We start from the raw sequence: 60,948 nt of genomic DNA on the forward strand, positions 1-60,948 counted from the left end.
CATATATTTTGTTATATGAAGTGGAAAATACATTATGAAGATAATAATTTCCAGCTTAAATAGAATAACCATAGAGTTAAGCAATTTTTAATCTGCTAGATATCATAGCTAACAACACCGCATTCAGATATGAGTCTTACACATAAATGTTTTAATCATTATTTATCGTGTAACAAAGAAAGTAACCTGGTGGAGCTACGAACGTCGTATACATACATTAGTGGGTACATGTGCTTCTCCCTTTTGTGCAAATATACTGACAAATGGTCAAATGTTCAGGTTATAGTATTGGATTCCACGGCTCCAGAACCCCCTAGCCTTACTATCTACCCAACAAAGTAAATTAATCAAAATTAAAAATACCTGCTAACATGTGGCATAATCTTACCTTGTGAATTTGTTTGTGATCTCAACAGAGAAAACAATAAAGGTACCAACAGAAGATTAGGAACTATACTTACACTTTGTTTATTCTCTACCAAATCAGTGTGACATTTGCAAATTGTAAGAACGCAGGGCCATCAAATCAGCTAGCTAACCGATTGCAGGCTCTGGATAAAGCTTGTTGACATTTGCCTCCTGCGGAGTGAACCCCTCTACCATTTCCTCCATCCGGGCGTGCAGTTCGGTCGATGGAGCACTGAGGGCGACCACCATGCAGCGACTTGGTTGGAACGGCGAGGAAACATTGGAGCAGAGGAGGGGCGATGATTGTGTCGACGGATTGGAGTGGGGTTCGGTGGCAGTGACATATTTTTGGATGATTGGATCAACATAGATTTAAGACGACGGAATTTGTGGGAGCTGTTTGTGGGGATTTTGTTTGCTGGGAGCTGTCACCGGGTGTGTGCCACACACACAGATTAGAGGTGTATCCTGTGTAGGATTGCTAGAGAGAAACATACTAAGAAGATTTGAACTGTTGGATGTGATAATTCAGTGGTTGTGGATTGATAAGTAAAAGTTTGTGTAGATTTTATTAGGTGTGTGTAGAGAAAATCTAACTTATGCTTTTTATATTAGTATAGATATAGAAATATGAAAACAAAGATTTTGCCGGAGAGTTCTTGATGATGATATATATATATTGTTATTTATTGTTTGGCATTGAGCAGTAGTATTCCTATTCCTATACTCTTCTCCACTAGCTGTATCGTTGAATCTTTATTTTATTGAGGTGCATTTCAATTTTCATTCTTCATTATATTCGCAAGTTAATATTGACTTGTCCTAAATATAGGACTGTATTATCATGTAATCGAAAACATTTTCTCTTGCACTTAGGCCACGTTCGGCAGGTGGGAGGTAAGTTAACTTATCTTTGGCACAGAAAACATAGTAATAGATTAGTACATGATTAATTAATTATTAATTATTAAAAAATATAAAATAGATTAATATGATTTTTTAAAACAACTTTTCTATAGAAATTTTTTATAAAAAATACACCGTTTAGGACACGTACAAAGGTTGCCAGTTGCTATCTCTTTTAAAAAAATTGCTAGTGGATGAGAGAGATGGTAGGAGAAAGAATACCTGTTGTTTTGCATGCAGCCGGCTGGAGAGACGATTTCTACCGAGAAAAACGTGAGGAGACAGCGGAAATGCAGCTTTGTACGCGCTTCGTCTGCATAGAGTCAGCCAGTGGATGAAATGTGCTACGACGAAAAATATAGGGCGTGGGCGCGAGAAAATCCAGCGGGAGAGCGCGAAAGCGAGGACCATAATCCGGCGGGAGATCCCCGGCAGCTCGCCCACCTTCCAGAATCCGGCGTCGGCGGTCGGCGGCCTTCATTCCAGTGCTCGGCGGCGCGCCCCCTTTGTCCAGATCCAGTGCCCCCCGGCGCCACACTCCTAGTGCCTAGTGGCGGCACCCCTTCGTCGAGCTCCAGTAGCAACGCCTCCTTCGTCCCGCTCCAACGGCGGCCACCGGTCAACTCGCCCCTGCGGGCGTTGCCTCGGTGCTGCATCTGCTGACTGCGTTGTTGCATCTTGTTTGCTTGTCTACGCTGCTGCTGACTACTACTGCATCTGCTGAGTGCTGCTGCATCTGCTGACTGTTGCTGCATCTTGTTTGCTTGTTTGCGTTGCTGCCCCGTTGCTGCACTGCTGCTGACTGCTGCTGCATATTGTCTGCTTTTCCCAACTCTCAAACTCCCATCTCTCAGTCCCTCTTGGAGTTTTGGTGAGTACTGGACTATTACTACTGATCTAAAACTCTGAATCATGCCAAATCCAAATTATAGTACATAGATAAATTGGTTTATCATTTTATCTACTTTGTGACTCTGTGTACTAAATTTTGTTTTTTCTCTAGTCTTTACATCTTGTATATATGCTATGTCCATAGGTGATAGGTTTATCTGATATTTAAATTTTTCAATCCATGTCTTCGGTAAATCGAATTAAAAAATATGACTATGGCCATGATAGGCGTAAGAAGAAAAAGAGAATAGAAGAATCACAAGGTCCATTTGGTGATTAAATACTAATCTATCAAATATATAATACAGTCCAAAGTAGTTTCATTTTATTTTCATCAATTTAGTTTAGTGCTATGTCAAGATTTTGAAAAGATTTTGCACAGGGCCTCCAAATTTTATGGCACTACTGTGCCCGTCATCACCGTGCCTGCACATTGTCATGCGATTCATGGATGATGGACAGAGGAAGGACCCATCAGAGGTTCAGTCTTCCCCAACCAGCACCGGCACTGCCTTCCCTCCTAGACCAAATTTTCATCCTTTCTCTCCATCTTGGATACCTACAACCATCAATGGCAGCCATGTCAGTAGCTCTAGCTCTCCTACAATCATACCTACGGATAGGAGCTCGGATCATCGTAACATACAAGATATGCCCTCTCCGTATTCACACATGCAGAATTGGTACGCGCACAGAATTTTTTTCATACACATCTTACATACTTTGTGACTGTATATTGATTCCATAAGACATTTAGATACAAACTTGTATTTTACTTCATGTAAATTTGACATGTTTGTTGTTGTATCCTGGTTTAGATATGTAATAATGTCAATCGCATCATAGTTCAGCTAATGTCTAAAAAACTGAAATTTGTTTATTTCAGGGGAAATGGTACACACCCACCTGGAGGGTTTATGAGCTACTTCCAGCCTAATATGTCTCAAAATTTTCATTTTGTGGGCGCACCTCCACAGTTCGCTCCAGTCAATTGTAATGGTTCTTCACCACCACTAGCGGAGACGGCTACGCCACCCACACGTCATGTGAACCAAAACCCCATCAGTATTGACAGCGATGATGACACTGACATCGTTCGTACCAAATCAAAGCTAAATTGGTTACAAGTAGAGGATGCCATTTGATATTTACTTCTTGTACATTGTGAGTTTGGCTGCACAACTCTAATATAATTTTGTATTTTTTTTAGGTGAGCGCTTGGCTGAACAATTCAATGGACCCAATTAATGGCAATAATAAGAAGGCTGAAAAATATTGGGGAGATGTTGCCAAGGAGTATAATAAAACCACAGAACAAAAGAGATGGAGAAACTCAAAACAAGCCAAGGAGCGTTGGCACAACATCAATGCTCGGTTAGATTTGTTCCAAGGGTGTTGGTTGAAGGCAAAGAGGACATATACCAGTGGTTATTCAGACCAAATGTGGATTGACATGGCACAAAAGTTCCACGCGGAAGAAAATCCAAAATTAGGACATTTTGTCCTAACAGAGGTATGGAACATATGTCGTGATCAACCTAAGTGGATTGCATGTAATGACGCATTGAAGAGAGTTCGTAAAAGGAATGCATCCGATAATAGAGAGCCAACAGAGGAAGCATCAGCAAATACTGATTTTGAAGAACCACCACGGCCAATAGGCCAAATGGCTGCTAAAAAGGCTGCACAAGAAAGTAAGGGGAAGTCAAAGGTTACTACCGATATTGATGATATAGAAAAGTTGGAGCAAGTTCAAGCTGATATTCAGACAAGGCGAATCAAAATGATGGAAATGCAAGACATGTTATCTGCCCGTCAGGTTAAGTCATCAAAGCTTTCACAAATTGCTGCCCGAGAAAATATATTAGCAGCAAAGGATAATAAGGAGGCCAAGATGTTTGATACCTACAGTCGTCTACTCACACAAGACACAAGAAGTATGACCGCTGAAATTAGAGCTGAACATGCCACTGCCATAAGATGTTTGAGGAAGATCTTGTTTCCAGACTCCATTTGAGGTCAGTTCATATATGTTTTCATTAACAATACTAACAGTGATATTGCATACCATGATTTGCTTTAGGTATTCAGTGAAAAATTATAATTTCCTGGTAAGCCATTACTAATTTGTATGGCTCAAAATTTTATTTTTTGCTGTAGTGCAGAGGATTACGAACGAGAAGATGGCATTGGACTTACTAATCACTGGACATTCATAACATAGCTTCTCATATGAGCAATTACTTATGGACATGCTTATGTGCACCTCTGCTTTGCAGGAAGAGCAAAGAACCGCAAGCTTACTTTGGGATCATGCAGATTACAGGCATCAAGTTTTGTTATTTTTAAATAAGTTCATTATTGATGTGAGAATCCAGATTTTCTGGATGCAGATGTATGAAGATTCTTGCTATGTGAAAACTGATTATTACATACAGTACTGGTTTAAAATAATCTGGCAACACATGAAAGAAAAACGTGATTTTGTTCTCAGTAATGGAGATTACAGAATATTCCAGTTGATATCTTGCAATGTGAATATGATTTTGATCCAAGTTGATATATATATATATATGCAATCAGTGTGATTGAGATATATATCTTGCTGTGTGAAAATGATTTTGTTCCAGATTGATATCTCTTGCACATAGTATTGTACGTTTTGCCGGTGGTGTATATATATACATGGTTTTGATTTTGATGAAATGAAAGAAAAAAGTATTAGCCATGTCAAGCCACACAGGGTCTTCTCACTCCGAGGACATTGCCGCCTCCGACCTCGACGACGCTGCTGCCGAGCTCGATGATGACGCAATTGCTGCCTCCGACCTCGACGACGTTGGTGCTGACCTCGCTGATGATGAAGCTGCTGCCTCCGACCTCGACGATTATGTTTATGACTTCGATGATGCTGACACTGACCTTGATGACACCGATTTTGATGCTGATGATTTTGATCCTATGGATACGTACAACATGGATGATTTTGTTGCTGAATCAATGCTTTTAGATGAATATAGTGAGAAGATTATTGACAGACTCAAGGAGAAGATAGCATCCGGGCCTTCTTGTTGCCGACGTCACATTGGTACAAGAAGATATATACCACGAAACCGTGAAGCTGGCAATGATGATCTTGTCGCCAACTACTTCTCCGAGTCTCCGGTCTACATAGATGAGATGTTTCGCAGGAGGTTTCGCATGAGGAAGCCTCTCTTCCTACGAATTGTGAATGCCCTTAGTGAATGGTCTCCTTATTTTACTAATAGAGTGGATACCACTGGCAGAGCTGGACATTCACCGCTTCAAAAGTGTATAGCTGTCATTCGTATGCTAGCATATGGGACCCCAGCGGACCAACTTGATGAGGTATTAAAAATTGGTCCTAGTACATCTTTAGAGTGTTTAGGCAAATTTGCTAAAGGAATCATAGAAATATTTGGTGACGAGTACTTGCGTGCTCCTAGAATTGACGAGGTAGAGAGCATGCTACAGGTTGGTGAGTCTTGTGGTTTTCCTGGTATGTTAGGAAGCATAGACTATATGCATTGGCCATGGAAGAATTGTTCGGTCGCATGGCGAGGGCAATTTACTCGTGGTGACAAGGGAGTTCCTACCATGATCCTCAAAGCGGTTGCATCCAAAGACCTTCACATATGGCATGCATTTTTTGGTACTATGGGTTCCAACAATGATATCAATGTGTTAAACAAGTCACCACTGTTTGTTGAAGTATTGAGAGGAGAAGCTCCCCGTGTACAGTTTACAGTTAATGGGAACCAGTATAACACAAGGTACTACCTAGCCGATGGAATTTATTCAGAGTGGGCAACATTCGTCAAGACTATACAGGCTCCTTAATCAAATGAATATAAACTATATGCAGCCCGTCAAGAAGGATCAAGAAAAGATGTTGAGCGGGAATTTGGTGTGTTGCAATCTCGCTTTAACATCTTGTGTCGTCCGGCACGGATGTGGAGGAGTGATGTTATTAACATAATGGAAGCTTGTGTTATTCTTCACAATATGATAGTTGAAGATGAAAAGGAAATGGTTATAATTCCTTTGGATTTGAATGAAATCCCAGGAGCATCCATAGTTCTGCCACTGGAAGTGAGTACTTCGTCCAACCCCAATCTAAGCTTTGGTGCGGTACTAAGAAGAAATTCATCTATTCGTGACCGATCAGCTCATACGAAACTTAAGAAAGATTTAGTTGCGCATATATGGCAACGATTTGCGGGAAGATAGAACTACTTTATCAAAATAATGTAATTTAGTTCATTTGTCAAAATAACAATAATATATATATGTGTGTGTGTCATATTAGTATACATGTTATGTTTGGTTGGTTTTACTATATGTAGGGAGTACTTCTTTTACATACATCAAACATAAAAAATATGCAATGATCACATGCACATTGGATCCTTGCTTGCATGCAGAGAATTAATTACTCTGTAATTATGAAGAGTCAGCTGAAAAGACCATCCTTTGTATGAGAAGTGTTTCTGCTGACGTGGCTTAAAAGATAGAGCCCATGAACTACTATTGAACATGTCATTAGTGGTTCAGAAATCATGCGCACGGAAAACGAGGGGATAAGTTAACTTGAGAGGGCAAAGAACTTGGCCTTAGTGTTACCATGTGTCATACCCCTACCATGTGTCATACCCCCTTATCTTTTACTCGTCCTCCCGCCACTGCATATGTTAGGGTATTCAACTTTTTGTCACTCTTATAAATGTTCATAACAGATTTGCCACTGGACCCATATGTCATATATTCATGAGAACTCATATGTCATAAATAACAAACGATAAATCTGTTTTGATCACTTGTAATAGTGGCAAAAAGTTAAATTTCCCACATACGCATGTCCGGTACCCTGCTGGTGAGCCTGACCAAACCAAAGACGTATTCTGTTCACAGGCTGCCTTCTAAGTAATATCTCAAAAGGTGATATATTTATTTATTTTTGATATTATTACACCTCTTTGTGTTGAAATATATTCAAATTTCTTGCCGTACATGCTAGGTTATAATTTATTTCCTAGTTTATGTGAAAATGGAGATATAATTGGGAAGGACCAATGGTGAGATAATCGTAGATAGACAACCCTGCTCATTAAGCCTTGGTAGATGAATATTACCCATACGTGGATACGTGTTTTTAACATATTAGCAAGACCAATGAATTGCCACTGGTCTACGTTTATTTGCAGGTGTGCTATGAGGTGTATCAGTGGATATGTGGAAATAACGACCGTGCTGTATTCCTTCATATAGAAGGAGTTGCAAGTAGCAACACGATCAATCAACACTTCTTGTTACCAATTGGACATGCACCACAATTAGAGATAGATCTTCTATTTTTCTCTCTGATTTGATTAACGTGGTAACCAATGAATATATATGCTGGTACCATTTAACACTAATAATATGCTACCTGTACTCAAAAGAAACATTTAACTTTTAGTTCTTCCAAAATAGAACCAACCCACCAGTTGAACAAATCCAGAGGAGAAAAGTCGCTGTTCAAAACACAAAACATACGCACTGAATTGTACTGCCTAAAATATTGTTCCAGCATATTTATATTTGCATAACAGCAACAGTCGCATGGACCACGTACCCGTGCTCTATGATCAAAACATAGGTCAATACCTTGCACGAGTCACTATTACATGAACTATTCAAATAGCCAGCAATCATATTTTATTCAATGAATCGTACATACCTTCCATGTTAGCACATCAACCAAATGACGTGAAGAATCCAAATCAGAACTATAGTTAAAGGCGACAAAAAATCATCAGTTACCCTCAGTTTTGTACGGACAGAACTGCGTTCCAGAGTATTTCATTCAAAATGGATCACCAATTTCACTTGTCACTTACAACATCAAGCAGATGACTGCTAGTAATACTGCAGCCACAATTCATAACGCTTCCCACAATGGCCTTAATCTCTAGACTAGCAGAGAAAACATGTACTCCGCAAGCTATTAACAGTGTCCTCGAAATACATGCATTTATGCCTATAGTTAGGTCTGCAAAGATTGCACAATTTTCCTCTCCTGCTCCACTGCAAAATAACACCGGCTTCAGTTGATGTATTTCAAATAAACTATCACTTGACCATGGATACAACTAATCATGCCCATTAAATAATAGATCAACCAACAGAAGCAACTCATAAATCATGAAGTCCTTGAAGAAAAGGATGCCAAATCATCAACATCAAAAAAAAAGTCACACACTAAGCCCTCAACATCAAGAAAATGAACATTAGAATTTTGAATTCTCTTTGCATTGTTACAAATGAGTAACAAGAGAAAAATATATTGCTTCTTCAAAGAACAAGATAATATCCAGGAAATTAAGGTAAATTAACTACTAAAAGTATGATTTAGATATAGGAGCCACCGCCTACGATGGGATGGGCCAAGGGAGGGAGGGGGAGGAGGGGGAGCATCCCACCTGTGAAACCATATAATTGAGGGTGGGGCGCTTAAGCCATCTATAAAAATGAGAGCATAGGGTTGAAGGCTGCCAGCCTCTTCACAAGCAGTTGGTTAAGAGGCCACTTGTGATTATAAGTTTTTTGTAGACAGACCCCTAGGCTGTCCACCTGCGATGATTGAACATGAGTTTATATACCCACCCTCCATACCCCAACCCAAGCTCATTTTCACTAAAGTCTCCAAAACAAAGCAACATATAAAGGGGAAGGTTTTGAAGTCAAATTTTTGGGTTGAAATTGCTATAGAAGGTTACATACATGTATTCCTTCTCGATATATAATATTTTTTTAATTCGATTGGTAAAAGTAAAGATGAGTTGCCTCATCTGTTTGGATAATACCTCATTAATGTATCTTACATAATCCGGCAAATTAGTGTACATGTGACATCATTAGTTCTTACTACCCATAGACCCGAAGCAGGAAAGTAATGTTTCCAATGACCGAGAATATCAAGATCATTTTTGAAATGGGAAAGAAGGCCACAAAGAAGAAAAAAACATCGGATGAAAATAAAGTAACCTTCAAGAAGCACTCGATATCTTCGAGTATCTAAAGTATCGAAAGGGAATGGAAGTTCATCATTCCTAGGGTTGGCAACAACGTGTGGCGGGACTGGGCTGGGAAAGAACGGCCATCCTCCCTGGCCCCGAAGCAGAATCCGGGGCCAAAATAACCCCCGCTCTCGACCCCAGCGGGCCCCTGACCACGACCAAGGCCCCATGGGTGGATGACAAGGGCGCAAGGCGGCGGCTGACAAGGTGGGAGCAAGATGTCGGGTGCGGTGGCCTCACGGCAAGGCCTGGCAGAGAGGCGGCTACGGTGCCCGCTATGAGGTGGAGACAGGGAGGACGGGAGAGCCGGTGGCGAGACACGACGGTGTTCGTGGTGGCTAAGAAACTCATGCAGGCGGCTAAGGAGTGTGGTGGGGATGAGTATGAGATTTGAGTGGTGAAATTAGGGTTTCTATATGTATATGGCCTCAATTAATGGGCTATTGGGCCTATTAGGTTTAAAATGTGCAAATTACATCTTTTCGAGGCCCCGCGGGTGAGATAGCTCCCCCGCAGGTTCCTGGCGAGGAAATTGTCGACCCTAGTCATTCCATCAATGTGACGCACCTAGATAAACATGTTTTCAACAAGCAGCGACGAAGGTGACCGACGTCGACATGAGGTCAGAACTCGACGACAACAAAGGCTACTAGTGAGGGGCGAGGTCACCACTCAATGGCATCAGAGGCAGATGATGTGGGGAAGGTGCCTACTCAGCAACAATGAAGGCAGCCAGTTAGGGGACTAGGTCGCCACTTAGCAACAACAATAGGCATGGAGACGATGAAACCCATTGACGCCAGGGGAAGTGGCCAGCATGGGGACAAGGTCGCAACGCGACGGTGCCAAAGATACTGGTGTGGAGCGAGGCCACCACTTGGTGGCAGTGAGGACGACCGACATGGCAGGGATGAGGTCACCGCTCGGCGGCTGTAGAGGTGGGTAACTGTGGAGGCGATTAAGCCCGACGGTGGCAGATGGGGCCGAAGTAGTAGGAACGAGGTCACTCGGCAACTGCGAAGGTTGGGGACGAGGTTGCCACTTGGGAGGGCTAGTGCGACCAGCCTGGTCACCACACGGTTGTAGCGAGGGACCATGAAAGTGGTGAAGCCCGGCGACTGGTGCTGGTGTAACCGGCATGGTGGGTACGAGATCACCACTTAACGATGTTGAAGGCAGCTAGCCATGGAGGCGGTGAAGCCCGATGGTGGCGGCAAATGTAGCCGGTGCGGTGATGAACCTACATCCTTCTATAGGAGATGGAAAGTGGTGCAAGCAGTGCTAGCGAAGCAAAATGGTGGCGGCAACCTACAGCTTTCAAATACGAAGTAATACCCTACTCTTGTTAGTTTGTATTCCGCCGTGTATATTAGTGGCATGGTGCATAATCATGTCCTTGAAGGGCCTCCTACCTTTCCTTATATACCAAGCAGCAGGGTTACAAGTAGAAAACCTAGCTGAATATGACTTTGGTTTTCTTATCTTTATATGGTATTATTAATTGATTGGGATTCTATCCCCTATCTTGAGATATAAGGCAATATACTCCATTATCCAAGTTTTAGTCTATCTCATATATCCTAGATCCAACCCACCCCTATCCATAGCCAATTAGGCCTTCTATGTGAATTCTCGTATCCATCATCCACAAAATGATTTCATACTAGTTGCAACACAGCAACTTGAACAAATTCACTTTTTCACCAAAGGTGCATGCAATTTATTACATGCACTGTTATTAAAAAAACATATTACATACAAATGTTTATTTATAACTAAAAAATAAGAAACAAAGATTTTATCCATTAACAATAAATAGAAGATTTATCAATGGAATGGCATGAAGATCACTAATGAAAACAAAAATATTAAAAAAACAATATAATGTATAAATTGAATATCCTATGGTAGAATATTAGGTATATTACACTTAACAAAAAAATTAATTAGCTTGTATCCAAAATTTCAACGACTATCAATCCAAAAGAACAAATTAGTTCTAATAGAATACAATACAGATTTAAACCTATGCTCTAGAGACTTTTACAACTTGGATCAAAAGCACTGAATTAAACTTAGTGGTCACATTCTGGTTCAAACTTCAAATATTATATGATCCTTTGTTTATAATGCAACCTGCTTAAATTTTTATCATGTTCCCTTGACATTAACGAAACACATGAACTCATTTAGTACAATAAAGCTATTGGAATTTTACCTTGTAGGGATTTCTCGAAGTTCTCCAGCTGAGACAAGAAGCCCTCATTAGGAGCCACTTGAGGTCGTTTACTTCTAACTAGAGACAAAGCGCTCTCAAGGCTCATTTGATGCTTCTTCATGAGATATGCCACAACAATCGTGACACTAGACATTTAGAGGTGGCCAGTTAGTAGGACAAAAATAAATAGCAAATCACACATTTGCTCTTAATTAATTAAAATATTCTTTACAAATATCTGCTCCATTCATTTCATATTATAAGATTTTTTAACCCTAGCTAGATTCATCCATGGATCAATGTATATGACTCGTATATGTGTCTAGATTTATTAGCATCCTTATAAATCTGGAAAAGGTCAGAACATCTTATAATGTAAAATATAGGTAAATATAGATTAAGCGATATATAATGTCTATATAATTAATACATATGATTTGGTAAAAATCATAAAATTAGAACTAACTGTTTTCAAAATTGTCAGTTTGCAAAGATATAAGGCGTTATAAGAGAAATTTCAGCGAGGCATTAAAAAAACTATATTATAGTGTGCAATTTTATCAAGAAAAACTTTGCAATCCCATGGATTCAAGAGTTGTCAGACATGTTAAGGCCCATCCAACAAATGTGATAATCGCCGCATTATAGTCCAACGTCCTGAGTCGGCCCTAAGTAGGGCCAACTTGCCAAACGATCTCATTTCTAGTTTGAGTTGTTTTTTTAATAAAAATAACCAGATACCCATCTATTACAGTGGATTTCAAATAAACATATTAATTTCTAGAATTTATGTAATTCAGAACCAAATATTAATACATAAATAACATTATTTAAACCCACATGCACAAACATCCACTTGTTTGTACAAGATCCACAAACGGAAGAGGTTGGGGGTGGCAGATTTACCACGACCAACATTAACCTCTTTTATGTGGGGATAGTCTGATTCAGCCTTCTCAATTAATGTGAAAGTGTGATTTACACCACCGACTACACAACTCTAGCACCTGATAAATCACTGCCCTCATTTGCTTAATCCAAACACAACCCCCGGCTCCCATTTGAAGGCGATTTTGCCCCCAAGCTATCCCACGTGGTGCTCTTATATGGCGGATGATATAGCAAGAGATTAAAAAACTTCTTCCTCCCTATCCCCAAGCTCTGGCTGCATGCTAAACATCAGCGATGTCGACCGACACATATGCAGCTACTTGTCCAGCGTCAGCATCGAGAATAGAGTGGCCAAGACTGAATACTGAACGTTGGCGAGGTTGGCATGTGCAGATGCTTGTCCAATATGATCATGAGCATGTAGTTGTACACCTGCATGCCATTGGTTTTGTTGAGAAATATCACGTGGAGCTGGGACAACATGGTCAGATCAATAGAACCAAGCAGATTGGTGTAGTTCAGGATGGCCACTGAACGGCCAATGTGTAGTGAGCAGTGAGCCAAGGCAAGCTTACCACGCCCCCACCTAGTCCTTGGCACAGACGCATTCAACTGTTACGAGCGCTAGTGAGCGATCGCAAGTAGGGATGAGATACCGGTGGCCGCGACTCCTGCCGTGTCTCGGTTCTGGCCGTGACGGCTAGGGCAACAATAGGGTGGCGTGCAGCAGGAGGTGAGGAAATAGAGAAAGAAGATGGGAAGTAGATTGGACTAATTGCTTGCTTTATTCATTGATTGATGGCCTATATACAGGCGCTAATCTATCTGCTAGAATTAACTAAATCCTATTCTATCTGCTATTACTAATCTGATTAGGACTCTATTTTTCCTGCTACAGTACATATTGCTACAACACTGTTCTGCTACAGTATCGCGTCGAAATAGGACTCCTATCTGCTACAGTACCATGCCCAGATGTTGCTAGGCTGGCGCCGAACTATCTTCTCCTGTGTTGGCGCCAATCTGGACTCATCTCTTCCCTTTGCTCACGACTCCTAAAGTACTGCAATCCGACCATGACATCTCTCCCAACCCCAGAAATCCACGGATGGCACGTGCAGAGCGTGGTGTCAGCCAATCACCCACGGTTGTCACCTTCTGCGCATCCACGGCGACGCCGGCCGCCGAGACCACATGGCCGAGGTAGTAAATTTGTTGTTCCCCAAAGTGGCACTTGGAGCACTTGAGGACCAACTTGTCAGCTGTATATGAGTATGTTGTTCAAGAAGACGAGGACCAACCGACGGAGGAATGGTGCAAGGATGGAGTTTATGAGTGCCTGGAACGTAGCCAGTGCGTTTGTCAGTCCGAACGGCATGACCAAGAACTCGAAGTGTCCTTGGTGAGTTCGAAATGCTGTCTTGTGGATGTCATCCTTATGCATCCGGACCTGGTGATAACTCGAGTGAAGGTGCTTGGTGAAGAAGCGGGCACCGCGGAGCTCGTCGAGAAGTTCGTCCACGATCGAAATGGGGAACTTGTCCTTGGCGGTTACCGTGTTGTGGGCGCAGTAGTCGACGCAGAATCGCCATGATCCGTCATGCTTGCGAACAAGTAGTACTAGTGAGGAGAACGGGGACGTGCTGGGTCAGATAATTCCTTGTGCTAGCATGTCGGCGCACTACTTCTCCAGTTCGTCCTTCTGTAGTTGCGGGTAGCGATATGGTCGAACTGCAACTGGTGTGGCGCCCATCTTGAGATGGACGCGGTGGTCGATGGCGCGTGCTGGGGGAGGCCAACTGGTGGGGTGAATAGGTCGTCAAATTCCTGGAGCAGGTGCGACAGTAGGTCATCCGACCATACGACGTGACAATTTGGCGCTCAGTTGCTGGCGATGCCAGACAGTGTCACTTCCCTATGGCCTCTCCAAATCGCCATGCGCATGTTGACAAAATCCCCAGGATGGGTCCTAGAGTCCGCAACCATTGCGTACCAAGGATGATGTCGTCACAACTAAGGTCAAGAACAAAGCAGTCGACATCGAACACCTTGTCAGCAATGCGGAGGCGTAGCCCGCGGGCAACTCCCGGGCTCGTCAGGAGGTTGCCATTGGCCACCAACACGCGGATGCCCTATTCGATCGGCTGTAGGTTGAGCCCTAGGTGCTGAGCTAGGTCGGTGCTGATGAAATTGTGCATCGAGCCGGAATCGACAAGGGCCACCATGTCTGTAAATGCGAGGCGAACAGATAGACGCATGGTATTGGCGCCGCCAATGCCTGAGATCGCATGAAGCAAAATTTAAGGCTCCAAGTTGCCCTCTGGGTCAGATTGGCTAGACACGTCGGCCGCCGAGTCATCATATGCAATGTAGAAGAGACGAGCACAACGGTGTCTACAGATGAATTTCTCGTCACAGTTGTAGCAGAGACCTTGCTGCGGCGTTCGGACAACTCAGCTGGGGAGAGTTGGCGAAGCGGGCGCTGTGGCGTCTCCGTGGTCATGCCAGCAGGCTGTACCGCAGGCATAGTGACGGTAGTCGGAGCTCCGGAGAGGACGTGCGAACGCCCGGGATGCCGATTTACCAGGTTGCATGCGCGCTGCCTTACACTCGTATGCCCGAGCGAGGCCCATGGCCTCCTGAAGATCATCGGGTTGTTGGAGCTCGACGTCGATGCAGAGATCGTCGCAAAGACCCGTCGTGAAGAGCTATACTTGCTGCCGCTCGGTAAGGAGTTTGGTTGTGCGGCTGGCCAAGGCGAGAAAGCGCTGCTGATACTCTGCGATTGTTCCCAATTGCGACAAATGCTTGAGTTCGCCGAGCGGGTTGTTCCGGATCGAAGGGCCATATTGGGCATGGCAAAGATCCTTGAATGTCTCCCAATCCGGTGGCCCCATGTGCTGTTCATAGTGGAAATACCACTTCTAGGCGGTGCCCGTGAGATGGTATGTGGCAAGCCATACGCTATCACCATTTGGCTTGCGTTGTCCGAGAAATAATTGGTCACAATGATTCAACCAATTCATCGGGTCACCCGAGCCATCGAACTTTGGGAATTCGAGCTTGTAAAAGCGAGGAACACCGGTAGCGCCGCCCAAGTCATGTGTAGATCTAGAATTTGGCCAGTGAGGCGGTGGTGTTGGCGGTGGTGATTCCAGGATTCCTCTACCGCTGAGTCACGGTCTCGTGGGCATGGCTGACGAAGACGAGTCGGACTGATGCTGCTCTAGCACCGTGATGCGGGAGGTGGCAACTGCGACCGTGCGGCTGAGATCGACGAGATCGCTTTTGGAAGCAAGACACGAAATTCCATTCAGCACGTCGGCCATGGTATCTTGTAGCTTTGCGAGGGCATCGGTCGGCTCGACCAGGGGCTATCCATGGGAAGATGGATCATGCGCCATTGGCTCCGATACCAAGTTGTTATGAACGCTAGCGAGCGATCGCAAGAAGTAGGGATGAGATACCGGTAGCCGCGGCTCATGCCGCGTCCTTGTTCCGACCGTGACGGCTAGGGCAGCAGTAGGGTGGTGTGCAGCAGGAGGTGAGGAAAATAGAGAAAGATAGACGAGAAGTAGATTGGACTAATTGCTTGCTTTATTCATTGATTGATGGCCTATATATGGGCTTTACAATAGCTAATCTATCTGCTAGAATTAACTAAATCCTATTCTATCTGCTATTACTAATCTGATTAGGACTCTATTCTGCCTGCTGTCGCGTCGGATTAGGGCTCCTATCCGCTACAGTACCGTGCCCGGATGTTGCTGGGCTTGCGCCGATCTGTCTTCTCCTGTGTTAGCGCCGATCTGGACTCCTCTCTCCCCTCTCTGCTCACGACTCCTAGAGTAGTGCAATCCGACCATGACATCAACACCTTGTCGAGCAGCTTCTGCTCTTACTGATCCAGCACAAGCACCTTGCAATCGAAGTTGGAACTCCTGCCATCCAGCACCGAGCACTGCATTGAGGCGGCAAGCTAAGGCTGCTCGCCACAAAGTCGAGTTCCCATGTGTTTCCTCGCTAGAGGGGAAGGCCAAGTGGGGTTGAGCATCGCCTCGGTGGCCACCATGTCCGACGCATGCAGTGGCAGGGGCTCGCGCGCAATGTGCGCCTGAAACTCCATGTGAAAGAGAGAGTGTGCTAGGGAGCTGAGGAAGAAGAGAGGACAATGATCGACATGTGGACCCCAAATAGATTTGTTTTCAATTTCTTAGGTAATCTTGTTGATTGAACGACACTCGGACAAAATGACTTCCACGTGTATGCCACATACGATAAAAACAATCTGTATTCGAGTATGGGATAGTTCGTACTATTATAATAGTTGACGAGGATAAATTGAACTTAACCCTTTATGTGGTACAGTTGTAGTGATCATGTGCTATCCTTGCATTTTTCAGAAAACAAGGTATCGTTACTGCCATAGGAATATTCAGCAAGATAACCATCACAAACGATAGGGGCTGCAAAACACTACTCACAAGCAAATAAATTCGCGAAATACACTGTAATCTCTTTTCTGTTAGTGTGCGAAATGACCAATTTCCCTCCCTTTTGCTTTATTTAGGAGAGAGCAAACTGTGGATCATCATTGTTGGTGTCATATGCAACAACATAAAAAATGGAAAAATAGGAGAAGGTTGAAGGGGCAATAGTGTCATTTTTTCCCCAACTACTAACTGGATGTTAACAGTGGCCATCAGATGGAAAAGCTAATGGCAATGGATTATTCAATTTTTTGTCTTCGTGACAGTATTTTACAAACTTACACATTTGTGATGGGCAACCTGCTAACTATTGCTATAATACCAACCAAATTTACTCTTTCTGAAATGTCTTGGAAAAGTACTTTTAAACCAATAAATTTAATCAATGCAATCTTCTTGTTGATAATATAACTATATAAGCAAAACTTTAAATGGTTGAAACTAAACGACAGCTGGAACAAAGAACGATTACCTTCTTGACCGTCCAGCAAAGCAATGAACCAGAACATTGCCACCAGAGCTTATAGATTCATCTATGAAACCAAGGCATTCATCAAAATACTTTGCCAAATCAATGTCTGGGCTGTCAAGTACTGTACATTGATAAACAAATCATGATTTAGTAATGCATGAGAACTTTTTTTACAAGGAGTGCATGAGAATGTGCACAAGGGCAACAGAAAAAAGAGGGTACAATCACATAAAGTATTACAATACCATGGCACAGTAGTTTAAGTGCTCCATATGCCTATTTAATTTTTCTTGGCATTACATTTTTCCAAACTAATGAAGCAAAATTAAGTGATAATCCAACATGTCTAGTAAACATGTGAATGGACAGATAAACAGTAAATAATTTGGAAGTAAATACAGCGCATCTATACTCCTTTTAGAAAGGACTGGTACTCTCCCCATCTTTTTTGAAAAGGTAGCAAAGGGGCCACATGGTAGCCATGCTTCACCGACTCTCTACTTCATCAATACTCCTTTAAAAAGTAGAAGTGATTGTGATGAATCTGCCACCACTCCACCACCAACTCCCTGCTTTTCTAAAGCAAAATGACAACGTGGGATCTGAGGGCCCACATGTCAAGCCCGCCCACCAAACTCCCTATTTTTTGTGGGAAGAAAAAAAAAAGAGTGTGGGGCCAAAGGGTACTACACATGTCAATAACAAATATATGCAACAATTAAGATATGGTATATACACAAAATGATGGTGATAGAGCGCACAGGCAATATGCTAGTACGTAAAGAACAAAAGGGAAGTGTGGAGGGAAAGGGCCCAAATGTATGTCATCCTCCACCAACTATCAACTTTATATGTGAAAAAAAAAAGAATAGTGTGGGGCAAAGAGCCCACATGTCAATAAAAAAATATATACAGCAATTAAAAGACGACATATGCAGAAAATTATGGTAATAATAGGTTAATGATAATTTTCTTAACAAAATCATGTTGCAACGCATGGGTAATATGCTAGTTTCTTTAAACTTGCACTGGTAGCTCAAATAGGTATGTGAACTTAAGCGATGCACATTTGTTATCCCTAAATATGCATACTTCAGTTCTAACTCAGTTCTCACTAGCAATAGTAGATGATTAAATGGCTATTTAGTTGTTGCATCTCCACACAACTTCCCAAAAACTTATCTGAGTAGCTGGTAAGATTGAACCTCCATGACAATGTGAATGGTGACCTCAGGCACTAGGACACATTAGGCAGGACCCTCAACACTCAACAGGCAGAATAGAGGACCAATATGAAAACAAACAAAAAATGGCAAGTCAAGGCCACATGACTATCCTACTAGGCTGCTATTCCATGATCAATTGCATTTAAGCTTATCCATATGCAAGAATATGAATATAAATATGCATATCTCAAGTACATAGACCTGTTCGGACCAAACATATATTATGAATTTATGGTGCAACGTACTTAATCTGAAAATATAAAGCTGGCATATATGTGTTTACCCTCAATCTTCTTGTAGTTAAATTCGGATGGAAAGGCTGGATTCAATGATCTGGCAACAATCAAGACATGGGTTATGTTCAAGCTCTTTAGAGCATCCCTGTTCAGTGCTGCTCCAACAGATCCCAAGTAGAGCCCCTACGAAGTATGTCAAGTATATCTATCAAACAGATGCAAAAGTTTTATCATAATAACACATACAGACATCCTTCAAGGAAAAATATAGTAAAATATGCAAAAATATTGCTACTTGATTGGTTTTTCCTTGCATTCAGCACCCCTTTGATTTGTAGGATAAACATATGAAATATGTAGGATTTGAATCCTACAGGAAAATTTCCTATTTAGCCATTTGAAACAAGGAATTTTTTAAGATACCCTCGAATGATTGTGAGTCATTTGTTACTTTGGATCCAATGAACCTAATTTTATTATTCTACACTGGTAGCATGTAGAGCAGAAATTTTATATGGGTAAAATTGGAAGTAAAATATATAACATTGTCACAAATTTGTGTGTCATATATCATGTTAAAATAGATCAATTGGTAAATATATCTTCTTACCAAGGTTTCAAATAAAATATTAAATATCCTTACAAAAATACATAGTTAGATTTAAATTTTACTGCACTATACCGTTAGTACTAAAAGGTAACGTACCAGTGCCCTTGAAACAAAGGATTGGGATTCAACGGATCCTACGAAATTTCTAAGGAATGGCTCAAGAGGGAGAGATTTTGAAGGAAAGTTAGTATGAGATCCAACCTGTTAGAAACTGTCGTTATCTCTCCTCTAATTCATGTGTTTTTCATGTGATCCAACTAAATGGCCATTGCTATATTTTTCCTGTGTTTTAACACAATCTTAAGTTTTAAAGTTGCATTCCTATCGAAATCCTACATTTTTGCAATCCTATTGGAAAGCTAGCATTACCAGACTCCAAGTTCCCCAATTCCCAATTAATCAGTCTAGTTTCTCCATTCGTGACACTAACACTCGATGGTGCTAAAATTAGGACAAACCGTGAATCATCCCGTCCTTATCTGTACAATAACGGGCAATCATTTTTCATCCAATTCCCCAGATTTGGATATTTAACAACGAATCTACTGATGCAGGGCCCAAAAGAACATAAACCTCCTCAGAGAATCCGGAATCAGATCGATCAGCCGAAACCTGACCTTCGACATCCCGCGGACGCATCCATCACCGGACCGGTAGCACGAGAACAAACAAACTGAGGGAAGCTGGGCAGGAACCACCGAACGAACCTGATCGATGGGACACGGAGTGTTGTCGGCCTTCCGGTAGCGCGCGGCGCAGAAGCCCTGCATCAGCGCCATGAGCACCCTGGTCTGCTGCTGCTCGTAGTCGTCGTCCAGCTCCCTCTCGTCCCTCTCCACGCGCCCCGCCTCCGGCATCGACATCGCCGTCCTTACCTTGTCCTGGCCAGAGGATCTCTTTCTTCCCCGATAATTGGGGCAGTAGTGTCGCGATGGGGGGGAAAAGAGGAAAAGGGGCGAAGACACCGGCGGATGCGGATCACACGTGGAGCACTGGCAAGAATACGTGGTTGGCTGGTGGCCTGTGGCCGCATGGTCGGCTGGGTTCCCTCACCAGAGGACGTATTATTCTATTAATGTTGTTCACATCAATCCAAACCAAATATTGATGCTGGCACTTTTTTCTCGTTATTGTTTATATTGGCATCTGCAAGTATGATAGGTACTATATTTTTTTAGTCAATGGGTCATTAAGTTAAATTATCGAACCTCAAGTTGTAAAGCGTCAGAAAAACAAATCTCTCATTATTCCAATAGTGGTCGTCATTTCATTTTTAAAAAAAAAGCAAAACAACATATTTGCAAACGAAAAATAATACGTGAGAAAAATTTTTATAAACATGTTTTTAGAAATTTAAAAGCAAAGGCTGAAAAATAAACTATAATAAAAATTCCGTAAAATTAACTCCAAATTTAACGTTGAAAAATTCAATTTTTTTATAAGGATAAGCAAAGAAAACAGCTAAATACATCTATGCAAACATTACATTTGTATCATTCCATCCTAGATCATGCCATGCGTTTCACGACTTATGTTTCAATCTAGTTATGTTGAGCGAATATGTGATCCGTGCATATTTGTGTCCTGTCGTGTGAAGTCGGGTTTCGTTCGGTATTTTTCTAGTCCAGACATTAACGGGTCTACTGTATGAATCTAGGATTCGTACTTGAGTCATTAGCAAGTCGCTCGTTCAAGGTAAGTTTTTGTTTGATGTCTATTTTCCTGTTTAGTTCAGGTTGCCGTCTAAAAGTCGTTAGCTCATTTTTCAGGTTTAGCGAAAGAATAACAGAACTTCTAAATTTATAACTAATTAATCCAAAGTCGATTTAAGCTCAATTGAAATTGCAATAGATCCATAATTCTGTCAAGAATTTGGTAAAATAGTTTATTTCTTGTTTTAGTAACCCTTGTACTGTTTGGAGTGCTTTTAAATTTGTTTGTTGTAGATTTTGATGAAACCCAAGATCCAGTCTACGATGAAGTGGTAGCCTAAGCCGTCGCAATGCAAGTCACATTCTTAGCAATTAACGTTGTTAATCCTTAAGCATGTTTCACATGGTTTTGATTGCATGATTTTGCTGTGAGTGCATGATTTTACTAGAAGTGCTCAAGGCAATTAAGTTTCAATTAATAGAAAACCCTCAGAAGAATTGTCCATACTTACCATAAGCTAGTGTGGGCAACGGGCGGGCTTCACATATAGCTTTTTTTTCTCTCCTAGGCACCAAGCGAGGGTAGGCGTGATGGACCGCTCAAAGGATGGTTTGATCACCTGTCTGATCTACCATGACACAATGAGGTAGTCGAACCTGATAAGGGTGTGGAAGATGTAACCTCAGCGTGGTGTTAATGGTTAGGAGTGGGTTATATGAAGGGTCCTGTCAAAGCTTCTTCGCGGGATGTCGTGGTGACATACCGGCGTAAGGATACGTACGTGAGACTGTGTCTCGTGGGTAAAATTGTTTACCGCTGAACATAGTAAAAATGTTTAAACAGTCGTGTTCTGATTAGTTGCACTGTTTCCATGATTGAATGAATATGACAAATAGTTAAGCTAGTATTGTGTGGTTTAGCACGATATTAGTGGAGCACTGTATTATGTGGTTTAGTATAATATTGATGTTGGTTGGGCCTAGCATGATGTGGTTTAGCACTAACCAATGGTTGGTTTAAGATTGTTACTTAACTGTTCAATTGTTTTTGTTTTTTGTTAAAATAATTGTTTTATAAATGATGTTTTATACAAAAGTAAGTCTTAGCATTTTTTCCTTTGTGCACTACTATGCATCTGTTCTATTGTATTTATTGGTGGCTTATTAAGTACGGTGGTTGTAATTAACCTTGTTTTTTTTCTATTTCCTTAGAAGCTGAAGCTGGGTCCAATGAGGAATAGTTCAAAGATTATACGAGTTGCTACACTTAAGTGCTGCCTGTTCGGTTGTGCCGCTGTTGTGCTTCTTTAAGAAAATTACATTAAATATTATTTTCTGTTAGATTGTTAAGACTTTGTTTATTTTAATTATTTAATTAAGAGATGGATCTGCAGTAAATTGTCATGGTGTGTATGCTCGGGTTGGTCCTGTACTAAGACTTCATGCATAATGTTATTTAGAAATCGGTGAAAACTTCTAGACATGACAATAGTCGACGGTTGAACTGACGTGTGGAGCAACCAGATTATTTTATAAGATATTGTATTGATTTGCTTATTGGATTTCCACACGTACACCACGTAGAATAAAAAACTTTTCATGTTTGTGCCATGTGGTAATTTGAGTGGTTTAAAAAGTTAAACGGTACCATGTTCGGTATAGGAGTTATTAGGCAGTGTCACATTGTTAGGCCCGCATGATCTAAAAACTTTTTTCTAAAAACATCACATTAAATCTTTGTACATTCAAGAGCATTACATATAGATAAAATAAAAAATTAATTGTACAGTTAGGAAAAAAATCATGAGATAAATCTTTTAAACCTAATTAGTGCACGATTAGTCATAAGTGCTACAGTAACCCACATATGCTAATGACCTATTAATTAGACTTAAAAAATTCGTCTCATGGTTTCCAGGCATGCTATGAAATTCGTTTTTATTTGTGTCAAAAACTGCTTCTAACATCTGATCAAATAATTGATATGACACCCAAAATTTTTTTTTCCTCAACTAAACGCCCCTCGGTAGATTAAGCCGAAATCGTAGTAAAAGGAATTCACCTGTTGTTATGATGGCGTGAGTATTGGTCTATCCGTAGAGTAATCGTTGAGGTGATGGTTTGGCTTCTTCGGGCTAATAATCCAAATGACATATTTATAAAAAAAATAAATTACAATAAAAAAGTTCTATATGCTACGGTAGTAGTAGGCTGCGTTCGTCCCAAACGTTAGTTATCTTATCCCTCTATTTTTCCGCACGCAAGCTTCCCGAACTACTAACCGATATATTTTTTATAAAAATTTTTTACAGGAAAATTGTTTTAAAAAATCATATTAGTCTATTTTATATTTTTTAGTAATTAATAATTAATTAATTATGTACTAATCCATTGCTATGTTTTCCGAGCGGGGTAAATTAACTTATCCACCACGTCACCAAACTCGGCCGTAATTTATAATATAAGGCTGAAAAATAAATTACAGTGAAAACTCTCAAAATCTATTTCAAATTTAATATTAAAAAAATCAAATTTTATGTTACAAGCCTAATTAGAAGAAAAAGATCGATGCATTTCTCATGCTATTTTTTTTTTCAAAAATTCCAGTAAGCGAAGTATTCCACATGATTTTGAAATGACCATCTCTGTGTTCTAAAGGTCCATGTAGGTATTATTCTAATAAAATTCCGATTCTGCAAAATTTCACAGTTCAGCTTAAATATGGTCTGTTGACCGGATAGCTCCAATTTTCTCCTTTGTTTACTCCGATTTCAGCCCCAGCTCCGGCGCCCAATCCACTGCAAGTGACGGCGGACCTCGACGCCGGCCGCCACAACCGTTCTCCATAGCCGATGTTACCGTGTGGCTGGAGGATATAATCCTCTGACTCGTGTTCCGTCCACCCATGGCAACTCGCTCCCTCCTCGCCCAAGCCCAGTACCCCAGCCCACGGCTCCCCTCCAACCTTCGGCCCTCCCTCTCCCACCACAAGCAACCTACTGCCGTCGCCAAGCGCCGCCGAGCCCCAACCCCCTTCCATCCGGCCTTCTCTGCTGCCGTCCGCGGCCGTCCAAAGAAAATCCCAATCCCGGAAAGCGGCGAGCCAGCCGCCGGCGTCCGCGTCACCGACCGTGGCCTCGCCTACCATCTAGACGGCGCGCCCTTCGAGTTTCAGTACAGTTACACGGAGTCACCGCGCGCGCGCCCCGTCGCGCTCCGCGAGGCCCCGTTCCTGCCGTTCGGGCCTGAGGCAACTCCGCGCCCATGGACAGGGAGGAAGCCGCTGCCCAAGAGCCGCAAGGAACTCCCTGAGTTCGACTCCTTCGTGCTGCCGCCGCCAGGCAAGAAGGGGGTGAAGCCCGTGCAGTCTCCGGGGCCATACCTCGCCGGCATGGAGCCAAGGTATCAAGCAACGTCCAGGGCGGAGGTCCTCGGGGAGCCTCTGTCAAAGGAGGAGATCGACGAGCTCGTCAAGGCGACCCTCAAGACCAAGCGGCAGCTAAATATCGGTGAATTCTCATGCTGAATCGATTGTACTATACTGGAAAGTTAAAAATTATTAGGAATTTGTTGCTTGTGGGGAAAGTTAAATATCGGTTGAATTGATTACCCACACACATAAAGTATGTCAGATTTGCTGAAAACAAGGATCGGCATGGAGGATGACATTTCTTTCTCGGGTTTAAGCCAGGACTTGCATGGAGCAGCTTTTTCTGCTCTGTCTTGTATTCCTAGTCTCTCATTGCCAAATTTTGCAGGTAGGGACGGTCTAACGCATAATATGTTGGAGAACATTCATTCGCATTGGAAGAGGAAGAGAGTGTGCAAGATAAAATGCAAAGGTGTATGCACGGTTGATATGGATAATGTCTGCCAGCAGCTAGAGGTTATATTTGCCTACTAATCTCAGTTAGAATTCTTGGAATGCACATGTTGTACCACAATTTAGAAGGAGTCTTAGTTCTGGTTCTGCCTTTAAAAGGTGTATTAATTCTGCTGCTGCATTTACTGCTGATTAGTCACTAGTGATTTTTTTTTTCTGATTGCACTTATATTTTCCATTTTCTTATCTAGGACCACCTTATTATCTGTCTACTCTTCCCTGATTACTTCATATCATACTTGAGCAGGAGAAAGTTGGAGGAAAAGTAATTCATCGTCAGGGGGGTGTGATATTCCTCTTTCGTGGTAGAAACTACAATTACAGAACTAGGCCAAGTTATCCACTTATGCTCTGGAAACCCGCTGCACCAGTCTACCCTCGATTGGTTAAAAAGATCCCAGATGGCTTAACTCCAGATGAGGCAGAAGATATGCGCAAGAGAGGACGTCAGTTACCACCAATATGCAAACTTGGTAAGTCTCTTTGTTTCCATGTAGTTCATGCTTTCAACTGTCTTTCAGATTGCGAATTACATAGTTAAAAGAAAGAAAAGAAATTAGCAGTAGATGATGAATGATGTTCAAATATATCAGTTGAAAACTTCTTACCATTTTCCAAGGTCAGGCAATCGACAAAATTGTGTATGTTGGGCACACACATGCATGCACAATATAGTTTTGTTGGATTCTACAAACAGATGTTACAGATTTCTATAGGAACTAGTGGCCAACGTTTTTTATTTTGGAAAGATTAGTGGCCAAAGGTAATGTCCAGAATAGGAAGGACTTGAGAGAGGTTGCTGTCCAGAATAGGAAGCCTGCTATAGCACATCGTCTTGCCTTGTACTATTACTTTGATATTGATATTTTAACATTCCTTTCTTTTAAAGGTAAAAATGGTGTTTATCTTAACCTTGTGAAGCAAGTTAGAGAAGCATTTGGAGCATGTGATCTTGTCCGGGTTGATTGCTCAGGTCTCAATAAAAGTGACTGCAGAAAGTTAGGAGCTAAACTTAAGGTTTGATAAATATTCAGAATAACATATCATTGTGTTATTTCGTTCAAAAGTTGATTAAGTCTACCGTTGCAGGATCTAGTTCCCTGTACCTTACTGTCATTTGAGTTTGAACATATACTGATGTGGAGAGGAAATGATTGGAAATCATTTCTTCCTCCATTAGAAGAAAATAATTTTGAAGTGGCACACGAGCAGATTTTGAATAGTGAAGTTGCAGATTCTGGAAGTGCTCTGATCCCACTTGAGCTGGTCAATAACGCCATGTCTCTCAAGAATAGTAACTTGGTTGAAGGTAAAGAAAAAGTGGAAGATTCCATGAAGTATAGTCTTGAAAATGGTATGACTTTGGATCCTGTGGGTGCAAACCCTGGAGTACACAATTCTGTGGGTGTAGATGGAACTGAGTTCTCAGCTGTTGCCCCATTTGAATTTTCTCCTTCAAATCCAGCAAGTGATTTAGGTCCATCTCAAAGGTCGGCACTACATTGTAAAAGTGTCCTATTGGACAAGAGTGAAAATGGAGAACTGGTTGAGATGTACTCTGGTAGCAGTGGAAGCTCAGAACAATCTTCAGATGTACCGGAAGCTTTACCTCAACTAATTGGAAGCAGTGAAGAGATTCATGAGTTGGAAACTATGAGAAGAAACAGGGAACAGTTAAAGGGCAGCGATGGTGTTAACAGTGGTTCCATAGTGCCTTCGTACATGGAAGTAATTTTACTCCTTTTGAAACAGGCCGTTGACAGTGGCTTGGCACTTGTTCTGAATGTGAATGAGTTTTCTGATGCTGATGATGTTTACCAAAAATCTGTTGCTTTTGCAAAGAGAGCTCCACGATACCCAGTATTCCGGCATACACCAAGGAAGTCCCATGGTGCCCGGAAAAATGAACCAGCCAAGAATATAAGGATAAATAAGGATCTTGAAGAGAATAAAGTATCTGATCATGTCAGAAAGAAAGATAATGTTATGGGAGCATCAGGAATGCACAGAAATGATCATGCACATGAGTTTTTATCAGATGTTGTTCCGCAAGGTACCTTAAGAGTAGATGAACTTGCTAAATTACTAGCTTAAAGGTAATTATTCCCTTATTAACCGAAGGCCTGTTGCATTATCATCCTTGAATTCACGTGCAAAATATCCACATGTACATTGATATGGAATGCGAAAAGGGAAGCATTTTTGTCGAGATAGGTCATGCTGTCTGCAATTTTGACATTTTGGTTCTTTTAAAAAATTTATTTTACAAATAGACTTAAAAAACTTATTATACAAATAGACCTTTTTGATCGCGCCAACGTTATTGGCGTAGTCGTCGTATAGGACAGCGTTAATGGCTTTGATGTCGTTCTCTAAGTGATAATGTTATGTTCATGTGGCGGGAGGACGGTGCCAACGTCATTGACGCCGTCCTATACCACGACGGTGCTAATGACGTTGGCACGACTAAAAAGATTCATTTGTGCAATAAGTTTTTTTATATGTCTATTTGTAAAATAAGTTTTTCAAAAGAACCAAAATATCAAAATTCCAGCATGCTGTGTAACAACAAATGACACATCATGCTTTTGGCATTGAAATATTGGATATGCAATGATGTGTATGTGCAAAGCATTTTCAGACAGTGGAAAGTCTACTTGGAGTGTGACCATCTTTATAACCCTTTTGTAGAGCTATTTTACGGTGCTCCTTGCCTCTAGGGAGGTAAGAGGTTCATCCATTTTTACTAATGAAAAAATATAATTCGCTGATTTCAATTAATGCACCACAGTCAACAGTCATAATTGTTCATTCTAAACTTAATTATGCATGTAATGCATGCATGCATGCTTTGTATGGAGACATGCACGCCAACATAATTTCAAATCTGGAACATGTGAACAAATAAATTCAAACAATTGGGCATCACAAAAAACATTTTATATGGCTTTTATGTTTCTAAGAAAATACACATTGGATTTTGGTGTCTATGTATTGTTGTTTTTTGCATTTGATTAAAAAAAATTGCATTGATGTGTTTATTTTTTACTCTAAATATGACTAACAATTTTGCATTCAGAACATGAAATATAATTTACACAATATATTTAAAATTTTTATAACGCATTAAGTGTCACCACTTTGTGCTAACAATTTTATCTTCCTTGTGAACAGAGTTAGCACATGCAAATGAATTAACACCTCCCATATTAAGTGGATCACTAGTGAGGTAATGGATTAAACCAACTGGTAGATTGAAGTCCATTGGACCGTCTAAACAAACTTAGGAGCATCTTTAAAAAGTCTATTTTTGTAGCATCTGTAAGTTTTAATTACCACATTAAGTGGTCATCCAGTGCATCCTTTGTAAAAGAATGGGAGCTTAAGTTAACTATCATGCCAAAAAATTCAAACAATTTTCGATTAGTATGTATTAAATTTTCTATTAGGAGTCATTACTTTCCAAAATAATTAACATAACAGTCTTACAAAAATGTAGTGAAACTGGGCTGCAACCAACATCCATCTCCTTGAGAAAAAAAAGAACCTTGACATTCTGAACCAACTTTCCCTCACTCGTAGCCCCCTTTCAGGGCAAAGGGGGAAAAGCGCAAGAGAGAGTATCACCCACCGTACATCGTACTCATCAAAACACACAAACAAATGCATAAATAGATGCGTAGGGAGTACAATGAAATGACCAAGGTATAACTTTTGCATAAAGCAACATTTTAAAACTTGATAATTATTAAGCGAAATTGAACCAATCACTGCTAGTGTGGTGTAGTGTTACACCACACTATACTAGCCCAACCTACGCTAGTACCGTACTTAATCAGATATCACCAATGTCACTAATATTATGTTAAATCACACGGTACTTGCTCTACTATATCATGCTAAAACAATGCAAGCTTCTTCCATCTATACTAGCCAATTATTAACCAAATTCATTTATATGAAAAATATGAGACTAATCATAATGAAGCTTGTCGATTGCAAATCGAAATCTAAAAAGGAATAAAAAATTGGGTTGTTTAGTCGAGAGTTAATTAAGCAAAATAACTTATTTAATTAATTCAACCTAAAGACCGTGCATACGTTTTGTTGTGTTTGTCTCGTCGAAATCGGTTAACTAAACGTATAGTTGAAATTTCAGAAGAATCGAATTAAAGTTTCAATAAATAAATGTCGTTAAACAAAGTCAAAAGCTGTATTTTTCCTTTTCCTCTAACCTTAGGGCCTTTTTCCATTTTCCTTGCCCCCTGTTAAAGTAACCCCCAGCCACCAGCCCCCCTAACCCATCATCCACCACCTTCCCCTCCCTTACATGCTCGCCTAGCCGAGTCGCTGCCCTACCTCCCTATGCACCATCCTAGCCTTAGTTGCTAGCACCGCCACTGCCTCCAAGCTACTGCCGCAGCTTGTTGTCGCCACCACCATTGCTGATCATCATCACCAAAGCCGCCTCTACCGGTTGAGTGCCCTGTTGTGCTGCGTCACTGCCCTACTGCTTATCATTGTGCGTAGTCCCGCATTCGTGCATCTTGTCGCTAAACCTAGAGCGTGTCCGGTTCAATGCCCATGGGGCCTTATATGGCAGACAATAGGCTATATTTTGGCAAAACAATAACTAAAAAGATTAATAAGAAACATAACAAAAACAACTAAGCATCGGGTCATTTCGTAGGGTATAGAACATCATATGTTTGAAGTTTTGTGTATTGATGAGTCGAAGCATGACATCTACCATACTAGAGTTAACCAAGAGTGCATCTTGAAAGAGGACGGAGCATGCTCATGCTATTGCCAGAAGTTGAGCCTTCACATACTGTTGCCAGAGGCAGACTACCCCTATGCCATGACAAATCCGACAACCGATCAATCCATCCCCATACCGACACAACTCTTTCACTTCTACCCTTGCTTGGGTGCCTAGGAGAGGAGGAACCTATATATCAAGCCCAACCATTGCCCATGCGACAAGTACATATAAGTCTCTATAGGGTTTTCTGTAAACCAGTCCTTAATTGCAATGAACACTTCCAGCAAATCCATGCACTGATATTCCACCATTAGTCATTTTTTAGTTGTTTAATTGTCACGCCCAGAAATTTACACCAAATTTCTGAACAATAGCATGTATTAAATCTCGGTCCAGGAATCAGCCAGAGTACACACTATGACAAATTAATACACAGTTTTACGACTTAAAAACAAATAAAAACAATTATCTATCGAAATACAGCGGAAAAGAAAACAAACTAAACCACAGGCATTCTCGACGGCGGACTGAACCTCACTTCAACCTTGGGAACAACCTTCTTCCGACTTCTGACTCAGGCTCTGGCACTTGCTCTGGTGGGGAAAAAATTAAGCAAGGCTGAGTACAAACCACCGTACTCAACATGTAACACACAAAAGAGAAAGAATAATAAATACAATAAGGTATCAAGGATAGACTAAGGTTGACTTGCACAAAGCATCAGTAATTTAGCAAAACAGTAAATAAAATAGACTGAAATAAAAGTAAAGTAAACATTTAAAATAATCATCCACTGTCCAACGTTACACCACGTTGCAACAGGCCCAAACCACTGTCCAACGTTACACCACACTGCAACATGATCAACCCTCTGTCCAACGTTACCCCACGTTGCGACATACCCAAACCACCGCCAACGTTACACCACGTTGCGCAGCGTCAAACCAGTTCCAAGATTAATCAAATTATAAAAGGTTCAACTAATCTCAGTGAATCTGTCAGTTCGCCCAATAACCGCGGGCACAGCTATTCGAATAGTTGTACTCTACAGAGGTGTACAACTTTACCCACAAGACATGACTCCCAAGCATGTTACCATGGCCCAACGTATCACCACGATACCTCAGTATGGAAACCATGATAAGACTTTTCACCTAACCCTCCCTAGACAATCGCACCATATTTCCGGTTTCACCCCCTTCTTTACACAAAGTCGGGCAGCCCCCTCTTGTGCCTAGGTGAATCCGGAAGCAGCATAGGACTATCGTTACACCACGATTCCCATCCATATTCCATCACGTCCACCCTTGCACTAGGTATGTCAAATAGGGACAAGCTAGGCTACAAGTCTCACCGTTGCCCATTCTGGCTTATGGTTAGTACGTGTAAGACTTTCAGGATTTTCAGAGAACCGGTCCTTAATTGCTATGGGCACGACTCAAAACCATGCACCCACAGCCCACCATAAGCAATATTTTAGTTGTATTTAATCCACATCGGGAGATTAATCATGATCAAAACTATTAAACGTCTATCAAAGTCTAATCAATAATTAAATAATAATTGGTGAGCTAGTTGAACTAAGCATGGCTAAGTATTGTCTAAGCCTATTTCTAGTCAAATTAACCCTGGGATAACAATAATAGTAAGTGGGGATCAACGGATATAAAGGTAATTGCCTAATAGATAAATAAAATGAATAGATTGGCATGAAACAATGCATGTTTGAATGTAAAAGTAGGGGATTTTATAATCATAGGTTCAATATGATCACTAAAGGGTGCCACCTGCCTTGCTCAGACCCACGAGGAACTTCAGCGACGACTTTGAGAACGAACGGCGCTGCGACGGGGTCAAAACCTACGACAAACATGGCAAAACAAGCAAAAACAAACTATAAAACTACTGAACAAAGAAAGAAACTATTTTTAATGGATTCTTGACATTTTTCTGGATTTAATGAAACTTGAATGGACCTAAACAGAGACTAGATGAATTAGCTATGAATTTTAGAAGATTAACTGTGTTTTTAAACTAAATAGAAAACCTTAATTGTTTTATTGCACAATTAATTGAAGGGAATGACGTCAGCGGTGAGAGACACACTGACAGTGGGGACCCACATGGCAGCGGGGCAAAGGGAATGACAAAGGGGGCCCACGGGGAGAGAGAGGTTGGCCGTGGGGCCCATGGGCAGAGAGAGATGGCTGACAGAGTGGGGCCCGCGTGTCAGTGGCAGAGAGGAGAGGGGGAGGGTCGGTGGCTGACGCGTGGAGCCCACGGGTTGGAGAGAGGAGGGGAGGGGCTGATGGGCCGGGCCCGCTGCCCAGGGAGACAAAACAGAGAGGGGAGGGGAGCCTAGCTCCGGCCGAAACAGAGCGGCGATGGTGCTCAGCCTAGAGGCGGCGCAACGGCGAGGCGAGCGACCGACGCGATGGTGGAGCGGTGGTCGGTAGTCGGCGGCGGACGGCGGAGACGGCGCGACCAGCCGAGGGGCGACGCGCGGCGGCCGATGGGGAGGCGGTGAAAGCCGGTGACGCGGCGCCAGTGACGAACGACGCACGACCGAGACGGTGGCTAGGCGCGGCGCACGACGGGCGGCGCGGCAAGACTGGGGATTCACGAGCGTCGCTAGCGACACGTTGGTGACGGCGAGGTGGAGGGGATCGCGCTGGGACGGCGCGTCGGCGGTGAACGGCGGTGCACGTGCACGGCGTGGCGAGGGACGGTGCTAAGGAGCGGCGCGGTTAGGCGGCGGCCGAGGAAGGGAGGAGGCGCATGGCCGACGGCGGCAACGGCGAACGACGACGACGGCGCAGCGGCGCGGAGGCGATGCGGCCGGCATGGCGGCGTGCGACCGAGCGGAGGCAGCGCGAGGCGGTGGGTGGCGGCGCACGACGGCAAATGGCGCGGTGACGGTGCCCGATGCTGGGAAGCGGCCACGCGGGATGGCGGGAGTGGCGCGACGATGGCGGAGGCCGGCGGCGTCTCGACCATGATGGCCGTAGGCCCACGACGCCCGGCGACGGCGAGGGGTGCTCGGCTGCGGCGGCGGACGGCGGAGGAAGGACAAAGGATGAGACGGACAGAGAGATGCTCACCGGGCGGCGGACGACGACGACGGTGACCGGCGTGGAGGCGAGCACCGATGGCGGCGTTCGGCGGCACGGGAACAACGGTGCACGGGCGACGAGGACGGCGAGGGCAGTGCTCCGCAGTCGCAAACCTTGACGTCTCGAGGCGGCGACGGCGTAGGGAAGACGACGACGGCGCGCTGTGGGCGGTGCGGAGAGGTGCCGCGCCCGGCGGAGATCGACGTCCGACGACGCAGAGCGGCGATGAGGGGCAAGCGCAAGAGAGGTGAAGGAGGGCGGCGCTGCGACGACGTCGGCACGGCGCGAGAAACACACTGCCGCGAGCAACACGGCGGCGGTGGCGACGCAAGTCGATAGTGCGGCGCAGGCGGCGGCAACGCGCGGCGGCGCTCGACAGCGGGAGACGCGCGTGGTGGCAGCGCGGGGCATAAAAGGGGAGGCGGCGCTATCGGCGTGGGCGGCGAGCGAGGCGTCCATTGCGGGCAGCAGTTGGTGCGACGTGGAGGAGGAGGGGCGGCGGGTGCAGATGCGATCGGCGCGGGCGGCAGGTGCGGGGATGGTCGTTGGCGCGGGGCGGACGACGCGCGGCGGCCGGAGGGATCGGGCGACCGTTGCGGGCGGGACAGGCAGAGCAGGGAGGTGGTGGCCGTGGCGAGCTGGCTAGAGGAGGGGGATTACCCCGACAGGCGGGCCCCACCTGTCGGTGGCCGAGAGAGGGAAACCAGGGGGATGCGAAGTAGACTTTCGTGAGGGGGAAGGAAAAAGGCCGGCGGCCCAAGGGAGGGAAGAGAAAGGTGGGGGAGGACCGAGCGGCTGGGCAGGTGGGCCATGGCCTTTGGGCTGACCCAGTGCGGGGGAGAGGGAAGGATGGAGAAGAAGGGGAAACAGGCCAGCGGGCTGGGCCTGCGGTCTACTGGCCGGGAGGAGAGGGAAAAGGAGTGGGCCGAAGGTTGGGCCACACAGCTCAGGAAATTTGGGAACAACAAACGTATTCGCATAATAGAACCGAATCGTGCACAAATCAAAGATTTTTGTGACGAATCAGAACTGAAACGCGAACCAATGAATTGTTAGCGGAACAACGACAGGAATTAACGACCCGTTAAATTGAGATTTAACGACTCGCTAAACAGAAACTATACGTAACGTAAAACCAATCCACGCACGAAATTGAATTTCATATTGTAGATCAATCTCACGCTAGCTAATTAGATTAGAAAGTCTAAGCAATTACACGGTAGATTAATAATAGATTGATTCGCATGAGTAAAACGTATGCGAACCTGAGATTTGGTGAAGAGATCAGTGGTGGATTGCGGCTGTTCCTCGCTGTTTCGGCTAGGAAACCTAAACAATTAAACGGTAGATGAATTTAGATTGATTCGCAAGAATAAAATATATGCGAACCTGAAGATCGACGACATATTAGATCGGCTTTCGCTGCTGCAAACAGGGATGCAGCAGGGTTGCTAGCGGCTTGCTGCGCAGCTGCTGGATAGGGGGCGGCATAGCTGTATCGGAGGCGCAAGAGGCGACTAGAGGTGCATGGGAGAGGGAGACAAGGGAAAGAGGCCGGGCTGTAGGGGGATATTTATAGGGGGAAGCTAGAGATAAATCTAGTTATCCATCTCCTATTAAAAAGGAATAATAGAATTTTAAAGGGATAAGATTTGGAGTCCTAATTGATTGAGAATTAGTTTGTTTGTACCGTGAGGGGAGGAGATGGGGGCTGCTCACGGTGATGGTGGGAAAGAGGATGTGTGGCAGGGGGGTGAGGGGCGCACGGAATAGGGGGAGAGGTGGAGGAGATGTGCGATCAAGGGGAAGAGTTGGGATCGTACCAGGAGGAAGGCAGGGAGGAGGGGAGAGGAGTACGACAGGAGTACGACATGGGGAGAGGTGGAGGTGGAGTGCGATCAGGGGCAGGGGGGAGGAGATTGTGCTAGGGAGAGGGGGACTGCTGGGTGCGGCCAGGGAGAGGAGAGGTGAGATGGGCCATGGCCTTTTGGGCCTAAAACACGAGCGAAATTCAGATTTTGACCTGAAAAAAAAACCTACGGCTAAACAAAGAATGAAAGGATGACCGGGTGAAGGGAAAGAAAAAAAAGGAATGAGGAAAAAAAAGAAATTGCCTCCAATTTTGCCGATTTTTATTAGGTTTATTTGAGCAAAATTTATTGACTGCAATTCAAATATAAATCCTGTTAATAATTTAAAATGCTTTCGGGACATCTTAGAACATTCCGAAAAGCTTCCAATTAAATTAAATTAATTTATACACTGGGTTTTCTCTTGAACTTTAATTAAATAAATTATTTTTAATGCATTATTTAATTATTTTTAGGCTTGGGTAAAACTCAGGACGTGACATTAATGAAACCGCTAAACACAACTTCTTTCATTGCAAGACAAGGTCCCAACTTATTAATGAGAATAAATATAGTATCATCAAACCCAAATTAAGTGAGCCTGACAACTAAGTAGTGCTAAGCATACCAGCTTAAACTAAATAAAAACCCTAGGTTACAATGTAACAAGTTAGATACAATATAATGGCTTAATAGCGAAACCCATAAGCATGTACTTGCGAAAACAATGTATATTTATAAAGTAGCAACACAAAAATAATTTTAAAACGTAGGATCAACATGCTTAAGAATTTATGAGAATGTGACTTGCCTTGCAACTCTAGAATGACTTGGGCTACCACATTGTAGTAGGTCGGACCCTAGATTTCTACGAAATCTAAAAAAAATAATTAAAAACACTGAAAACAGTACAAAGTGCTAGTAAAACATGAAAAACAAACTACTTTAACAGATTTTTGAAAAACAACTATTGATCCCCTGCAATTTGAATGGGTTTAAACGAACTTCGGATTAATTAGTTATGATTTTTAGAAGTTTTGTAGTTTTCTCGGTAAACATGAAAAACTAGCTAACAATTTTTTAATGGGCAACCTAAACGAAACACGATAACGGCCCGAGAAAGCAGAAGGTACCATGAACTCATGACTTGCCAATGACTCACACGCGAATCGTAGATTCACACTAAGAAATCGTTAACGGCATGACTGAAAAACACTGGACGAAACAAGTTTCACGACATGACATAAAATGCATAAATCAGGGTCGTGAAACACACAACTGAAACAACAACAGCGTTGGCAATAGGAGAAACAACAAGATTAACGACTCGTGAAAAATAGAATTTAACGCCATGTTAAATAGAATTTAATGACTCATTAAAAAATGGTACATTAACAAGACTAGCTTAAAAAATATTAATGAAGGACTTATGTGAACGAAACGAAGAGTTCTTACTATAGACCGAATTAGTTCGCATGACCTATGCGAATCGTGGCTTCACGCAGTGATCTACGCAGCAGCGGCAAGGGCTGCTAGCAGCAGTGAACCGCAGCAGCGAGGATACGTGTGAACAACAACCTTGCACAGACCAGTAGCAGCGGCAGGTGCAACAGCGCGCGGCAAGGAGGAGGGCATGACCGGCAGCCGGCGAGGAGGAGCAACAGTGACGCACAACGTCTGATGTTCGACGAGGATCATCTATATATTAAATTTAGATGAGTTAATGAAAATACTATATGAGTAATCTCGTTATACGACCCAATTGTATTACCTATATTGTAACCGGATTAAGTAAGTATATCATAGCTGTTGGATGGTTAAATCGTACGCAAATCGGATGGTTGGGTCGTATGCATAGATGAGAGAGTAAAATAATATAGAATAAGGTGGCTAATAGGTTACCTCCTCACGCTCCCTAAAATCTCGTCGCTCTCGCTTGCGCAGTCGAACGGTCGATCCCCTCTCTCTCTCCGACCACCACCACCGCCACCTTCCACTAGTCCGTCCCGCCGTAATGCATGACATCGGCCTCTCCGCCCGCGCCGCCGGCGCCTCCTCGTCGTCCTCGCCCTCCTCTCCCTATGCTGGCGCATCCTCCGCCACCTCCATCGGCGACGACGACGAGTCCAAGACCCGGAAGGCGAACCCAGCCTTCGTGGCCGCCGCCTATGCCCGTCTCCACTCCTCCCACCGCGCCTCTGCCTCCCTCCTCCTCCTCCTCGCCGTCGCCGCCACCACCACCGCCTTCCTCATCGGCCGTGCCCGCCCCCGCGCCGACTGCCCTCCGCCGCGGCTCGACGCGCGCTTCCTCGCCCTCCCGGACGCCGCCGCAGCCTCGGACTTCGGCGCGCTCGGGGTACCCTGGTGTAAGCCTCGAGCCGCTGTTGATTCCTTGTTAGCGAGATAGATCCGGACATCCCGGCTCTTCTCTTCGAAGTAATCGCCCGTTTCCAATTAATCTCTTCCTGTTTGAAAATGATTCTACCCGAATTAAGCCGGATTCCATATATCGGGTTTTATATATTCCTCATTGTTAGTGCCTGTAACGCCACAGGTTATGGGTTAGCTTTACGTGAGCGCGTTGCATATTCATCTGAAATCCTGAATGCTATTTGACAGAATTGCTTGGTAGCTTGTTGGAACGTTGCGGGTTGTGGGTTAGCTTTATGTGAGCGTGTTGCTTGTTCATCTGAAATCCTGAATGATATTTGACAGAATAGCTGGGTTTTATGGTTTAGGTTATATGGCTATTTTGGACTTTGTAGTTGCCCAGGTTTGTTCATTGGTCATTGTTCCACTGCTGCTAGAGAGAAGCGAGAACATGACCTCGATAATTCTGTTTCTTGATGCGCTCTAACAATTGACAATCTTAGTTCTGACTAGTGTACTTATATTTATGTTGATAGCTTTTGTACAGTTCTAATAGTAGACACGATATGTTTCTCTATGAATTGCTAACTTTTTTTTGGGTAGATATGGTTATCATCTCTCAAGCACCTCTATAACGTGGTAATTTGTTTAAAATATATATTTTCACTGTACGGAACATCATTATCCTTCTTCTTCTTCACTAAAGGCAGATCAAAAACTGGAAATATAGTGGAGTGGACTTCAAAGGATCTTCTTCGTGGACTGGAAGAATTTGTACCAATATATGAAACACGCCCTATCAAGAATAACATGTATGGGATGGGCTTTGACCACAGTTTTGGGCTTTGGTTTATGGTTCGCTGGCTCAAGCCAGATCTGATGATCGAGAGTGGTGCATTCAAGGGGCATTCTACTTGGGTTTTGCGTCAGGCCATGCCAAATACTAGGATTGTATCACTATCACCCAGACACCCTGAGAAATATCTGAAGAAGGGGCCTGCATATGTTGATGGGAACTGCACTTATCTTGCCGGGAAGGATTTTATTGACTTTGGAAGTGTTGATTGGGGGAAGCTATTGAGGAAGCATGGCATTCCTGATCCCAGTAGAGTGCTTGTTTTCTTCGATGATCACCAAAGTGAGTTGAAGAGGTAAAATCTGTCTGTAGATCATCATTGTTGAACCTTTTTCCTTGAGCTGTTGACAAATTATGTTCTGTCTTGATCACCTTCTTTCTAGAGTTTTCCTATCGCTCTGTTCTGACGGTCAAAATCCTAACTGTCAGGATGAAAACATGCCAAGCAGTTCAACCTTATGAATACTGCCTTTTAATCTCAGTTTTCAAAATATTTTGGTGTGAATTGTTCTCTGCAGGTTAAAACAGGCCTCAAAATTTGGATTCCGACATCTCATATTTGAGGACAACTATGACACTGGTTCAGGCGATCATTATTCATTAAGACAGATTTGTGATCAGGCACACATCAGAGGTATGTCACCTTGTCCTTTGGTTCTATGTTTACAAGAATCAAAATGCACCAGATGTTTCATGTAGATGTTGACACAGTTTTATTGTTTAACATTGCTTGGTTAGTTGCATTAGTTTGTCTTCCTAGTATGAGTTCACTTTAGCTTAACTATCCTTTGAAGTAGATGATAAGATATGAGGTATTCAGTTACGATAAGACTTTCATGAATGGTTAGCTTTCTTAATGTGAGAATTTATTTTCTCAATGTTCTCCATACCACCGCTTATCAAAGGCATTAATACTACTTATTCAACTAGCTAAATCCATGCTTTGCTATGGATAAAAATGAACTGTACATGTGCTAACATTGTCTGGATCAAGTTAATTGTGAGATTTTTGAAGCAATTTTTATCTCTGCTGATGGCTTTGGATGGTAAACTTGTATTCTGGAGATGAAATAAGATATTAACAACATGTATAAAGACCATTTTTTAACATTAAAGGATGTGGAGTAGTTGGTAAAAAAGAAAACAGCATAGATGATTTCCTAATTTTGGGGCATCTAGAGATTATTTCTTTATAATCATGCCAATATGATGTTATTTTCATGTTTCAGTTTGTACTTTTTTGTTCCATTTCTAAATTCTAATGCTACCAAGGTTACCAAGATGTTACTCAGAACTGTTATTTTTTTCACATTGCTTGTAGCATTGGCAGAGTTTCTTCCAAATACAATTATTATCAAAGCTTAAGGTTTTTTTTTGTCAGTTAATGTTTTACTCCAATGGAGCATAGTAGACCAACTAGAAATGGTATGCTATATCTGCTGGCAGCTAGACATATTTGTTTGCTTATGTTAGGTTTTAGGAATATGAGGAAGTTGAGGCTCTAACTTCTATATACATAGGTAACAATATCGATTATCATACCTTTGTTAATTTGTTTGTTGGGCATCATATTTCATTTTCTGAACCAGCTTAATATTAATATATGCTGGCTGGGCACTTTGCATTCTAGATTGCAGGTTTTTTGGATATAAATATGTTATCAATGAGGCTCCTTCGTATTTTGTATAATGCTATCCTGTTCTATTTTCCTCTGTTTAACCCTCTGCATTGCAATGCGATTCTTTCAGCTGGACAATAATATTCTTTTAAAAAATTCCTCAATAAAACTGACAAAAGGCAGCCCTCCACTACTGCTAAAAACAAGTTTTCATGTCTTTTTTACCCAAGGTGGTGGACATAGCTGCTTTTGGGATAGCGATGAAGCAAGATTAAGGTCAAAACGGAAGAGCTTTTGGGAGAAAGCCGTGGAAACAGATGAGCTTTGTGGAAAGGATGATGCATGGTGGGGTGTTAGAGGTTACATGCGTGACAATTTCAACCATAGCAACAAAGCTATCTCATACAAAGAGCATTTCCAGAACAGTAGGCTTGTTGAATCCGTGTTGGATTTGTACTGGGAGCTACCTCCAGTTGCTGGTCCATCCTTAACGCACCAAACAAGATATGATCCAGCCCGTGCATCTGATCCTATCATCGAAGATGGTCGCTTTGGCATGTTTCAACGAATTGGTCTAGCAAGATTAGATGCTTCAGTTTTCAATGGTTACACTCAGATGGCATATGTTCAGATATCAGGCTCAATGTTGAGTAGAGAGGATGCTTGAAGGTTTTATTCCTTGAGCTTTTTTTTTCTGCTGATGCGCTAACTAAACGATTTGTGACAGGCTTTTGTATCATGTCGCACGCTTGCATGCACACACGAGTATATGAGTATAATTCTATTAGTACAAGCCGTGTGGCTATGCAAATGTTATCAAACTAATGATGAGCCTTGCTATTCTTTGAGGAATATATATGATATCTCAGCAACTCACTCGATTGACTCATTTGAGTGCATTCCATCACAGCTAATAAGACAGGTGTTTCTGCAGCCTTTTCTTTCTACTATTGACTTACCGACATGCATTCAAGAACATGTATGAGTCGCAGCATTTTTTTAAAATAGAAAAAAAATACAGCAATATTTTTTTTGAACATATATTAAGAATCAGCAGTCAGCAGTAGGGCAGGTTTCGTTTAATTTAGACTAGTTGCGAAACCGAGTACCGGCAGACCCTGCTCTCTGAATAAACCAGCCCCGGTCTGCAGTAGTACCCCTTGCTCGGGCTGCAATGCCTGTCCTCGGAGCAGATGCAGCGGCCGTCAAGAGCGCAACCGTCGGCCTTGGGATGCTCCTCCTTCCCGGCGACGACCTCGTCGGACCACCGGCTGTCGAACAACCCCCGTGGGTCGAGCTGCAGCTTCGCCGCGGCAAACTTGGCCCAGCCGGGGTACTTGCCCTGCACGCCCTGGAACGCCACTAGCCTGTTCTTGGCCCAGTGCGGCCGCGCTCCGTGCTTGACGAACGCCAGCTGCTCCACCTCCTCCCACACGTCCTGGTTAAGCCGAGGCGACGACGGGTCGGTGGCACGGTAGTAGTTGAAGTCCAACGCCACGGAGTCCTCCGGCTGGCCGAGGCAGGCATCCGACCTCTTGATGAACCTGATGAGAAGACCATTGTAGGCGTCGACGCCGCACATGTTGTCCGGGTTCAGGTCGCGCAGCCGCTTGACGTCGAGAACGAAGTCGCGAAACCGTGCCGGTGGCGAGAACACCGCTGTGCTCTCGTAGAAAAAGAGGCCCCTGAACCTGGGGTCCCAGGGGCAGGCACTGAGCGGCTCGGTGACCGGCGAGTGCGCGCAGGAGCCCGACGTCTGCATCTTCCCCTGGAACCCTACCACGGGATAGCCGGTGAACAGGAGGCCTCCTCGCAGCCCGTTGCCGATCAGCCTCTTCGCCGCGATCTCCGCCGCCGCCATCTTGCACTTGCCCTTCACGCTCCTGGATGCCTCCAATGCAGTTTCTGCCACACAGCGAGTGAGATAAGTACGAATCCTACGCAACGTCGCTGTCTGCCGTATGCACGTAAATTGAACTGACGTGTGTGGTGTGGGTAACATGCCTAGAGCCCTGATTCCCGAGGAGACGGCGATGAGCGTGGACTGGAAACCAATGAAGTCGTTGACGCCGTCGCCGGTGGCGTTGAGCGGCATGCGGTTGTCGATCCTGTAAACTGCCTGGTGCTGGGACGGGTACCACGTGATGTCAGCGAATTCGTGGCTCGCGGCGTGGTTTGCGAAGTCATCCTGCAACGTTGAGTCGTCCCTGTAGTCGTAGCTTATGCTTCTCTTGAAACTCGGCTCTAGAGCCAGAGTGACCTGCAAAGACAACGCACAATCTCCCTTCAGATCCACACGTACGTCAATAGTAGCTTAGTTAAAGTAGCGTGTGCGTCGGAACACAACTGAAAATTTTAGCATCAATCTTTGCAACAGTAGCAAACCATTTGCAAGGCCAGCACCATTAATTGGCTCACGCGCATGGAGGCGTGTTGCACATAACCAGAGATCAATCCAACGTGCCTCAAGAGGCCAATAGACCATAAGAGGTAGTTAGAAGTTAAACACATAAATCCCATCAACCTGATACGACTAATGCTCTTCGACTTTATCACATGGAGGAGAATTCCAACAAGATGGTTCGAGTACTCCTAGTGTATATGGTAGGAAACAATTAAGGGGTTATATATTTGGCATAGTATCGAGTATATTGTTATGTTAATAGCCGCGGAGGAAAGAAACCTAGCTTAAACTTGAGATATAAGGTAGACAGAGTATTTGTAGTCAAAACTTGTCATATAAGGTAGACAACCTATGTCTGGTCAGAACTGGAGAGAGTAATTAGTATGGACAAATTATGTTACGGAAAATTTACTTACTGTTTTATAATTGTAATTTACTTGCATTTATTTAATTCCTATATTGAGCTATCCAACTTCGCTTGGGGGCTTTAATGTTTACAACAAGTTTATTCGAGTATTTCAAAAAAAAAAAGAAAGAATAGATTGGGTACTCTATCGAGATCTTATTATGAACTCTACTCAATTATCAAAACCGACTACGATGACAACTTACTCAGATCAATAATGTCGATGTAAGCTACTTGTATGATGACTCTGTTGGTTTACTCCGATAAATTGACTCCTCACACTGATTGTATTGGTCGGTCTTTCTATTTGAGTAGAGTTTGGGTGCTACTATCAGTGTTATGTATGTGAGGTATCCTACAGATATACAAATATCTCAATAAGAGTACCACATACCCAATCATATACAATAGAGTAAAGAAATTATACTCGGATAAAGAAACATGGGTACGTAGTCTGATCCGGATATGATCCTTGGACGTTTAGCTCACAAACTTCTCATGGTCCTACTCAGTTCATTCTAAGACTGTTTATATAATATTCATACTTATCTCTATTTACACTTGGATAAGGGGCAACTATGGTTATAAATAGAAGACCCTGAAAGGGCCTGGTAAGCCTTGAGAAGCCAACAAGTCTTGAGAAGCTAAAGATATGAATCCCATCAAGTCAATATCGGAGAAGCCCGGTGGTGCCTAGCCGCCAACAACCATTCCTGTGTTACCATGCTTATGTAGTTGTGACTAGACTAGGGTTTCTCTTTGTACGTATGTTGTATTTATGTGAGATTAATATAATGGTGAAACTATCTACGAACATCGGAAGTAGGGCTATTACCTGATGGTGCCCAAGCATGTATAAAGATCTATGTGTCTAATTGTTGTTACTATCTCGTATATACTACAGTACTAACCAAACCCTACATCTTCAAATATCGTAGTGGTTCTCTATTCTACGACACATGGTTTAAACACATGTTTCATGACAAAAAAGGAACAATTAAAAATTTGTCACCGATTTTAATCGTTATCGCGAAACCACCATTACCATGGCATCCTTGGAATGTAGAGTGGTAAATTTGTAAAATACCCAAAAAGATCACATTTTATGATCCATCGATTTTAAAATATGAATATTCCTATGCTTAAAATTTTAAAATTTTGTACCATAATATATTCATTAACACTGTTTTTATGGAACCTTTTTAATTTTTTATTTTTAAAACAAACTATTCCGAAAATTATTTTTTTAATTTGTACCATTAGACGAAACCATCCGCATGGCATGGCAGATTAATTGTTGGCGTGGCAGTGTTTTTGTCGCACCAGTCTAGCTGACGTTGCCCAACCAGTGCATTTTTGGGGGAAAATGATTTTAATACAGAACAAATATTAAAATAGTCACAAAATAAAAACTATATTTCTGCACTTATTCTTGTGATTCTTATCATTTTAATAATTTTAAAACCAATCAATTGTTTGGAAAGAGAGTCTAAGATATTGAAAATCCAATACTTAATCATTTAAGCGATTAAAAGGGTTTTTATCTAACATTATTATTTGCTAAAACCCATAAAAATATTTATGTTTTGAAATAGGGAGGGTAAATCTTATTGGAAATAAATGGCCACTCCAAAGTTCAAAAGTATAAATTGAGAATCTTAGGAAGAGTAGGATCCAAGCAAAGATAACGATTTGAGTAAAGAAATTTAGTGCGATCCGTGTCTCACGGTGAAGAACGACTGGCCAATCATATGATGCATGTTATCCTGTATAATATTACTCTACCTTTTCCCTTTTAGAACAATTGGAGGCAGGGACGGACCCAGGATATGAAGTAGCCCTCTTCTTCTTCCTCCCCCTCTCCTTTCCCTCCCCTCTCCCTCAATTTCTATGTCCCTCAATTTCTATGGGGGATCCAGCGTGTAGGGGGGCTGGAGCACCCACAGCCCCCACGCAGGATCCGCCCCTGATTGAAGGCTATATTTCTCTACTTTTCAAGATTGAACTCACAGCCAGAATTATAGGACATCCATTTAGGGTTTGGACAATTACGAATAAGTCCTAACATTTGTAAAGAATAACAAAATAAATATTGGAAAAAACAATCGAGTCCTTGATGATTCTTGCTCGGTTCAACCTTGTAATCGATCCTATGTTTATCTCACACCGGCCCACCTTGGAGCTTATTGTATATATTACCTAGGTCGCGTTCAGCCTAGGGGAGGGGGTTAAGTTATGTAAGCCACCTTGTTTTCTGCGTGCACGCTTCCTGAATTGCTAAACGATGTATTTTTTAATAAAAAATTCTATTAAAAAGTTATTTTAAAAAATCATATCAACCTATTTTATATTTTTTTAATAATTAATTAATCATGTACTAATCTATTACTATGTTTTTCACGCCGCATAACTAACTCATCCCACCCCTTCTACCAAACACGGCCCTAGAATGGCTCAGGAATTGAGCCAAAGTTGGTCCCTCTGTTTAGTGGAGGTTGGCGCTCCTTCGGTCAGGCTTACAAAACTCAGCTGCCTTATGAATTTGTGTTGATTGAGATGAACAAGAAGGCCACATCTTTAGGGCACGTACAAAGGGCTCTCATTGATGTTTCTATCCTTGTATGCTCGCTGACGTGGCAGAGAGAGGATATGAGAAAGAAAAATAGTTGTTTTGCATGGAGTCAACAAAACATCGACTCTTGGCGTATAAAACGAGGAGACAACTAGAAAATCTATTTTGTACGTATACTGACTCTAATCACAGACACTGATCAGATAGAATGCGAACGGGAAATTAATTAGCCTATAATTATAAAGAGTCAGTTTGAAAAGACTATCCTTTATATAATTAGTTTTTTCTACTTCCGTGACTTAAAATATAGCCCATAATATTGTACCATTAAACATGACCTTAGAACATTTATGTTCTACAAGCGGAAGAAGGTCAGCGCAACAACAACAACAACACGGATGGATTTGACTAATACCGATCCATTTTCAGCGACGAAGCACCCAGAGACCCGATGGACCACCAACGATGACCATCAAGACAACAGGATGAGGATGACCAATGTCGGACACCTCTTGCTTTTTTTTCTATAAAAGGAAAAGGACATGACTACTCAAAAAATGGGACTTGCCGAATGGTGGATCTGTAGAGAGGATGAGAGCTCTGACCCCTCTCCCTCCGATCGTTGGCAGCGAGCCATGGAGATGATGGGGGAGGTATGAGTGGAATGAGAGGAGAGAGATTTTTTTCCGCTCAGGCGGTCGAGAGAGCTTGAGACGAGCCTACCGCTAAGAACATCCCCCGTCCGCGATATGCCAAACTCAACAGTTAGTACTCTATTTGAAAACATCACCAAACTTATTTTCGACTAGCAAATTATTTTATAAAATATTATCAACTAATATTAGTTTATAGGCATGACACAAAACACCTATATTATTCCCTATTTTAAATGCCCTAGGACTATAAATATAAGTTTGACTATTTGTGTTATTATAAAAAAATTAGAAAGTATCATTTATTGTGTTGCAACTTGTTTTTACCATCAAAGATAATTTAAGCATAGGATTTTTTTAGGCACCTTAAGTGTGAGTCGTTCATTACTTTGGATCCAACGAATATGATTTAATTACACTACACTAGTATCATATGTAGTAGAAATTCTATGAGGCTAAAATTAGAACTAAAATATATAACTTTGGGATAAATCTATGTGCCATATACCATGTTAAAATAGATGAATTGATAAATACATCTTACAAAAGTTTCAAATAAAATATTTAATATACTTAATAAAATACATAGTTAGATCTAAATTTTATTGTAACAGTGTTGTAAGCATAACATGTATTTCAGCACATTCGCACTAAATTTTTGTATCAAATAAATGGACAAACACAATGTCTAAAAATAAAAGTGTCCTATATTAAAAAATGTAATATTAGCTTAATTATTAGTTAAAATTTTTAAATGTTTACTTCATGAAAAACAAAGAATGTTATTTTACGTCCTCATCCCATAATATAATAGAATTTTCTATTTAAATTTATTCCAAAATATAAGAGATTTTATGATTAAAACAATACTTTATTAACTTTTGTACTATTTGATTTTCTATCAATTAACTTTTGTAGTAGTTTATTTTCACCCATTAACTTTGGTAACACTTTATTTCTTTAACTATCCACTTTTGTATGGCTTTACTTTTGCTAGTACTTTGTTAATTTTTGCCAAAAAAGAATGACATAGTCGCTTGTTTATTTCTCCTATAGGACGCAGGGAGAAAGATGGAGTAGTACATGTGAGGCGTCGGACAATGACAAAATTAACCAAATCATATTTGCTGTCCTCCGGAAAATACAGCCAATTCCCAGATGGCCGGTATACGACATGGACAGAGTACAGCCAAGCATACGTTGTGTGGGATTGGACAGTATGATTAGTGAGTTGCTAACCTTGGAGATTACCCCAAGTAGGCCGAGGGAGACGAGAGCGGCGTTGAAGAGGGCATCGCCTTTCTCGAGTGCCATCACCTTGGCCCACCCGTCCGCCGCGCCGGCGGGCACGACAAGTCTGAGCCCCACCACGTGGTCGTGAACGGCGCCGCCGCGGCCCCACCAGGAGCTTCCGTGGGAACCCGTGCTCACGAGCCCTCCGATGCTCACCCCCTCCCAGTAGGGCGCTGCCGTCAGGCTCAGCCCGCTCGCCTCCGCCGCATCGATCACGGCCCGCAGCGGCGCGCCGGCGTCCGCGGTCACCGTCCGAGCCACGGCGTCGACCGCCACGGCGTCGTACCTCGCCGTGCTGATGAGCAGGGAGGGTGCGCTGCTGCCGTTCCCGGGGCAGGCCAGCTTCGGGATGGTGTGCGCGAACCCGCTGACTACCTTCACGGGCATGTTCTTGGCGCTGGCGCCGGCGACGGCCGCGACCACGTCGCTCTCGGACGACGGGTACGTGACGGCCCCGACGGGGCAGTCGACGCGGTCGCTCGACCACGCACCGTAGGCGTTGGAGAGCACGCAGCCCGCCGTGCCGGTGCCGCATCGCACCGGCGGGCGTGGTGGCAGCGGGACGGCGGTGGGCAACAGGGTGGAGAGTAGTAGTAGGAGGAGAAAGGTGTCGAGCATCGCTTTGTTGTCAAATTTGGGTCTTTGCGATTGCTTGGTGTGTGCTACTGCTCCTCTGCTCTTCCTTTCTTCTGTGGCGGCGAGGCGCGGAAGTGGGGACTGCTGTGCGTGTCAAGCAACGCTCGATGCCTCGCGCTTGTGTAGTTGGAAAGGTTTCCCAGTATTGCCTTCCAAGGATGGGAAATTTGGCATTGCCAGCTACCCGTTCTTGGGATACTCAGATTTTTTGCAGCACTACATACACATTACACGGTGAAAGCCACCCATGTACAGGATACGTTATTACAGAGTGAATGTCAGTGCGTGGGGGTAGTACTCTGTGTAGCATATGCAAGAGTATTATTGGAGCATGTTTTTTTTAATAATTAACTTTATGTCACTCTTATAGAAATGATGCTAACATATTTACCACTGGGCCCATATGTCACAGACATATGAGGACCCACATGTTATAGACAGCGGGTGACAAATATGTTAGGTGTCATTTATAAGAATGGCAAAAAGTTAAATGCCCCGTTTTTTTTATATATATTTGGGTCTTTTAACTTTATTGAGATAAGGGGTAACCTTAGATAAGTGACCTCTCATTTCTCCATTTTTCCCCGAGATCGAAATTCAGTTTAAGTTGGGCCTAGACGGCTAGAGCCCACTATTAGAATAAACTTGAGTGCCTTAGTTTTGAGTCATCCAGTTGATTTGGTCATATAACCTCGGTCCCAAAATAAACGAGTTTCTGTGTTTTTGGATAGAATTTTTGACTCTTTGTTTTATTTAAATTTTTTTTATGATTAATATTTTTATTGTTACTACATGATAAAGCATAAATAGTATTTACGTGTGACTAATTTTTTTTTAACTTTTTATTCAATCTTTTTAAATAAGACGGATGGTTAAACGCTTGAACTACCGAACCCAGGAATGCTCTTTTTTGGGACAGAGTAGTATGCATGAGCTTGCTTATCAATGTGGTAGCCATGTATTGTAACTTCAGGTTGAGGGGATACAAGAAATAGCTTGTGGTCACCGATCAATTTGGGGACCATGTATTGTAAGTTCAGGTTGAGGGGATCCGAGAAATAGCTTGTGGTCACTGTGGGGATGGACGCAACTCCTGAACGAGTGGATCGATGTCGCTGTGGGGATGGACGCAGCAATCAGCATGCCATAAGAATTAGTTTTTCGTTTTATCTATGTTTAATGCTTTATTTAGGTATCAAAAAATTTGATATGATATTTTTGGGAAAAATATTTGGCAACTAAACGCCCCCTTAATCTTGTTGGGTTTTATTCTTTCACCTCCACATCAAACTTCACAGGAACGTCGGTTCATCATCCATATTTGCAATGACAAGCTATGCCACTGCTTTAGTCATCTTCTTAGGCTCGTCGCACTCGTCAACGAAGTGTCCAAATTTGCCACACCTACGACAATCAATTTTGCACTTGTTGAACTTGCCGATACTTCTTCTCACCAACGCCGCCATTGCCGGAGCCACCTTCGCTCCTCTTCTCTTTAGCAACCTTGGCCTCCCACTCAGCACGCGTTAGCCGTGGCTCGTCACATGCGGCCAACAACAGCTGCTCCCCTTCCTTGTCACAACGCCGCCCCGCCATTGACGCCTCCTATGCCTTCAAGCGACCAATGGCCTCTGCCATAGTCATCTTCGTCACATCGCCCCATTGCTCGATGAGGCTAACAATGTACTAAAATTTATTGAGGACGGTATGCAGAAGCTTCTCCACCACAATGGTCTCCTCCACCTTTTCACCAAGTGCACGAATTTTGTTAACCACCGTATTGAGCTTGAGAGAGTACTCACCAATCGTCTCTGCATCCCTCATGTACATCCTCTCGAGTTCCCTCTTGAGAGTTTGCATATTCGCCTTCCGAACTCGGTCTTCTCCAATGTGCATCTCCTTGAGTGCATCCCAAGCTTCACTTGCCGAATCCTTTTCAGCTATGCCTAGCACCATAGCCTCCGGCACCGCTTGGACAATGGCGGCGAGAGCCATTTGGTCCTTCCTCTCGTCGACCGCTTCATCGCCCTCCACCGCCGCCCACACACTTTGTGCCCGCACCACCACCGTTGCCGCTGCCACTACCGCAGTGGCTCGGCGGTGTGTACACTCCATCACCAGACATGGCTCTGATACCACTTGTTGGCCCAAAACCGGGAGACGCTGGCTCAACTGGGAGAAAGTCTTTCTACACCCCAAAAGCTAGCCCATAAGATGAGGGACTTCTCCCCTTTTAAGTTGGTGCCACTCCCTCTAAACTTTCAATTTGAGACTATTCCCAACAATCTCCTCCGTCACACATTGGTGCCCCTTAGCACTGACCGGCTCCACACACGAGCACTTACGGGTCTCACACCTGCGGTCCACTAATCGGCCCAACACATTGGCACATATGGGCCTCACACTCGCAGTCCACTGGGCTTCGGACTTACACCACACGAGTATGCACGATACTAAAGAGATTGTGGGCCCAACTCCGATACCATTTGATGGCCCAGCTACTCACTTGCACACAACTCTCTCTTTCTCACTCGATGAAACACACACAAAGAAACACACTGATGGAGAAGGAGGAAGCAATACACAAGGAAACAATGAGAGACTAAAGATTTTTTGTCACTGTGCACCCAGTGAACCACCACACACTTGTCTTTCTATTCTCTTATTCTCCACAGGTTAATCACACACTGATTACATGCTTTAAATAGCACACACACACAGCAGCACACTAGCAACGTTGGCCGCACAACCAGCCACTCATTCCATGACTAATTCACCCACTAATCATGTCTCCATACATGCAGCCACAGCTCCTTGCATGGAGAGCACTAACACACACATGCATGCATGCATGCTAGCTAGCTGATCCACTCATGCCATGACTTGCCTTGGCTGCCCCTCCGAGCCAACACTCACCGGATGCATGCAATCATTAACAAATACACACAACTCATGGCTATCACTAATCACACTAACTCACGCATACACTCACCGACTAATTCACTAACTTGCTCTCTAAGATAGACACGAATAGAATTAACACAAACACATGAACAAAAATAAGATTAACTCTAACATAAACAGGGTCTTAGAAAAGACATAGATGCCTTTAAAGGGGCCCATCTGATAAGCCAAACAACCATTCTATGGGTGTCATGGGCATTGGTTGAAGATACCTAATGACGGCCTTTTTCAAAGGCAACGTCATATGCTTCTTCCTAAAGCCTGTGTTAGTGGATAAACATGAGGCAATGGTGCCACGGTCGGATGTGCCCTCGTCGTGCTAACCACCGTCTTCTGCCATGTCGTTTCCTCGTGCTCCACAATGATGGTCACCCTCTTCCTGTTCCACCATGATGGCCGCCTCCTCTTACTCCACCATGATGACACAACACACCAACAATGTCACCACCAGGGCTATTGCCGTCTCCTTCCTCCTTTAGTGTAAATTCGGTTGGTGCTAGGCTGCTGCTAGTTAGGCTATCATTAAACACCACTTTGCTGGCTTGCAGACGCTGAATGATGTTGTCCTATTTCGCCTCCAACATATCTAGCTTCTCCAATTTCTCGAGGATGGCTATAGGCTTTTTGACCGATGCTATCCTTGCTTTCGGTGTTTGTCAACATAACCACAAACACATGTGTTTGCTCTGATACCAAGTTGCTATAATGGGATAGCCACCGCCGAGGAGATAGACGGGCAGCATCAGCCTCTAGGGAAGGGATGTAAAATTAGATTAGCATCTAGGGAAGAGAACTAGATTAATATTAATTCATTGCTTTTTGAAATAAATATACAATTCATCCTTATATAGATGGAGAGACTTAACCCTAACTAACCTAGTCTAATATACTAGTACAATACCAAGGGTACTGTTCATCCGCTGGACTTTGGGTTTGTGGGCCTCCACCTCTTGGCCCAATGCTCATAACACCCATGAAATCGTGAAGTTAACAAGCAACTTTCTTGTACCGCTTTTCTCTCCATCAGGATTTCCCTAGTGCACAAGGATACAAGAATAAGCAAAACTTTAGTAGATGGAGCTCTGAAATATTTACGACCGGGAAATAAGCTACTGTTAGCAATATAAGATCGACTATCCATCTACCTAATCGTTGTTTCCTATACTGGGATGTACGAAGATTAAAAACATATAAATGATGACATAAACTAAGTACAGAGTATCTTCAAGAAGGACCAACACCTAATCAGCAGGACAACCAGCTTGCATTGTAAGTCTGCAACTGAGAAATAATCACATGGTTGAAAGAAAGGGAGTTATTCACACAAGGGTGGCTGGTCACTTACAGAAATCATCAACAAGGGTTATGATTTGTAAAGACATGTTAGAATCAACAAAGTTCAGGATGTAGTTATAAAACTTTTCGGTCTAAACTGTGTACTCTGTTGTATAATTGCTTAAAGTTGGCCTGGACTCTACAATGGCAAAATATAGAAGGCATGGTTCAGGTTATCACTATCGACCGTAACAGAAAATTGTCATTATTTTCGACAGTCACTATGTAACCTATGTTGCAATTCCATCAAACACCTTGAGGGCATGAAAATTTCCGGTACCTAGGTTACTAAGGATCAACATACAGAAAAGGGGCATCATTTCTTGCTTGTTGCTATGAAAATACAACAACTCCCCTGCTCACATGTGCAGATAAAGTAGTCCACTCATCCACTGCCATGATCCCTGAATCATACTAGGAGTTCCATAATCGAGAAGGGAGATGATTGAAAACGTAAATTAGGATTTCCCCAAGAACATATGTAAAAATAATGTTAGCCTGAAAATATGAGTATCCCGTAAATTTGTCAAGTCATTTTATAAAAGGGTTAATTGGGTTCATGCCAATATAAATTTAACTGTTTTGAAAAATACCATTACTACTTGACTAATTGTAAAGACATCATTACAATTTCCGAACTATTCAAGATATACCACTATGTACCCCTTTGGCACATTTAGAAAAAAAAAATTGGACCACTGCCCTCCCTGCTATTCACACTCCCTCTAGAAGACCGTTGGAAGTGCAGAGGACAATTTGATCTAAAAAATTCTAAATTTTCAGAAGGGGATGCAGTGACATATCTTGAATAGTTAATAACATCCTTCTAGTTAGTCAAATAGTAATGATATTTTTTAAAATAAGTAAATTTATAATGGTATGGATCCAATTAACCTTTATAAAAAAGATAATGGAAGCTTTACTAAATTCAATTAATTATAAACTAAGTCCACCGCGATGCACATAACCAAAACACACGCGCAAAAGTAACTAAAAAATATAGGAGCAAAAGAAATTAATGACTATCTAGAATGTTCAACAAATCGCAGTCTACAATAGGGGCAGCGTGCTAAAAGCAGGAACCAGGTAGCAACTCATGGAAAGATGAGGAGGAAGAGAAGGAGCAGACTGCAGCGGTCCAGGTGATGAGGTGACAACATAAGGGCATATACAAAGGTGTTTATTAGATGACTCTCTCAATCATCACGCAAGCAAATTTGGTAACGTGGAGGAAAGAGATGAAAGGAGAGAGAAACGTTGTTGTCATGCATGACAATGGCTTAGAGTCGACTTTTAGCATTTATTAAAGAAAACTTTGTTGCATCAGGGTGTATAAAAATATTTTATTATATTAATGAATAAACCATACCTGACTCTACACGTATCATTATAAAATAGACTCTTGTTACTGACGTGGCTTGAGATAGAACCCACAATAAGCTCTACCATTGAACATGTCCTAAGGAGTTGTGCTATCTAGAGGAAAGCACGAGGATAGTACTAGTACATGGCCGTGAAGGGGCTTAACGGGGACCCTCAGGTGCATTGGAACTTTTCTTTGGCCTAGCCTGCTTGTGGCCTTAGCGCACCATATTTGGATAGGAGCAGAAACAGTTATGGAAATGTTTTTATCATAGACGTGAAGGGAATAGCTACACCTAATAGTAAGATCTAATTTTCCATATATATATATATATATTTCGTGGAGCCTATTTGAAGACTCAGAATCTTCATACGTTAAAAGCTCTTTTAAAATATAGAAAATAAATATAAGTCAGAAGCTAACTTCTCGTCGGCAGTTTATCATAATCTTAAAAAGCTCCCAATCAGGCCCATAGGAAGCTTGCACCGTTACATGGGATCCTCCTCCCGATCTGCATTTGTAGCTGGAAACGTTCAGTGGTGCTTTTGCCATTACGAAAAGCGCTGGCGTGTTTTTGACTTGCGAAAAGCGATGAAAACATTCACATTTTTCTCAACATAATGTGCGTGCAGTTCAGATTGTTTTCCCTATACAAATCGCTTCATAACGGCATGTTTAGAGTACAATTTAAAGGCGTGTTACTGCTTGTCATTTTAGTAAGTTTAAAGTATTGGGTGCCAAAAGCTCCGCTGTGGAATTTATATTGTAGTAGTCGGTAAATGCTCAATCCTTGTGACAGGGGCAGTTCATTTTGGCACACGAGTCTTTCTTAAAAAGTGCAGGTTTTAGTTTTTCTGTGGATTGGCCACAAGATTACATTTCCGACATGAATTTATATCAGAAGAAAAAAAAAACTCTACCTGAGAAAGCGTCAGCTTTATACACCATCAATTCATTTGGTGGATTTTTTGTTATTGGCCAACCTTACACTAACAAAATGATTTTACTATTCAGTTCATGCAGAGCATACATATATATGAAGCATGAAGCATACTCTCTTCAGGGTACCCGGGTTTTCGAACAGATGAACTTACTACTAATTAATAAGCAGCCTTATTTAGATATACTGTTTATATACGGCAGAAGTCAAGTATTGGATGTTTTACTACTTGATCAATTCAGATGCCACTCTTCCCAAGCAGAGCCATGAGGAAGCTCTTGTAGTCACCAGAGGTGTCCTTGGCGATGGATTGCTCCAGGGAAACCGAGGCCCTCTTCTGGAACGCGTCCTTGATGCTCTTGAGGTCCTTCTCCGCGTGCATCACGATCACCCGGGTCAGGCTGTCCTCGTCAGTCCCCGACTTGTGCATCGCGTTCTTCAGGACCTGCGTACGTACGTACGTGCAAAATATGCAGTCACCAGCCAAATTCAGTTCAATTCCTGTTTATCTGCATGCTTAGCAAAACTTCTTCGTCCTCACCTTCACGAAGTACTTGTTCGCATCAGAGATGCACCTCACCGAGGTGCGCAGCGCGTGCGAGTAGCCTGTGGGATCAGCTCCACAATGCAGTGCCTAGTGATCGGAATGGAGCATGCAGTTGTGTTAACCAACATGTGCACATATATTCAGAGGATGAAGAAAACTTGACGTACCTTGGTGATGCTGCTGCCATGCTCATCTCTGAACCAACCGAACGTGGCATTGAGTTGTGCTCTGCTTCTTGTACCCACGATCCGAATGAGCTCCCCGTGATCCGTCTCGCTGCTGTTCATTACAGTCTCGTGGAGAATCTTTGCCTCTGATTTAGCCAATGCATCATTCACCTCGTCGCCGTCGTACCTGTAAGTGCTTACTAGAGCAAGCAGAAGCTGAAGCAGACGAGGGTACCAATACGTGAGCTCGCAGCGCGACGAAGATACACAGAAACAAAGGTAGCTGCTCTGCAGTTGCGGCGAGTACGCACGCTGCGAAGATTTCCCGTGGCGCGAGCGGCGACGTCTTCTTCCAGGGAGCACTTGTAGAGGACGTGGTAGGCTCGCTTGACTGCCACAAGCTCCGGGGAGGAGTTCACGCACGCGATTTCGACGATGACAGGGTAGTCCTCATGGATGCATCTTGTCGCGGTGTTCGCCATCACGGCCTGCCTCTCCACAGGGTCAAGTACCCAGTGGTACATTGCTCTCTGCAACCAAACGTAGTTAAGACGGAAAGAATCACTTGATCATTAGCTTTGATCTACTAATTTGAGTTCTTGGTGTTGCTGTTGTGTCTCTGAATATCTGCAGCACTCACCTCGAAGTGACCTGAAAGTTCAGACTGCAGGCGCTGGATGAAGTTCTCGTTGTAGTTCTCTTCATAGGCCATTCTGATCTTCTTCCTCTGAGTTGCGTCCCGGTGAGCTAATACAGCTATTACTGTCCGCTCATCAGTGCCCCAGCCTGGACCAAAAAAAAATGGTTCACAGAGATCAATGCAGATTTTCCAAGGGAGAAATGTAGAGAGAAAACAGTGTCACTGGCTGAAAACCTTTTCAAGGTTATTACCACTCCCTACCCCCTCAATTTCGGGTAATAAGATGTTTTGTTATGCTCTCTATTTATCAAAGAACCAACAATTTATACAGTAGCGTATACAGAGGTGGTCCTGGTGGACACGGAACCACCAAAAAATCATAATCTACGACACAATGCATGCTTAAAAAAAAAGAAAAATAACTCCTATGAGAAAAAAAAGGAGAAACTCCATTGATAATATAATATGGTGAATTTCTTGATTAATTTTAACTTGTATTGTATATTTTGTATGATATATTTATGGTATTTTACAATTTTATATAAGTTTGACCACAAAAGCTTAGAATTATATATACACCACTGAATTAGTATCCATATGAATCAAATGGACCAAAACATTGAACTAGATGTAACAGCTACTTGAGGTATTCCTAACGATAGCGGATAAAGGTCATAGCAGTTTGTCAGTTGCCAAAAAATAGTTTATTTTTAAAACCTTATATATGTGTTCTTGCTAATTTAAAAGCAAATATTAGGAAGTAAAATACGATAAAAAAACTATACGATTAACTCTAAATTTAACTTCTAAAATTATTTTTCAGTGGTTTTTTTTCTATAACCCTACTAGGGTCTCCTGTAACCTTTCTATGGTTTTTCTTCTTCTTATATGAATATACACCCCAAATGGAGCATAAAAAAAAAGATAAAAGAAGGGGGTGCATATTTGTAAACATAAGCGATAAACAACAGATACATCAACTCTAGATAACTAAATCTGAAGTCCCTTCTTTATTGAACTTATAAACTTTCCGTGAAGATTGGAACCTATTACATTACCATATAGCCGTAAACTGGAACATCGAGGAATGAAATACACGAGATTATAACCTTGGAAAGCCTTCAGCAGTGCATCGGCATCTTCAGCAGGAGTAGGGATAACGGGAGGAACTACTATCGTTGTCATTTCTCGCGTTTGTCGAGGTCTTCGGCAACTTGGTATTTATAGATTTGTAGTGGCAACGCCTTACACAACCCAATAGAAACCTCCCGCGTGAAACCTGGCAATTTAACATTTGGGTTAATTTGCCCGCTTTAACCATGCAAATCACGGAAGTTACTACAGCGTTAATTGCCAAATGGTTGCACAGAGTTCTGGTGCTATGGTCTGGCCAACCGGAACAACAACAAATTGTGAGCAGTTAATGTACATGTGAACTTCACACGAAACTGACCAAACAGTGTACTTCCTCCGTTTCACTAAGGTGAACGTATATACAAACAATAAATGAATCTAGATATATCTAAAACATTTTACATTATGAAATAGAGTGACTAACTGTTGTGTGTGCTGATTACGAAATAAAATATGGAGTAAACATCATCATCCACGTCCATGAGCTTATAATTAAAATACATACTATAAATGTAAATGGAAATTTAAGTGGCACATAAATAAAAGAGGGCATGGCTGTAACACCCAACTCATTTGAATTATGCATTAGTAGTTTAGACAGAAGTACCCAAAGAAATTATATTGTAGTAATGTAATACCATATTCGAAGCTTAGATGGGTGGGAGCATGCTTACAATGCTTGTGCTTCAACCATAATACCAATTAATCCTTTTACATGAACCAAGAAAAAAGGTAAGTATCGTGTATACAAGGACTAGCTCAATATGAGAGTGGATTAATGTCCATAGAATTTGGAGGTAGCGTGTTACAGCTGGTATCATACCATCAATCTCAATTGCATGATGCCTAAGCATTGGGTCAATGGTCTAAACTAGAAGGGGTTTTGGGCCTTTATAGTGTTAGCGGTGAGCTAGCCGAAATTTGTTTATTTATTTTTAAAAATATAAAGAATATATATTGTTTTTAATATTTATATAAATGTACTCCTAACACCCTTCCAGATGGTGGTAAATACTATGTGGCAGCCATACATTGATCTGTACGAGAAAAAATACATTTAGAGTGCCCCTTCACGCTCTTCGAAGGGTCCAAACACAAAATATCCCATATAATTTGGTGCATATTACTTTTGTAATTTGTAATCATGTCATATGAAGTCGGGAGTCAAACTATACATCAAAATTGTAGAGCTCAACAAGATTTACAACTTTGTAGTTGATAATATTTTTTATTTAAAATCATTTGGTGGATCAAATATTATTAGAAAATTTCGACTGTGCTCTTACAAAATTTCATATCTACATTTCAAACTCTCCGATGGAACTTAGATCTCAACAAGGTATACAACTTCGTAGTTAACTAGTTTTTTATTTAAAATTATTTAACGTTTGAGATAAGCATTAGTAGTATTTATAGTAGTAAAAACTGATGAGAAGGGACTAAATGAAAAAAAACTATATTTTCTGAAGGATAGTTTTCACTACGGGAAGGAAGTGAAACTATTTAAACAATCGTGCCTATGAATATAGACGATTGATCGAGCTTCACTACTAAGGTCTTATAAAATTCTTAGCAATTAATGCAGGTGGTATCACGAGAGAAGTGATATGTTTGACCATGGCGGGAGTGCAATTGCAATGATCAAACCTATATAGATTAGAAGTATGTGGATCTTGAAAGGCAATATATGGTAGCAAAAAAAATAATTTCTCAAATTACAGAGTTCTTGGTTGTATGTTACAGCATTCTTACAATTGGTGGTATCACTAACAAAGGCATGCATATTACAGCATTCTTGGTTATATGTTTTCTTTCAGTATTTATGTCGCATACCCTTAAAATTGCATAGGCGACGAGATCATGGCGTAGGAATGGTGTGCTTGATGTATTGCTGACCAAGGCTAAGGAAAGAGTTCCACTGCCTTTAATCATACTTGAATCCCATTTTTTGCTTATAAGAATTGATAGGTGCCTTGTTTCAAAAGATGCATATGCTGTACTTAGCTTCTAAATAGTTTAGAAATGGTAGTAATACTCTGATTGCTGCATAACCAATCTTGACATATTGCTATTCTTACACGTGTAAGCATGGGATGGGAAATTGTACATGTTAAGAGTTAATATGGGAAATATACATGTATACTAGCTTGGCATGCTTCGATAAACACTATTTATACCATGGTTTATCGAAATAATTTAAAACAGGTCTTGATCACCTATAAAAAATGGGAGAAATATATGTTATTTGTGAAATAAAATCATAGTTAAACTTTATTTCAAACTCATACAAGAAAATGGTGTGCATATGTTAGTTGTGCATTGATGGGGGAAGTTTTTGACTGGGATGATTAAGGATCAAACTCAGTGTTATTTATCGTGTTATACCGTAAATCCACACTGCTAGTATGGGATAGTCATGGCTGATTAATTTATGTATGCATGTATCTTTGAACCTATAGGTTAGGGAGTAGTGACAATCGGGTTAGTTTTGAGGAACTAATTATGTGCGCACAAGATTTATTCACCACAAGGGTAAGTTGTTCGACACAACCATATGTAGCTCATGGGGAGCCAAAAAGGATTGCCGCCACAATATTAGGACGGCTAGCTTACCATCCTAATAGTGCCGGGTTTGCAGAGTGCCCCCCGGTATGCAATAACGTATATTGACTAATGCAAGGTTAGACAATATGTACTGTAAAGCCGGTGTTGTGACATATAATCCACACTTAACATGTAGAGTGGGCCGTCGACGGGTACCGATCCAACTAGAGCATGGTCTTTGAGGTCTCTTATGTCACGTCCAGAAATTTACACCAAATTTCTGAACAATAGCATGTATTAAATCTCGGTTCAGGCATCAGCCTGAGTACACACTATGACAAATCAATACATAGTTCCACGACTTAAAAACAAATAAAAACATTATCTACCAAAATGCAGTGGAAAAAGAAAACAAACTAAACCATCTAATCTTTAGCTTCAGCTAGCGAAGACGGCTCCACACCACAGGCATTCCCGACGGCGGTCTGAACCTCACTTTAACCTTGGAAACAACCAACTGACTTCTGAGTGAAACTTAGGCACTTGCTCTGGTGGGGGAAAAATTAAGCAAGGCTGAGTACAAACCACCGTACTCAACAAGTAACACCCAAGAGAGGAAGAATAATGAATGCAATAGGGTATCAAGGGATAGACTAAGGTTAAATTGCACAAAGCTGTAGTAATTTAGTAAAATAGTAGATAAAATAGACTGAAATAAAAGTAGAGTAAACATTTAAAATAATCATCCACTGTTCAACGTTACACCACGTTGCAACAGGCCCAGACCGCTGTCGAACGTTACACCACGTATCGACAGGGTCAACCCTCTATCCAACGTTAAACCACGTTGCGACAGACCCAAACCACTGCCAACGTTACACCACGTTGCACAGGGTCAAACCGGTTCCAAGATTAATCCAATTATAAAAGGTTCAACTAATCCCAGTGAATCTGTCAGTTCGCCCAATAACCGCGGGCACGGCTATTCGAATAGTTTTACTCTGCAGAGGTGTATAACTTTACCCACAAGACATGGCTCCCAAGCATGTTACCATGTCCCAACGTATCACCACGATACCTCAGTACGGAAACCATGATAAGACCTTTCACCTAACCCTCCCTAGACCATCGCACCACACTTCTGGTTTCACCCCCTCCTTTACACCAAGTCGGGCAGCCCCCTCTTGTGCCTAGGTGAATCCGGAAGCAGCATAGGACCATCGTTACACTATGATTCTCATCCATACTCCATTACGTCCACCCTTGCCTGGGTAATAAATAATTTAATTTAATTGGAAGCTTTTCGGATGTTCTAAAATGTTCCGAAAAGCATTTTAAATCATTAACAAGATTTAAATTTGAATTGCAGTCAGTAAAGTTTGCTTAAATAAACTTAATAAAAATCGGTAAAATGGAGGCAATTTCTTTTTTCCCCTCCTTCCTTCTTCTTCTTTTTCCCTTTTTCCCTTTTCTTTTCCCCTTCTCCTTTTTTTCCTTCCTGGCCGAGCTCCTCTGCCTCTCCCCCATGTGCACGATCTCCTCCTCCTCTCCTAGCCGTGAGCAGCCCACCACCTCCTCTCTCACAGTAAAACTAACTCCAATTAATTAGGACTCTAGTTTTATCCCTTTAACACCTTATCTATTCCCTTTTAATAGGAGATATGTAACTAGATTTATCTCTAGCTCCCTATATAAATACCCCCTAGAGCCTTGCTTCTTTTCCCCGTCTCCCTCTCCCGTGCTCCTCCAGCCGCCTCCAGCTGCCCCTCTCCTAGCAGCAAGCCACCGGCAGCGCTGCTGTCCCTATTCGCAGCAG

At 42.4% G+C, this 60,948-nt stretch overlaps 6 protein-coding genes across 7 annotated transcripts; 3 read left to right on the plus strand and 3 right to left on the minus strand.

Annotated features, from left to right (window-relative positions):
• The first annotated feature begins 2,072 nt into the window (after positions 1 to 2,072).
• LOC121053329 (glutathione S-transferase T3-like) lies at positions 2,073 to 4,721 on the plus strand. The gene is made up of 5 exons (XM_040520218.1): positions 2,073 to 2,185; positions 2,588 to 2,888; positions 3,092 to 3,299; positions 3,416 to 4,223; positions 4,366 to 4,721. Exons 2-4 carry the CDS (start codon positions 2,602 to 2,604, stop codon positions 4,220 to 4,222), a joined length of 1,302 nt encoding a protein of 433 aa, XP_040376152.1. The 5' UTR covers positions 2,073 to 2,185; positions 2,588 to 2,601; the 3' UTR covers position 4,223; positions 4,366 to 4,721.
• Positions 4,722 to 8,034: 3,313 nt separating this feature from the next.
• On the minus strand, positions 8,035 to 20,409 carry LOC102703725 (dual specificity protein phosphatase 1B-like). 2 transcript variants are annotated; one of them, XM_006644131.3, is made up of 5 exons: positions 20,135 to 20,405; positions 18,865 to 19,000; positions 17,356 to 17,476; positions 11,503 to 11,648; positions 8,035 to 8,292 (listed from the first exon to the last, which is right to left on the minus strand). In XM_006644131.3, exons 1-5 carry the CDS (start codon positions 20,288 to 20,290, stop codon positions 8,252 to 8,254), a joined length of 600 nt encoding a protein of 199 aa, XP_006644194.1. In that variant the 5' UTR covers positions 20,291 to 20,405; the 3' UTR covers positions 8,035 to 8,251. The 2 variants fall into 2 exon arrangements, with proteins under 2 accessions (XP_006644194.1, XP_015688105.1); XM_015832619.2 differs by lacking the exon at positions 11,503 to 11,648 and having other exon boundaries at positions 20,135 to 20,409.
• A 3,425-nt stretch (positions 20,410 to 23,834) lies between these two features.
• On the plus strand, positions 23,835 to 27,143 carry LOC102704006 (CRS2-associated factor 1, chloroplastic-like). The gene is made up of 5 exons (XM_006644132.2): positions 23,835 to 24,588; positions 24,838 to 24,965; positions 25,210 to 25,435; positions 25,852 to 25,979; positions 26,052 to 27,143. Exons 1-5 carry the CDS (start codon positions 23,985 to 23,987, stop codon positions 27,054 to 27,056), a joined length of 2,091 nt encoding a protein of 696 aa, XP_006644195.2. The 5' UTR covers positions 23,835 to 23,984; the 3' UTR covers positions 27,057 to 27,143.
• Positions 27,144 to 32,875: 5,732 nt separating this feature from the next.
• On the plus strand, positions 32,876 to 40,378 carry LOC102718887. The gene is made up of 5 exons (XM_040523459.1): positions 32,876 to 32,905; positions 36,588 to 37,056; positions 37,767 to 38,211; positions 38,435 to 38,550; positions 39,765 to 40,378. Exons 1-5 carry the CDS (start codon positions 32,876 to 32,878, stop codon positions 40,199 to 40,201), a joined length of 1,497 nt encoding a protein of 498 aa, XP_040379393.1. The 3' UTR covers positions 40,202 to 40,378.
• Positions 40,379 to 40,535: 157 nt separating this feature from the next.
• LOC102704284 (L-gulonolactone oxidase 3) lies at positions 40,536 to 47,595 on the minus strand. The gene is made up of 3 exons (XM_006644133.3): positions 46,809 to 47,595; positions 41,539 to 41,794; positions 40,536 to 41,439 (listed from the first exon to the last, which is right to left on the minus strand). Exons 1-3 carry the CDS (start codon positions 47,478 to 47,480, stop codon positions 40,619 to 40,621), a joined length of 1,749 nt encoding a protein of 582 aa, XP_006644196.1. The 5' UTR covers positions 47,481 to 47,595; the 3' UTR covers positions 40,536 to 40,618.
• Positions 47,596 to 54,338: 6,743 nt separating this feature from the next.
• LOC102704559 (annexin-like protein RJ4) lies at positions 54,339 to 56,639 on the minus strand. Its single transcript, XM_006644134.1, has 6 exons — positions 56,564 to 56,639; positions 55,455 to 55,600; positions 55,126 to 55,344; positions 54,815 to 55,030; positions 54,642 to 54,734; positions 54,339 to 54,545 (listed from the first exon to the last, which is right to left on the minus strand). Exons 1-6 carry the CDS (start codon positions 56,637 to 56,639, stop codon positions 54,339 to 54,341), a joined length of 957 nt encoding a protein of 318 aa, XP_006644197.1.
• Positions 56,640 to 60,948: the final 4,309 nt, after the last annotated feature.

This window comes from Oryza brachyantha, chromosome 1 (genome assembly GCF_000231095.2).
Source record: "Oryza brachyantha chromosome 1, ObraRS2, whole genome shotgun sequence".
Classification (NCBI taxonomy): Eukaryota; Viridiplantae; Streptophyta; class Magnoliopsida; order Poales; family Poaceae; genus Oryza; species Oryza brachyantha.

Excerpts from the sequence above, each read along its gene's own strand:
- LOC121053329 (XM_040520218.1), top strand. The coding sequence starts at position 2,602 with ATGGCACTACTGTGCCCGTCATCACCGTGCCTGCACATTGTCATGCGA. Across the intron at positions 2,889-3,091 it reads TATTCACACATGCAGAATTG|GGGAAATGGTACACACCCAC; the intron begins GTACGCGCACAG and ends TGTTTATTTCAG. Across the intron at positions 3,300-3,415 it reads GCGATGATGACACTGACATC|GTGAGCGCTTGGCTGAACAA; the intron begins GTTCGTACCAAA and ends TATTTTTTTTAG.
- LOC102703725 (XM_015832619.2), bottom strand. The coding sequence starts at position 20,290 with ATGTCGATGCCGGAGGCGGGGCGCGTGGAGAGGGACGAGAGGGAGCTG. Across the intron at positions 17,477-18,864 it reads TAACTACAAGAAGATTGAGG|TACTTGACAGCCCAGACATT; the intron begins GTAAACACATAT and ends ATCAATGTACAG. Across the intron at positions 8,293-17,355 it reads TTTGCTGGACGGTCAAGAAG|TGGAGCAGGAGAGGAAAATT; the intron begins GTAATCGTTCTT and ends GTTATTTTGCAG.
- LOC102704006 (XM_006644132.2), top strand. The coding sequence starts at position 23,985 with ATGGCAACTCGCTCCCTCCTCGCCCAAGCCCAGTACCCCAGCCCACGG. Across the intron at positions 24,589-24,837 it reads CAAGCGGCAGCTAAATATCG|GTAGGGACGGTCTAACGCAT; the intron begins GTGAATTCTCAT and ends CAAATTTTGCAG. Across the intron at positions 25,436-25,851 it reads ACCACCAATATGCAAACTTG|GTAAAAATGGTGTTTATCTT; the intron begins GTAAGTCTCTTT and ends TTTCTTTTAAAG.
- LOC102718887 (XM_040523459.1), top strand. The coding sequence starts at position 32,876 with ATGGCGGCGTTCGGCGGCACGGGAACAACG. Across the intron at positions 32,906-36,587 it reads TCGGCGGCACGGGAACAACG|GTTACCTCCTCACGCTCCCT; the intron begins GTGCACGGGCGA and ends GGTGGCTAATAG. Across the intron at positions 37,057-37,766 it reads CGCGCTCGGGGTACCCTGGT|GCAGATCAAAAACTGGAAAT; the intron begins GTAAGCCTCGAG and ends TCTTCACTAAAG.
- LOC102704284 (XM_006644133.3), bottom strand. The coding sequence starts at position 47,480 with ATGCTCGACACCTTTCTCCTCCTACTACTACTCTCCACCCTGTTGCCC. Across the intron at positions 41,795-46,808 it reads TACTTGGGGTAATCTCCAAG|GTCACTCTGGCTCTAGAGCC; the intron begins GTTAGCAACTCA and ends TTGTCTTTGCAG. Across the intron at positions 41,440-41,538 it reads CTCGGGAATCAGGGCTCTAG|AAACTGCATTGGAGGCATCC; the intron begins GCATGTTACCCA and ends GCTGTGTGGCAG.
- LOC102704559 (XM_006644134.1), bottom strand. The coding sequence starts at position 56,639 with ATGACAACGATAGTAGTTCCTCCCGTTATCCCTACTCCTGCTGAAGAT. Across the intron at positions 55,031-55,125 it reads CCACGGGAAATCTTCGCAGC|CTTCTGCTTGCTCTAGTAAG; the intron begins GTGCGTACTCGC and ends CGTCTGCTTCAG. Across the intron at positions 54,546-54,641 it reads CGAACAAGTACTTCGTGAAG|GTCCTGAAGAACGCGATGCA; the intron begins GTGAGGACGAAG and ends GTACGTACGCAG.